This window comes from Mus caroli, unplaced genomic scaffold (genome assembly GCF_978045245.1).
Source record: "Mus caroli unplaced genomic scaffold, Mus_caroli_1 scaffold_19, whole genome shotgun sequence".
NCBI classification, from domain to species: domain Eukaryota; kingdom Metazoa; phylum Chordata; class Mammalia; order Rodentia; family Muridae; genus Mus; species Mus caroli.
Window position 1 is genome coordinate 53,390,436 of NW_028227274.1, and position 72,089 is coordinate 53,462,524.

At 40.9% G+C, this 72,089-nt stretch overlaps 1 long non-coding RNA gene across 1 annotated transcript; it reads right to left on the reverse strand.

Moving 5' to 3' along the window:
* Positions 1-24,446: 24,446 nt before the first annotated feature.
* LOC110285010 (uncharacterized) lies at positions 24,447-53,069 on the reverse strand. Its single transcript, XR_002377014.1, has 3 exons — positions 53,028-53,069; positions 34,672-34,923; positions 24,447-24,539 (listed from the first exon to the last, which is right to left on the reverse strand). It is a non-coding gene; the product is annotated as an uncharacterized LOC110285010 (long non-coding RNA).
* Between the last annotated feature and the right edge of the window lie 19,020 nt (positions 53,070-72,089).

Consider the following 72,089-nt stretch of genomic DNA (forward strand, 5'->3'; position numbering starts at 1 on the left):
CTGGAACCAAGACAAGGCAGAAAGAACAAACCCCCGCAGAGACAGCCATTTTTCCTCAGGTCAGAACTACCTGTAACCTGGCATGGTGCCTGACTGCCTGACTTGAATCTCCGATTAGAGGGGCTGGCTGGTGGGGAAAGTTGAGGGGATCGATTTTTAATTTATAAAAATGGCCTCGTGAGGTAATTTTGTAAACAAAAGCCAATTACAGTGGACAATGCCACCCCCCCCCCATCACCTACAATGCAAATCTCAGAAAGAAGGTGTCTACGGATAGACTCCTAGGAGCTGTGTGTAACAATGTTTAGTCTTCCCTTTTCCTGTGGTGATTGTCTGCTGCCTGCCGTGGTCCTCGTGAGACCCTGATGTGGCAGAGTTGATCAGAGCAGTACTGTTCCTGCCTTCAGCACTGCCACATCACCACAAATTTTCATTTGAAACTTTGATAAAGCCAGAGACCCTTGTTAACTAGTACTGTCTGGCAACATGTGTATTATACTCTAAGGCTCTAAGGGTTTTAACAGCTTAAACCTTTTCATTTTGCAGTCAAGATGCAAAGATGAGAGTAGTAGATTGTTAATTCTATGAAGGGGGAACCATTGGCAACAGAGAATGGGAAGAGTGTGTGAATAAATATGATCTCTGTAGAATGCTTGGGCTGTTTGCTGTCATGTTGCATGCATGGATTCTATAGTGAAAACAGCAGAGAGAAAAGAAGCTTGCAGGAGATTCCATTCAAATTCCATTCAGCAGAAAGAACAAGGATTAGAAGCATCAGTGCAGACAGGAACCCAGCATAGCTGTCTTCTGAGATGCTCAACCAGCACTTGATTGAGACAGATACTGAGGCTGGGGACCCCTGTGGAAGAATTAGGGGAAAGACTGAAAGAACTGAAGGGGATGGCAACCTGATAGGAAGAACAACAGTGTCATCTACCCTGGACTCCTCAGAGCTCTTAGAGACTAAGTCACCAACCAAAGAGCTGGTCCATGACCCTTGGCACGTATGCAGACGACTGCCTTGTCTGCCCTCAGTGGGAGAGGATGTACCTTATCCTGTGGAGACTTGATGCCCTGGGGAAAGGCGGGTGCTGAGGTAAAGTGGGGTAGGTGGGTGCATGAGGGGGGTGGTTGGGTGGGGGAGCACCCTCTCAGAGGCAAAGAGGAGGGGGGATGGGGTGAAGAACTCTAGGAGGGGGGACCAGGAAGGGGGCAACATTTGGAATGTAAATAAATAAAATAATCCAGTAATTAATAATTAATAATAATAATAATTAGAAGCATCAGTCCCCACCCCACTACCAGTAATGTTTTCACTAACTTCAAAAGAAGTAAACAATCAATAAGCAGCAAGCCCTCTGGTACAGGCCTGGCTAATTTACCCTTGCTTTGCCCATGGGTGGGCTTCACCAGAAAAGTGCATATCTCTGCTCTTTGCTGGCTCTGGATACAACTGAACTATGAGATTGCTAAATCTCATGACTTTTAAAATTGTTTTATGGCTTCTTGTAGTGATGCAGGTATATGGTAAGGACTCCTGCACCAATCTCCTGATCCTTATCAGGCATACATTGTACAGCTTTAGACAAGATACTTAGTCTTATCTGAGCCTTCATTTTTCATAGAAAATTTAGATAATAATGATCATGGTAGATAATACCTAAATCAATAGATTGATAAGACTCAAAATAACCAGTGTGATACCTCTTAGCCTAGTAAGTGCTATCAATATTAGTAAAAAAAAAATAGTTAGACATTTTTACTATTGTCATCATTTTAGTTCCCTCCAGTCCTTTTTACCAAGTCAACAGCAAATCCCTATAAGTCCCATGCTACCTCAGATCTATTAACTGTACGAAGGAAGTCACTTAACAGGAGGAAGACAGGGAAAGAAGGATATTTTAAAAGTAAACCTGAAATTTAAATAAGCTGACCATGTACCAATTTCTACAAAGAACCAAAGGCTTTTTGTCTCTCTCATTTGTGACCAGGCTGTTCTCAACCATGGGAAATCCAATGCACCCATCAAGAGCATACTCACTATGACCACCACCACCCTGTAGGGCAGGGAGAGGGCCTCTTCATGTTGAACAATGCCTTGGGGAACTGAGAGAGGCTCCAGGAGAAAAGGCAGAGGACCTTTTACCCCAGGTGCACTTTGTTCCCTGGACGGTTCTTGGTCATGATTTTCATGTCTCCCGTGACAAACATTTGTATTCAATTTACAAGACAGGTTTATTCTCACTGGATGTCAGATCATTGTATAGAACTCAATCTGGTCAGTATACCCTGAGTATATGGCCTTCTGCCTCGCTTTCATGCTTTCCTAGATATAATCTCTAATATGGGCCAGACAGTTGTGTTTACATTGGTCTCTCCTGAAAGGGCTCCTCTGTTAAGATTTATATGGGCTTACTGACAGTGTTTATTTACATATTTTTCAAATTGTGTTTTTCTGAACTCAAACAGCGTTCCTTCGACCACTGATTTCTTCGTTACGTGACTGTGTAAATGTTCACTGAAACTGAAGTAAACTTTCCAGCATTAGACTGTGTCCAGTCCCATTCTGTCAGGCCCTCGGATCCCAGGTCTCCCTGTATAAGTCGTCTGAAAAGTCATCGTTAGCTTTGCTCTTAGGATTCAGCTCTTTGGGAGACTTTCCCTTCTCTCTTAAAATGTCTTCATAGTCACCTGTCTCTTGTCCCTTTCAAGCTACAAGGAAGGGATCTGGATGGCTGCATGGTTTGGGAGGAGCTTAGTGCCATGGGAGGGATGGGGCTAACACAAACAAGACCCACCAGGGAGGAACCAGGGTCTTCTACTCTGGGAAGGGGTCCTTTTCTCTGTATTGGATGTCTCTGCTCTTGTGATTTAAGAACCAATCCCAAGGACAAGAGACAGGTGGAATCTACCTTTCTTTGAAGAGACAAGAAAGGATCTGGCTTCCTGAAATTGAGAGTTCAGTCACTGAGAGGTAGCAAGTACCCTTCAGACTTGTCTAAGTTCCGTGGAATGCAGTCTTCCAGAATTCCCCATCCTTTCTGACCCTCGGAGTCCTGGGAAACGCTGATGCTTCTCACTGTTTGATGTACTAGATGCCATTTAATTAACATTCTGGAAAATCACATTTGACTGGTATCTTGCTCATTTAATTTTAATATTTCTACTGAATTGACAACACAATGTCATTAATAATGCCTGTCATGTAAGGCCTGCAATCAGCAAATAGCTCAGAAGGGTGGAATAAAATATGCACCATTGTTGCTTTGTTTGCACCATATAGTTGATCTCAATTTCATGTTCAATTACAATTTTTTTAAAAAAGTATATTTAAAACAAAGAATGTCGTGTAAAATAGATTTATGAACTGATACACTGCCCTATATTTATATAAAGAATTTCAAAGAGGATTTTTAGGTATTGTTTAATACAGTAAAATGTTTATGATTATCTCAACAGGACAGATCAATATGCTTCAAGAAGTTACATTTTGTTAATAGTAGAGGATTCCCTTCACCACACTGCAGGTGGCTTTTTACTGCAGTATCAAGGTGCTGAAGAACTTTGTATTCTAGGGACTTTCAACATTTTAGCATTTGGTGATAAGAAGTGGGCGGCAGAGCTTCTACTTAATTCCCCTGTTTTCATCTTGCAGGACCTTGAAGGAACTTCTGCTGGATCTGATAGGCTTTTCTCAGTAGATTTTAAAGTCACTTTGAATGCAGATTTATCTCACCATCTATGGATAGGACCATGTGGCCGAGACAGGATACAGTAGTTTGTGGAGCCCAGTGCAAAATTAAATGTGGAGTCCTATATTTAGAATTACTATAGACTTGAAGATGGAGCAGGCAGAGCCAAGTACAGGGCCCGTCTGAGGACATGGCTCTATGTCATTGCACAGGTCACATGCTATTCAAGCCTTCCCTGTATCAATATGTAGACCATAATTAACTTCAAAAACCCTCAGTGGTGTTCCTAGGGTATTCACCTTTCCACAATGACAATACATTCTTACTCATTTTCAAAATTATAATTGTGTTGGGTAAAGGTTTCTAAAGTTGTTCACATTACATTGCAAATTAGGCAATAGTTTTAACTTTTTAGTGTGTGTATGTTATATCATGCATACTATCTCTGTCTCCTCTATCTGTATGTATGTATGTATGTATGCATGTATGTATGTGTATATATATATATATATATATATATATGTGTGTGTATGTATATGATATGTGTGTGTGTGTGTGTATCTTAGTTATGGGGGTAGTTGTACATGTGTATAGAGGCCAGAGGTCAATGTTAGGTGTCTTCCTAGGTCATTTTGTATCTTATTTATTTATTTATTTATTTATCAGAGATAGGACCTTTCCCTGAACCTGGAACTCAACGATTGGCTAGACTGATTGGCCATCAGGCCTCCAGGGATTCCCTTCTGCTTACTTCATTAAGATCCTGGTATTTATTGCATCTGTCCCGGGGATCTGAACTGACATACTCATCCATGAGCAGGAAGTACTCTGCCAATAGAGCTATCTCTCTAGCCCCCAATTTTTAATTATCTTAAAGCCCCCCCCCAATTTCAACCTGGAATTCTCCTCCATATTATGAACTTTGCAGGTAAATGGATATAACTAGAAAAGATCCTATTGAGTAAGGGGACCCAGACTCAGAAAAACAAACACCACATGTACCTTCTCATTGGAGGTTCCTAGCTCCAGATCATAAGATGTGTACACATATCCTAGAGTATCTGAAAATACCTGGAAAGAAAAAGGGACCATTTCTGGGGTAAAGGGGTGGAAGGTACATGTGACCTGATCAGGAAAATGTGACAAAGAGGGAGGGTACTACTTAGGGTTGGGGAAGGAGATAAATACAGAAGAAGGGAAGAGGGAGATAAAATAACAGTACAGGTATTTAAAAATCATGCTATTAGCTATTAATGTAAAAAATACCTATAATATGTATAAACATATATAGATTGATATAGATATATAGATAGATACTAGCATATATTGATATATAGTTTATATAAACTTTTCATAAAACTTTTCTCATCTGGACAGACAATGCTTCTTCCAAGAACCAAAGACCACCTAACAAAAATCCCAACATCAGGAACAAGAAGTCCTCTTTTTAGTTGTTTATCATGGATTCCCAAGAGACCCCTGTCTTAGTCAGGGTTTCTATTCCTGCACAAACATCATAACAAAGAAGCAAGTTGGGAAGGAAAGAGTTTATTCGGCTTACACTTCCAAACTGCTGTTCATCACCAAAGGAAGTCAGGACCAGAACTCAAGCAAAGCAAGAAGTAGGAGCTGATGCAGAGGCAATGGAGGAATGTTCCTTACTGGCTTGCTTCCCCTGGCTTGCTCAGCCTGCTCTCTTATAGAACCGAGACTACCAGCCCAGAGATGGTCCCACCCACAAGGGGCCTTTCCTCCTTGATCACTAATTGAGAAAATGCCTTACAGTTGGATCTCATGGAAGCATTTCCTCAACTGAAGCTCCTTTCTCTGTGATAACTCCAGCTGTGTAAGTTGACACAAAACTAGCCAGTACAACCCCCAAAACATACAGGTTATTGCTATTGTCGTGTCTTCTGAATTTTTTCCCGAGCCTTAGGTGCAGGAGTAGTTCCGTAGCCAGAGTAGCAGGTAGCTTGCTGTGAGAATGTCCTGTGATGTCAGAAGAAGAGGCCTATATGAACATGAGCTGAACAAAGACAATAATGATAGGCGTGCAAAGGTGGGCAGGGAAAGCCAACAAGGCTTCAACCCTACTCAAAACACTCTAGGCAACTGAAGAATGCTTAGAGTGAGAGAACTAGTCCTCGCCATGGAAAAGCATGCTGATTGGCTATATAATACCAAATGGTCAGCCCTTAAAACATAATACAAATAACATAATACAGATTTAGCAGGTTATAATTAGGAGTATATATATGCAGATATGTACAATCATGTAACAATAATAAAAGGAGTCCATGAATTTGAAAGAGAGAAAGGGAAAGAATTTGAAAGAATTTGAAAGGAGGAAAAGGAAGAGAGAAACAGTTTATAGTAATTATAGTCTCAAAATATGTTTCCCCCTGACTTTAATCTAGGACCTTTTCTGCTGTCCCCTCTCTTTCTTTTTTGGTAGGGGTTTCTGATGCTGTCCAGTCTAATTTTAAACTCATGGTTGTCCAGTACCAGCCTCCTGAGTGTTGGGATTACAGGCATACAGTATAGTTTCCTATCTGTGCATTGCTTTATACCATAGCGGACACTCATATTCCTGGGAAGTGATCAGTATTTTAAATACACTTGAGCTTGGGGTGGGGCTCAATTGTAGAAGTACTTGTTTGGGTTTGTTATGCTCTGGGTTGGATCTCTTGTACCACAAAAGTAAAAATACCAAGAGTAAAAGAGAGCAGCATAAAATGGAAGATGTTTAGCTTCTGAAATGGAAGCTCATTGCCTGATGGTGGATGTTGAGAACTCCCACTATTATAGTGCCAGCTGCCAATTATGGCAATCTCAATTCATAGACTGTGACAGGATTGTGGCAGAGGCAAAGTCTTAAATTCTTAGGGCTGATTGCTATTTCATTCTACTTTTAGACATTTGGGAATGCGGCATCTTCATACTTTCTGGCAATTAGGAGGTTAATGGGACAATGTCTCAGCAAAGCATATACAAAAAAAGCATAAACAAAAATTGATACAAACCTCTAGTTGGTGGGACTGTACTGTACTTGGGATACTAAGTTATCCCAACTGCAGAATCTGTTTGGAAAAGTCTGGAACGAGCTGTGCAAGAATGAGCAACTGAGAGATTAGGAGATAGTGCCCCTAACCCTTCCAACTTCCTAAAAAAAATTAATAAAAAATAAATTACACACACATTTTAACCAGTGTTGTGCAATGACTTCAGCAGGAAAGGCAGCAGTGAATAGAGTCAACCTTAAAGAAAAGACATCCTAGAAACACTTTCCTTGGAATGTGTAGCTCAAGTGATGGGGTGGATTGCATTTAAGAAAGGATTGGACCCTTCTATATTTGTTCCTGTTGAATGCTCGGTAAGATGAGATAAAATATATTGAAATATTAAATCATTTTGGGTAAAATGAGACACATGTGTTTTCCTCACAGATCTGAGTATTATTGAGTCAAGTTTGACAAGTCCAGGGCATATTATTGGGAGAAAAATAGGTGGAAAAAAAACATCTTGTAAAATTCCACCCAGTTTTAGACAGTTCCTCATTGGATAGTTTGGCAGCAATGGAGCTGTGCAGATCGATATGACAACTGATTTTTCTTTAGAAGAACGATGTTCTCTTCCTAGATTAATTAATTAATTTGGCTTCTTGACACAGGGTCTCCTGTGGACCAGGCTGGCCTGGTTTTCACTGAGTAGCTGAGGCTGGCTTAGAACTCCTACTCTCCCAGCTCCATCTTCCAGGAGCTTAGAGGGTTATAGCTATGAACACCACATTCAACCCAGTCCATTTTTTAATTTTTTGACTAAGCATAACTTTCCTTTCTGTACTATTTTGAAATATAACACACAGGCTAGAAAAGTATGTGAAACAGTGTCAGGCTTTTCATGATTTCTCCCCCAAGCAGTGTCTCAGAGAACCAAGCCTGCCAAGAACAATGTCAGAAACATCACTTGGCTGTAGTGATAACAGCATACCCAGAAGGCACTTGGTCTGACAATAGCGGTGCCAAAAAAGAAATTGCATTGCCTGTGGAGACTTTGAGTAGTTCACAAAGGTGGTCCATAACCAACAATAATGGCAGCACTGAGCAGAGCAACTAGAACTTTTAACACTGTGGGAGCTTCCAGAGGCTTCTGAGCCATTTGGGCCTGGCTGGGTCACTCCAGGAAGGATACAAGTCTCACAAGGAGAACAATGGGATTTCAACTGCGCCAGCACCAACAGCAATGTGGCACTTCCCTGTTTATGTCAATCTTTGAATTTCATTTTGATTAATCATTGGAACTGATTTCATCAGAATGAATCTGTGTGGAAAATGGGAAAAGATAAGTAGCTGGGAGAAAGAGCAGCAGGCCCTCACTTTGTACAATTCTTGCCTTTGTTCTAATTCTTTAGCTAATTTGTATGAGCATTGTGTGAGTGGACAAGAGTGGCCAAGTGCATATTTAGGCTGCACGAAGATAGCCTAACCATGAATACCTCAGACCTGAGCTAGAGAATGAGGACAGAATGTTCCCAAGGACCAGAGCATGTCAGGTCATATCCAATGGCATCTGTGTCCTGGGTACTTGCTTCTTCGTGGACTCATTCTTGTCAGCTGGCAGGGAGAAGTGTCATCAGGCAACGCTGAGCACAGGTGTGTTTGTGTGTGTGTTTGTGTATATGTGTGTGTGTGTGTGTGTTTCTCAGGGTGTTTTATTTTCCTTTATCTTTGAAATCTCCCAGAGAGGAAGTAACGAGGCTCAGAGTAGACTTCACAACCCCATCTCTCCAGAAGTATGAAAAACTTCATGAGTTATATTTGCCTCCACATGGAAAGAATCCACCTCAAAGACATCTGTATTTTTGACTGTGTTCTGAGGGATTATCCCGAGCTTTTGTCCCCGCCTGCAAGAACACACTCAGGACAACCGGAATCTTCTGTGGCAAAGCTTTATTGCTTACTTCTCAGGAAGATCCCGACCCCAGAAAATGGAGTCCCTTATATAGTGCTCAGCCATGACGTTTCAGCACCTGATGTGGCATGACAGCTCTTGATTCGTTGCTCGCCCATCACACCACTATTACACCCCGAGAATGGGCAGTGACTAGGAGTGAGTTCACTCTCGCACTTGCGCACAAGGCTTGTTAACTAGTTTGTCACAGCGGAGGCCAGCGCCATCTTATAATGGTGATTGCTCGCGGCATGCGCACAGCTCTCCACAGTGATTGCTCGCTGCACGGCTTTCCACATCTCCCCCTTTTTATTTTATTAAATTGAGGCTGGACTAGGTCTGTGTAATTATGCCCATCCGCTGTGGCTCCTGTCTTAGGTCATTCCTCCAATGTCACAGCCTTTCCTGTCATAGGGTAACCCTATCGCCACTGGGCCCCGTGTCTTAGGATGATCTGTGCATGAGGAAAGTTGCCTGTCCCTGGATACCGCAGTGCTATGTGACAGTAACTACTAAATGACCTATGACGAACTCTACAAAAGAGGCCAGCCACCAATGTCAACTAATTTTTGAGCATAGATAGCCAGATTTCGGGGGAGGCGCCTTGCTCAATGGCAGCAAGTGCTTGAGCTATCACAACCTTGTCACGTGTTTGTTGGGTTCTGAGCTTGCAAACCAACCAGAGCATGAACACAAGTCCACAGCAGGTGGCAACACCAAATAAACCCACCCCCACCCATTCCTTAAAATAAGAAAATGCAGATGAAATCCAGGAGGAGAGGCCCTCTGTCAATGACAGGTCCACTTGCGTTGAGTTGATCTTTAAAACTGCCACCCTCAGGGCCTCAAGAGTCTCATCGAATCCCTCAGACCAATTTCCTGCAAGATACAAGGAAAGCTGTCTAGACAGATTAGCTGCATAAGTAAAATTTTCATATTGGACACTGGTAATACACAGAGCTTCCAGTTTTCTTTCACAACCCAACTGGGCCATCTGGTATAGAACTCCTATCTGTTCTTCTGCCAGGTCAAGGCGCTGATTCAATATCATCAGCCCTCCCTTTAACTTGCTACTAGCAGAAGTTTGGACAGTGATGGCATCAGCCAGATCTGCTGAAAGCTGATTTAATTTTGTGCCTGATTGAACCGTACTAGCCATAGCATACCCTGCAGCTGTAGCAGCAGCTGCACTGGCTGAAATTGCTATGATCACGGCAGCAGTAATTCCAAAATCTCTTTTTTGTCGAAACAGGGATAAGGTGGAGGGTGTTTCCACCGGAACAGGGATCCAACGTGGGATCCGTGCTACCATGGCATCGGTGTTCTTTGTTATGTCCCAACATTGAGAAATCCCACAAGAATCATTGGAACAGACTTCAAATGAATCATTTGAAAGAATAAACAAGAAAGGGAGAAAGGGGGGTAAACACAGACTGGGGTAGATGGATAATTAATCTGGTTTACCAAAGTTTTATTGAACCCAGTGATATCTACACTGGTATTAGTATATCCATAAGAGTCCTGGGAGGCAGCATGTATTCCCCAATACTGAGCAAATCTTGAGATGCCAGCAAAAGAAGCCTTTCCAACTGCTCCTCCCTGGATAAAGATCAAAGGATTGAGTTCTGTACAACTGCCATTGACTCCACAAAGCACCCACTTGTGAAAGGGATGCATTCTAAAGTCCTGTATGAAAAGTCCCTCTTTCATAACAAATTCCTTCTCTGGATCATCTATCATGTTGGGAGAAAAGGAAAAGGTTTTACTCTGATCTGCCCAACGAGTGATGGAGGATTGACAATCAGACCAAGGCAGTATCAGTCCTTCATCTTCCAAGCTACAATGAGGGGCTATTTTTGGTTGGTGGGGACGTTCTTTGTCTGAAAAGTTAGGTGGTAGAAATGTACCATTAACCCAAATTGCCTCCTGCCAAAAGGTCCGATTTGTAAAAGTTATATCTGCGTTGGAAGTATCTTGGGTTGTGCTTACCCAACCTCCTCGGTGCTCATTAAACTTCCCCAAAGCTCGAGCTGTGAGGTTGATACATTTTCCTGGTCCATTAATTTGAAAACATAAATAACCCTGTTCTAATAAAGAGCGATTTTCCCCTAATGGTGCTCGGGTGGGATCATAGGGTAGATATGGCAAATCTAATGTTTTATTAGTAGTAAAGAATTTTGGAAAAACTATAGCATTATGGCGAACTGGCATTGGTTTAGGGAAAGTCGAGAGAATGGCCCATCTCTGTTCGCCCCTCATACTAGGAACCTGAGACAAGTTCAGCATTGTCAGGATCAGGAGCAGTCCTCGGGAGGTCAGCATCTTCTGCACCATCCTTGATGAATATCTTGCGGGTGAGTCGTTCTGGCAGCCAAAATGGGTTGTCTTCACTCTGTGGAAAAACACAAACAGCTCCCCTGGATCTTATCAAAATAGGATCCGGGCCTTTCCACAGACCAGTTAAGACATCCTTCCATTTGACCATTTCTTTTGGTCTATCAGGGTCTGAGCTATGTCGATCAGCTGCAGAGCGACCTTGTTCGTCAAGATTCAAAAAATTAAGTGTAAAGAGTGCCATAGATACAGCTACTCTTGGCACTGAGGGCAGAGTCTCATTAACTCCCCCTTTTTGTTTTATAAGATAAGACTTAAGTGTACGGTGGGCACGTTCCACAATGCCTTGTCCTTGAGGATTATAAGGAAGGCCAGTCAAGTGAGTGACATCCATTTGATGACAAAATTGCTGAAATTTAGTAGAGTTATATGCTGGCCCATTATCAGTTTTAAGAATTGTGGGCTTGCCCCAAGCACTCCACGCTTCTAAACAGTGCTGTATAACATGAGAGGCTTTCTCACCTGTTAAAGGTGTAGCAAACATAACACCAGAGCAGGTGTCAATGGAAACATGTAAATATTGATTTCTTCCAAAGGAGGAAATATGAATGACATCCATTTGCCATACCTGTAATGGTCTGATGCCTCGGGGGTTTACCCCTACATGAGGAGTAGGCAGAAATTGACAACAGTTTTGACATTGGGTGACAATGTCACGAGCTTCTTTCCTAGTTAAAGTGAAACGGCGGCGTAATGTTTCAGCCGTCACGTGGAAGCATTTATGAAACTCCCTTGCAGCCTCTGCCTGCGAGGACAGAGCAGCAGCCACTATTCTAGTAGCTTTGTCTGCCAAGTCATTTCCATGAGACATGGGGCCAGGAAGGCCAGAATGAGCCCTAACATGAGTAATATACAGAAGATGTCTTCTATGTAACAAGGCTGACTGAATTTGCTGAAAAATGTGAGCAAGCTTGCTAGAGGGTCTAATTAAGCCAGCAACTTCAAGCATATTAACTGCATTGACCACATATGAGGAATCAGATACAATATTGAGCGGTCCCGGAAAAGTTTCAAGGACTTCTAGAACTACCAAACACTCTACAACCTGGGGTGATGTCTCATTATATTGTTTAGATGTTACTTGGCCATTTACTACATATGCACTTATGCCAGATTTGGATCCATCTGTATACACTACTACCCTATCCAGAAGTGGGTGTTTGGCTGTTATTACTGGAAACACTATGGCTTGGCTTAAGGCAAATTGTAAAATTGGATGTTTTGGATAATGATTATCAATTTGTCCTGAATAAGAGGCAACCAAGACGGCCCAATCGTTAGTTGTTGTTGCCAGGGTTTGAACTTGAGCAGAAGTATAAGGTACGATTAGCATATGAGGTTCTTTCCCAAAATAAGTAATAGCTGCTTTTATCCCCCTAAGTGCAAGTTGAGCAATTGCATTAGGATACCACTCAATAATTTTTGCAGGGGAAGCATTAGGATGGACCCACAATAAGGGTCCTTTTTGCCATAAGACTGCTGTTGGTAACTGTGCAGTTTTTAATATGCACAATTCAAATGACTTTGACTCCTCAATGCGTTGTAATTGAGCATCTTGTAAAGCCTTTTCTATCGTTTGTAAAGCTTGACATGCAGCTGGGGTAAGTGCTCTGTGGGAGGAGATTTGGGTATCTCCCTCTAATATGTCAAATAAGGGCTTTAATTCTGCTGATGGAATTTTCAAAAATGGTCTTAGCCAATTAATATCTCCTAGCAATTTTTGGAAATCATTCAAGGTATGTAGTTGATCTTTGCGAATCTCTAATTTTTGAGGAACAATTTTGTCAGGATAAATGAGTGACCCTAGGAAGGCTCCCATTTGAGCAACTTGCACCTTTTCAGTGGCCACCTGCAATCCCCATTGCCCTAACGTTTTTATTAATATAGGGTATGCATCTTGCAATAATTGTGAATTTTTATGACAAATCAGAATGTCATCCATATAAATTATAACCTGTAATGATGGAAAATGCTCTCTAACTGACTTAAGTGCCAATTGCACATACAGTTGGTGGGACTATTCGCCATCCCCTGAGGTAGGACCTTCCATTGGTATCTTTGATCCGGCTCTAAATGATTAATGGCTGGGATGGTAAATGCAAATCTTTGCCTATCTTGAGGGCATAAAGGTATAGAGAAAAAGCAATCTTTAATATCTATAATTATAATTTCCCAATTTTTGGGTAAGGCAGAAAGCAATGGTAGCCCTCGCTGAACTGGTCCAAATAGACGCATTTGTGCATTAATAGCTCTAAGATCATGTAATAAGCGCCATTTGCCAGATTTTTTCTTAATTACGAAAATAGGTGTATTCCAGGGTGAGGTAGAGGGCTCTAAATGACCCAAGCGTAGCTGTTCAGAAATTAGTTTTGTAGCTGCTTCTAACTTTTCAGAGGAGAGAGGCCATTGAGGAATCCATACAACTTCCTCTGTAAGCCATGGTATGGGCATGGAGCCCTCAACGGCCCCTAGAAAAAACCCAAACCTTGTCTCCCATTATTACCTTTTTGAGGGATAGGTTCAAGTTTACCCTGCTCTCCTTTCCCTAATCCCCTTCCTTCTTTATAGCCCATTTTCTTCATTATTTGAACAGCTTGTGGCGAGTATTCATTAGTCAAGGTCAGTCCTAGTGCCTGTAAGATGTCTCTCCGCCAGAGATTTACTGGGAGTGGTAAAACATAGGGAGTGAATCGTCCTGTTTGACCTTCAGGAGCTGTCCAGCTCAAAGAACGGGAACTAATAGTGGGACAGGACTGATAACCTAAACCTTGCAAAGAATGTGATGACTGAGTAACGGGCCAAGTTTTTAGCCACCATTGGGAAAAAAGGATACTTTTATCTGCTCCTGTGTCTAAAATCCCTTTAAATTGTTTTCCTTCTATAACTAATTCTAAGAATGGCCTGGAGTCAAGAGGCATCACTAAGTAAGCAGAATCATTTCCAGTAGAACCAATCCCTCTGATAGCTCGAGGAACACCAGAGGAAGGAAAACAGCCATGTAGGCTTGGCAAAATTATTAACTGAGCTATTCTATCCCCTTGTGAAATAGAAAAGACACCCTGAGGACAGGAACAGAGAACTTGAAGTTCCCCTTCATAGGCTTGATCTACGACTCCAGGGTGAACAATAAGACCTTGTAAGGTAAGGGAGGCCCGGCCCAATATTAGGCCAACACTCCCGGATGGCAGAGGTCCTTTATAGTCAGTAGGAATAGGATGTACCCCCATTTGGGGCATTAGCATGAATCGGGTGGTGGTATGGAGGTCCAACCCAGCTGATCCTTCTGTTGCCCTGCGGAGTGTGGGGTCCACCTTTTGCCTGTCGAGGTCCCGTATGTTTTCGGGCCCTGAGACCTGAGGGCCCTGTACTGGTTTTTTGGAATGGTCTCATTATCTACTGCTTGAGGGAATCCTGGCTGCAGGGGCCTGCCTCGAATATCCCTGACTGAACGACAATCTCTAGCCCAATGATATCCTTTTCCACACTTAGTACATAGTCCTGGTGCTCTCCTTTTGACAAGGGCTCTGTGGTCCTTTTTTAAGTGTCCCGGTTTGCCACAATTATAGCAGAGTTTGAACTCAGCCATGTCAGGGCGTTTTTGCCCTTGTAGAATGGCAGCTGCTAAACCTGCATTAGTGAGTGGCCCTCCAAGCTCACGGCAAACCTTCAACCAATCCTGCAGTCCCTTGCTCTTTCTAGGTGTAATAGCCGCCCTGCATTCCTGGGTAGCCTGTTCATAGATCAACTGTTCAATTAAAGGCATAGCTGTCTCTGGGTCCCCAAAAATTCTCCCTGCCGCTTCTGTCATTCTAGCCACAAAATCTGAGAATGACTCCTGTGCGCCCTGGGTGATCTTGGTCAAATGCCCACTTGCCTCTCCCTTCTTAGAGAGTGCCTTCCATGCCATAACTGCAGCAGCTGAGATCTGAGCATAAGCTCCCCAATGGTAATTTGTCTGGTTATTAGTGTGTTGTCCCTGACCTGTAAGCAACTCAAAAGTCCATGTTCCTTGGTCCCCTTCAACATTGGCATTGGCCCTTGCCTGTGCTTGGCAGGAGTCTTGCCACAAAGCTTTCCATTCTAAATACATTCCCATGTTAGGAGATGCGGCTTTTACTATGGTCATCCAATCGCTGGGGGTCATTGCCAGAGTCGCAAGCCTTTCGACTTGGGCTACAGTAAAGTTGGCATTGACTCCATAGTTACGAACTGACTCTGCTAGTTCTTTAATCTGTATATACTCCACTGGGGCATGAACCCATCCGCCCTCTGCGCCTTCGAAGACTGGGAACGCTTGCTGCACTTTTCTCTGTTCCTCTTTTGAAATGAATGAGTCTGATTAATACCTCTGCACGTAGGGCGGAGGTGTACTAGGACCCAGAGGTTGCGGATCTGAAGATCGCATAGTGATTTGACATTTGTCTCTAGCTACTTTTGTTTTCTTTATGTTATTCTGTGACTGATTAGCTCGTCTTTCATCTGGCTGGTATCTTTCTTCCTCTAAGTCTGTTTCCTCAGAGGAGCTAAGTTCCTTATCCAATTCTGAGCTACTGACAGCTAGTGCCTTAAACTCATCTAATGGCGGGTAGAGGCTCCTTTCCTTATGTGCCTCTCCAGTTCTTTCTCTCTTCTTCTCTCCCTTTCCATCCCTTTTTCTAATCTCTCCCAAGGCATTCTTTCCTTTATATCTCTTTTCCTCGGGCTCAAGGCCCGTGGAAAGGCCTAAATTCTTCGGTGCACCTTGTTTCGTCCCAACTTTCAATCTCTCTCCCCACTCTGCCTCTGATAGACTGTCTTGAATTTCGTCCAAAATCTTCTGCCCTGCTTCTACCATTTGCTGACAATCCTCATCTGTTAAGCACGATCTCACCAATTTCCATAACGGCATGATCCCTGCTTTAAGTTTTCCGTTCTGCTGTTCCCTAACTAGATCTCCTTTCAGTTTGTCCCAAGAAGTGACAGTTAATGAACCTGAGCAAGCATACCATGGTGCCACACGGTCTACCTCCCTGACAAATGCCTCTATACTCTTAGTGGCGATTTTTAGGCCACACTGCTTCAGGACCGACCTTAACACCACTACTACAGAGTGAGAAATTCCCATACTGCCGCTATCCAGTCCTGACCGTGACTGAAACTAGTCGCTGTCCAGGCACTGTCCAGGTGCTGTCCGAGCCTGACTGTGACTGGGAACCAGTCAGCAGTTCCAGTGGTGGAAGCAAAACTAAACCGAAAGGGAAAGTGCAATCGCTGTGCAAACAATCAAAAGGGCATCTAACTCTGGAGAAATTTCAAGACTATACTTACCTTGCAGAGCTGTAGTGTCCCGCAGTTCTGGTCCCCCCCCCCCTCCCGAGAACGAGGGATCTTCCTTGCTCTGGTGTGATGGTATAAAGTCCCCGGGTCTTCGGCGCCATGTATCCAGAGCTTTTGTCCCCGCCGGCAAGAACACACTCAGGACAACCGGAATCTTCTGCGGCAAAGCTTTATTGCTTACTTCCCAGGAAGATCCCGACCCCAGAAAATGGAGTCCCTTATATAGTGCTCAGCCATGACGTTTCAGCTCCTGATGTGGCATGACAGCTCTTGATTCGTTGCTCGCCCATCACACCACTATTACACCCCGAGAATGGGCAGTGACTAGGAGTGAGTTCACTCTCGCACTTGCGCACAAGGCTTGTTTACTAGTTTGTCACAGCGGAGGCCAGCGCCATCTTATAATGGTGATTGCTCGCGGCACGCACAAGGCTCTCCACAGTGATTGCTCGCTGCACGGCTTTCCACAAGGGATGTGGGTAAGGACTTTCTGGTCTTACGCTGTTGAAGTAAATAATTAAGTAGAGCACCACAGTTTAAGCAAGGAAAGTAATTCATGCACTTAAAGAGGGATCAGAATAGACTGCCATTAAGAGAGAATCGCCCCCCCCCCCGTGGGTTCTGCATTATGGATTTTAAGGGAAATTCTGAGTATTAATAAGTTGAATAGCATATTGATGAAGCAGGGTGTTCCTTTTTCCCATCTCAAATCATACATAGTTGACTGAAGAAGGTGACCATTAATACACATGAGAGGACATCCCCTGGTGTCTTAGCTTCTGCTATATTGAGAGTGATCTAATTGCAGCTTTGAGGATGTTTAACGGAAAAGGGTATTTCTGAGTGGCAGGAGACAGCTCCCAAGGACTAGCTGCATCTTTCCTTGGTCACTGCATATACAATCCCTTGCCAGCCTCGTATCGATTGTGCAACGTTAATTTATCTGCCCAAAAGGTTGGAAGCTCATTTGGGTCAGGGAGACTTTGTCAATCAGGATCCTTATAGGCATCACACATTAACTAGGAGGGTTCAAGAATGTTTTGATAGAGGATGTTTAGAAGGGTGTGGACAGAAGGCTGTGAAGGCAAAGGGGACATATGCTGCTGCCGAATATGAACAGAGGGTTGTTACTAACGGGATCCAGAGAAAGCGAGAGAAAGAGAAGCCTGAACAAACTAGTGGCCTTTCACAGGATAAATGCTGGACGGGCTGCTGCGAGAGAAGTTCTGGAACTTTCTTCTTCTTCTTTTTCTTTGTCCTCCTTGCTGCCTTATCAAATGATTTGATGGATCTGTCCAGCGGACTGAGGATCCTGGAAAACTTCATGGGCTGAGGACAGAGCTTAGAAGGTCTGAGGTTAGGTCTGGGAGATGTGCCCTTAAGATCTCCAGCACAAACACAGCGCCTTCTCTTAGATCCATAACACCTGGCTGTCTGAGTAAGTAGCTCTGTGATGAAGAATGTCCTCTAACATCTCCATAGCTTTTTCTTCCCAGCGTAGTAACGGTAACGGTACCACTACCTGTCCTCTGAGAAGAACAGTTTATATTGACTTGAGGCCAACCCCCCCCCCCCAAAAAAAAACTGACTGCAGGAATGATTTTAAAGCATAATTTAACCCAGAGAAATAACAAAACTCTAAAGAACTCAAAAGGCCTCCATAAATCCACCTGTATAATTGCTAGTACATGGTCAGGTCTTCAATTTTATGAGCCAACTCCAGCACCCCAGAGTTTACATCCTTCCTTCATCCATCTTCAGGATAGAATTTACTTCGCTAATAACATGCTTCTCGACACCAGGCCGGTCCCCGGATGACCATCCAACAGAGGCAATACAAACAGCTGGGAGTATCTGATGGTAGTGAACACAGAGGTGTCTGGCATGGTAAGCGCATAGCAGGTTGATTTACCTAATTTGCCTGAGTTCAGTGAGGCTCTGTGCTCTCTGAGTTGTGACTGCCTGGGAGCTCCCCATCCACTCGATGGTGCAGGTGTTTCTGCACCAAAACATACAGCACTTTGCTGGGTGTTAATCATGGCATCAACTCGAGGCCTGTGATTTATAGGCCAGGCTCAGATCCGTTGAGATGATTCAGTTCCCGTAAGTCTGTGTGGTTAGCCCCTGAATGCACTTGGTTAAGCTAACTACAAAAATAAGCCAAAGGAATTCATTTCTGACACAAAATGAGATCTGATGTCCACACTGAGCTGTGTACCTTCCCATGATCCCATTTTGTTCGTCATGGCTCACATGACAGCTTGAGAAGTCTCACTTAAAGCAAATGCTTAGGTTTCTTGAGAGACCAGAAGGGTTGGATACTCCTCCAACCCCCCAACTTCCTTACTTTCTGGGTATACAACAACAGTGACAAAGTATTAAAGAGAGAAGTATTTTCCTGTTTTTTTGGCTACATCATCCACCAATGTTCTAAGGGGTGTGACTAAAGAGTCTTACAGTGACATGGGCAGCATCCTTCACGGACCCGAATCCACACCCGGTATAAGGAATTGGCACTGCCGTCTCCCAAGCACGGCAGGTGAGCATGGCTAACTTCTGGTTATGGAATCTGCATTCTTCCTTCCCAGTCTTGTAATGCTCATGTTCTGCGTATGTATATATGCCGTAGGCTGATAAAACACAAACGTCAGGCTTCGTAAGAAGAAGAGAAGTGCTGGCCTTATGACAAAAGTAGACAGACAACTCTATTAAACAGACAAGGAAGCCACCTAGTTGTGGATCAGCGGGCCCCATACCTGTTGACATCTAGGCTTCCAAAGTTTAGGGTGTGGTCACTTCCTACCACCTGGAACTCATGTCAACTGCTTTGCAGACAAGTTCTTCAGACACAGGACAAAGGGATCAGTGAAAGTGATCACTTCTCCAACTTTTTCAGAATAATATTGACTGATATTTGATGGGGGAATGAATGTAGCTGTTCTGCCATAGTAGTCAACAAAACCCTTGAGAAACCTAATTACTGTTGGGATTAGAAACCTTCTAGGAGTCTTATACCCCAAGATTCCTAGGAATGAAGGATACAGAGCCATCTCCTGTAACCAGGCAAGACTTTCAGTAGAGGGATTTGGACACAAATCCAGTCACAGAACCTTTGAAATAAAATTTGTCCTACAAAATGTGGCCTACAAGATATGCAGGGTAAAGATAGAACAGAAATTGTAGAAGTGGCCAACCAATGACTGTTCCAGCTTGAGAGCCATGTCACAAAAGGGAGCCCACTCCTCACACTACCTGGAAAGGCCAAGGCCCAGAAGCTGGGTAGCCCAGAGACCTAGGGTAGAAAATGATTCTTAATGATATTCTGCTGTATTCATAGATTGGTGCCTAGCCCAGAAAAGCTTCAACCAGCAATTGATGGAAACAGATACAAAGACCTAGAGCCAACATTAGGTAGAGCTTGGAGAACCTGGGAGAAAGGATTATTGGAGCCTGAGCGGTCATGGACACCATAAGAAAATCTACAGAATTAATCAACTAACCTGGGCTCATAGGAGCGCACAAAGACTACACCACCAACCTGGGAGCCTGCATCAGACTGACCTAGGTCCTTTGCATGCATGTTATGATTTTGTAACTTGGTCTTCTTGTAGGGCTCCTAACAGGGGGAGCAGGGCTTGTCTATGACTCTTTTGCCTCGTTTTGGGACCCTTTCCTCCTACTGAGTTGCCTCATCCTGCTTCAATATGAGGGGAAGTACCTAGTCTTAATTCAACTTGATATGCCATGGTTGGTTGATATCCATGGGAAACCAGCCCTTTTCTGGATAGAAACAGAGGAGTAGTGGAGGGGAAGGGGGCAGAGGGGAGGTGGGAGGAGGGACTGGGAGGAGAAGAGGGAAGGGAAACTACAGTTGGGATGTGAAAGGAAGAAAGGAAGAAAGAAAGAAAGAAAGAAAGAAAGAAAGAAAGAAAGAAAGAAAGAAAGAAAGAAAGAAAGAAAGAAAGAAAGGAAATGCATATGTTTGTGCTCTCTCTCTCTCTCTCTCACACACACACACATACACACACACACACACACATATATATATATACACACACACATATATATATACACACATATATATATATATATATATATATATATATATATATCCCTAAAGCCATCCCTTAGTCTTGGACATTTGATTTGCTTTTTGTTCCTCCTTAGATAATACACATTAGAGATCCAGAAAATTTTCATTCTTATCTTTCTATGAAACTGCTGATGAATTGCTGATGATGCTTGCCTCGCTCCCAAGACCTCTTCAACAAGTTCTCTGGCTGCTTGCTCCTCCTTTGGCTGGCTGAATTGTTTTTCTGCGCTAAAGGATCACTTGTTAAATGGAACCCGCTTTCTGCATGCATCAGGATCTTCCTGATTTTAGCTGCACTGCTACCTGGCTTGAATTCACTAAACATCTGACTTGTGGTAGACTTCCTGTTTCTGGGTTTTGTCTGAGTTAATTACTTGGCTCCTGCCACTCTAATTCCTCTTCTGAAAGGTTAGCTTCTGCAAAGGCTGCTAACCTGCTCTCAACAAGCTCCAGGAGTCATCGTGCCAGGCAATCCAGCCTTAGTCCTGACTATGACTCTCTCAAAACTGTATGAGACCTTCCTGCTGCCTTAACTTGTACTTGGTTTGGACTGGTCTTTGTTCTTGGAACTCTCGGAGGAATAGAAGCCAGTTTTGCTAGCTTAGGTCAGTAATCCTTGTACCCAGGAGCCTGAGGCAGGAGTTTTCCATGAGTTTGAAAGCCATGGACTACATAGAGAGCACCAGAACACCCTGGCTACAGTGTGACCCCTTTTCTCGAAAACCGAACAAATAAAATATGCCAACATCAGGAAACAAACAATTAAAATACAATGCAGACCACTGTTGATCAAATAAGTTGTATTTCTTTCTGGTTGCAACCAAAACTTAGAAAATAATAGCATATTACACAGGATGTGTGTAAGTAATGGTCATGAACGGAAGGCCTTCAGTCTTTCCCTGGCCCCTTTTGGTACTTTATCTAGAATTCTTGACATTCCTGGCTATCTGCTGGTGGCACAGTGGATTTTTTTTTTCCCCATTGCTGCCCATTGCTAAAGGGATGTATGGAAGTGCTGGTGTCATTATGAACACAAAAAGGGCCTGTGAATGTCAGGCAACCTGAGTTTACATCACAGCTGTCTTTGGGAATCATCTGGGAGGGCTTGCTTCCTGACCTAGGAATTGGTGATGTGAATGGGAAGAGGAACAGCCTGAGATTTATAGAGGTTGAGCTGTGAGCCTTGCTCAAAACAAAACAAACGAACCTGAGGCAAAGAGCCATAGACAGTGTTGCTTAAATTCCCTTCTATCACACTGTATAGCAAAATCAGTCAGCATGACTATAAGTCATCAGCTTCAAATCAAAACACAACTAAACCTAGATGATTTCCATCCAAAAAGCACATCTAGGAGACAGGCCTTCCTATTGTTTTATCAAAGGGAAACGTCATTGCTTTCTTGATTCCCTTTTAACGGAGGCAGTGATAAAAAAGAAAACAGAAATGAAAGGTGATAAATGGCCTGTAGGTACCATATTCAATGATAAAAACAAGACATAAAGAGAAATATTAATCAATGCTCTGAGCTGGGTTCAGGCACTAAACTGAGGAATGTAATACATCCTGCAGCTTAATTATTATTTTTATGGACATAGTGGCCCAATGTACCCCAGGCAATTGCATCCATAAAGTCTCTTGCCAGAGTAGGCTCTGCACAGGCCTGTGCGACACTTTTTTTTTTTTTTTTGGCCAGACGAACAGCTTTGTGTTTATGTTAGATAAAGCTAATATTTTGAGCTGTGTGTTTCAGATCGTCTCTGTTTTTAATGCACAGTTGAAGACACCTGCATTCAGTTCCAACTTGGACCTTAGTTTCTATTCTGGAGACAGGCCTGCTCATACCCAAACAGAACTCAGTGGGACATAGCCACATGATGCTGCATACAGTCAAACTGGCAATGAGATGAACCTGACTGCAGCAAATGCTCTTACCAGAAATGCCACAACTGAACAAAAATTGAAAAAAAAAATACCCTGGCTAAGAGATGTGGATTATAAAGACTTTTCAAAAATCTTGGCATTAAGTTTTTAAAGGTAATCTTTCTACAGAAAATTAGCATCTGATAAAGGTACAGAAAATGTAGATAAGCCTTTTCTCTTCTAGGGGCTGGAGAGGTGACTCAGCAGGTCAAGAGCTTGCTGTACAAGCTTGATAATCTGAGCTGGGATCCCCAGCATCCATGTGAAAACGTGGATGTGGTGGTCTGTCTGTTAGTACAGTGTCGTATGTACAACACACAGGTGTCTGGGGTCTCCCTGGTCAGTTTAGCTGAAGCAACCAGCAAGTCCCTGATTCAGTAGGAGATCATCTCTCAAAATACAATTCACAGAGGGACAGAGCAGTGGTTCTCCACCTTCCTAGTGCTGTGACCCTTTAATTCGGTTCCTCAAGTTGTGTTGACTCCCCCCCAAACCATAAAATCATTTCATTGCCACTTTATAACTATAAATTTGCTGCTGTTATATCTGGTATAACCAAAAAAGTCGAGACCCCCAGAGGATGACACTGGGTGTGGACCTCTGCCCCTCCCTCACATTCCTCATGTACTTTTATCCTCTACCAATTCTTCCTTAGAAAACTAACAAGCAGCCATAGCTTGTATTTGACAGGAATCACAGCAAGCTGAGCACCCCTAATGTGAACTGTTGTCAGTAATTCCATTACATTCTTCTATTCCTCGGGGTCAGCTCTTTTAGCTCAGTTTTCAAGGACTCTAAAGTAAGGCAACGTTCAAGGTCATTGCTGAACTTGAGGAGAATTGAGAAAGACTCCAGGAACTCTGACGTAAGCCTTCTCTAAGACAATCTTTCCACACATACCCAGGAGACATACAAAACATTGTTTCCCTGAAACAGATTTCTGCTGTCATGGTCAGGTTCAAAATGCTGACTCAGCCTGGGAAGCAAGGTTGAAACAAAATGCTCTCTCTCTATTCCGCTCCGCTCCACTGTTTCTGTCTTGATGGGTAGCCGCATACATTCTGCCAGGCAGATGATTGGGATCGTCATCCCTCCGGCTTTCCCCTCATCTGTTTCTTCACACTGTGTAGTTTCAGAGAATAGTTTTTAAGCACTAATATAAAGAGAACTACACATGACAGAGTAAAAGGAAAGTGAAGGTAATCTTGTATGTCAGAGCCATATCTGTGCAGTTTGCAGAGATACAGATGTGAAGGGGAAAAGTTCAGCAGCCTAGATGCTAGCAATGATGGACTGCTAAATGTCAGATGCTGTATCTATCCCATGCCAACCAGCCCAGAGATTCTGAAAGTGTGGTAGTGCATACTGCGTAGACAAAACAGATGGATAATTTGACAATATCACTCATTTCTTTTTATCCAGATGTTCTACCATCCTGTTGACAAACCTTTAACAGTTGACACTTGATACTAACATCAAATCTAGTTAAGTTTGGTGTTTTGGGTTTTTTTTTTCCCCTAAAAATCCTGAATTGGGAATTAGAGGGTTATGGTTCAGTCAGTACTACTATTTGTTATGCAAAGCACAATGGTGTGATTTGATTTGCCTGGGAGTGGTAGCTTGTAATCCCAATGCTGAAGGGGTTGATAAAGAAGATGGTCAGGCATCCTATCCTACTTGGTGAATTCCAGGACACAGTGAAAGACTGTCTCAAAACAAAAACAACAAACAACCAAACAAAAAGCCAAACCCACAAACAAACAAAGAAAACAGACCAAAAAAGCCAAAAACAAAACAAAAACAAAAACAACAAACCCCCAGAATTTAATCTCCTTGAGTATTTCCTGCTGTAATTCTGGATAGATAACTACTTGATAGTGTTCACCAGCTTATTATTCACTATTGGCATTTAGTGGAGGAGGAGATAAAATATGCACACATACATACCCACATATTATTAAACACTGTAGATTCTAAGATGCAGATATGGATTTTATCTTGTTCATGATTTATATATTAATATTTGGAGATGTCACTCTGACAAATAAACAGGTACGTAAAGACATTCGTACCTAATCTGAAATTCCTCGCTGACACAACTTGATTTCAAGTATTCTTTTCGGAGGTATGCAAAAGAATGCCATACTTCAGACCTATTTGACATGTGTTATTTCTGTGGAGACAAGATCGTCACATAATTTTAAAATTCTGCAGATTTACAGCTTTAGAAGATCCCCCTCTTTGTCGACAGAAACGATGCAAGTTGCTTACAGTTGGACTGTTAAACTGATTGTATTTCTTTGCATTTCTTCAGGGGCTCCAACTTGAAATGTTATTGTAGCAATAAATATTCCTGCTTCCAGAATCATGTACAAACCATAAGAGATTTTTAACATGAAATAAATAAACGCATTGTTCTCTGAGATTAGGTCAGTGTCTTTGAGATATACTGTTAGAATGTTAATTGAGTTTGACATAAGCATGCATCATGCCACTCAATGTGCCAGCAGTGAAACTGATTTCCAATTCTAATCATCATCTGTGTGCTGACAGCACACTGAGATGGAAATGTTGAATATTTTAGTCTGTGATATTATCCTGGTTGTTTAAAGTACTGACTACGTGTTTTGAAACCAATAGACGTAATTGGTATGCATGTTGGAATTAGGCTGAGCACATCATTTATTTATAGAGTCTTTTGATGTAACTCTGTAGGGGGAAAGTTAATAAAACATGGTTCAAAGATACATTTCTACTCACCACTATATTATGACAGAAAGTACAAATTATTGTTCTGAAAACATGGATTTCTGAGGAAATGTGGTTTTTATTCCTTCTGAAGCTATTTCACTAATGCAAGAAGAAAAAGAACCTGGGGGTGGGAGGGGAAGGCAAGAGGTGCACAGGTGTTGCTAAGGCCTGTAAACTTTTCTGCTGCAACTTGAGGGGACTAAAATCCCCTCATAGCTAGAACTGGCTCTGGGTGAGCATTTTTACAACTCCCTAGTGAGTTTGAGTTTAGCCTGAAATGCATGAGACTGTCATATCAAAGATAAATAAATATCTATGAGTCAACAATGAGTGATCGAGGGTTGTGGCTGCACTTAACCCTTCCTGTCTCTTCCTGTAAAGTAGGTCACTGTGTCACAGAACTGGCTTTATCTAAACTGAGGTCTAGAGAATTTTGGAAACACCATGCAACTCCTCTGAGAGGTCAGGTGGGGAGGGAAGAGGGTTTGTATACACTCTGCCCCATTGTGAGGACACTGGCCCCCCGTCAGTCTCTCCAAAGAGGGAAAGGGTATTTTCTAACATTAGCTAAGCATCTAATTGTGCTCAGTGAACTACTGACTTCAAACGTGATATTTCTCGAATGAACTCAGTATTTATATGGTGAGAATAAACAATAAACCATGGATCAAAAGAAAGAAAAGAAATAGAAGTGATGATGTGGGCAGGCATGGCAAAAGAAATGAAGATGCTCTCATTCAGTTGTCTGTGGTTTGGACTGGCCTGACTCACACGTGTGCTCACAAAACGTAGTGGCTAGGACTGGCCTGAAACTCAATATCTGGGTTTGGACTTTTGATTTTTTTCACTGGCATTCGTGTGATGTTTCCTTGGGATTTTAATTGGTTTTGTCTTAGGTGTTTGGCTCCTCCCTGTCTGTATCCTTATGATGTCTCCTCTCAGTTTCATGAAAGAAAGAAACTATAGTCTTATCATTTAGACAAAGTTCATAAGAAAATTTTATCAAGAAGCTAGTTTTGCACAAAGTACAGTTTCTCAATCAAATTTGTCATTAAGTATTTTTGTTAATAGTACGACTAGTATAGGGGCTGGGAAGATGGCTTATTTAGTAGTGTGCTTGCCATGCAAAGATGGGAACCCTAGTTGGAATTCCTAGTGCCTACATTCAAAACTGGGCATGATGGGTGCAAATCTGTATTCCTGGTCTTGAGGAGATAGAGATAGAAAGGAGGAGAAAGAGCTTGATGACCCACAAGCCTGGTTAAATCAGTGAACATTGGGAGAAAGAGAGAGAGAGAGAGAGAGAGAGAGAGAGAGAGAGAGAGAGAGAGAGAGAGAGAGAGAGAGAGAAAGAGAAAGAGAAAGAGAAAGAGAAAGAGAAAGAGAAAGAGAGAGACCCATAGAAGAAGACACTAGACGTTAACGTTTGACCTATACAGACACGTGCCCATAAGCATGCATGACTTCTATTTATAGCTGTTCAAATTCTTTATTCCTTTTCATGTTTTCCACCATTACCAAAATAAGACTTGTATATATTTTGAGTATATCAGAATTTTGAAAACAACTGAATTAGCATTTGTAGGCTCTAGGGTAAATACAAATACACAACTCTGTAAGTTCAGCCTATGTGGCCTGCTATGGAAAACATCAGAAATTTAAAGCACTGGATAATTCTAAACCAGTTTGCTAGCTTTTTAAAAATAAAGAGTCTTTGGAATAAAAGTATGTTTTACAAAAATATAAAATAAAATTTGACTGTAAAGCCATGCATGGTGGCTTATGCCTTTAATCCTGGTTCTCAGGTACTGTGGCACAAGGATTGACAAAGTTCAAGGCCATCCTGAGCTTATATTGGGTAGAGTGAGAGCCTCTCTCAAAGGATAAATAATAAATTGACAAATGCAGGCTATCCTCTGCAAGTCACAGCATACCGAGCTGATAGTTCATGACTCACATGTTCCCATTATTATCACCACTTACTCTGACATGTGAACATTCATTTTGCGCACTGAGCTCAAATACACTTTGCGAAAAGTCTCTAGAAATGGGCGTTTTTTATCACACATAATATAACGTAAGGAAATATAAGATTTGTTTTATAGTTTATAAATGCTACAAGATATTATTTTAAAAATTAATAAACAATGCAAAAATCCCCACGTTAAAGTACATTTAATGAATAATTCTAACTAGCAGACACTGTTGATTTCTTTAAAATATGTAATAAATATACATACTTAGTTTAAGCCTAGATATTTCCTGCTTAAAGAGACTATAATTCCAGCTTGAAGTTGGCAGTTCTTTTCTGAAAATGATCAGGTGGTAATTATGTGAGGCTTTGCCACTTACTGTCTAGGTCACAACCACTCAGCTCTATAATTGTACAGTGAAAAGTGCCACAGTCAGTCTGGGCACAAATGAGTACATGCTCCATTAAAAAAATACTTACAAAGCAGGCATTTTCCCCGTGAGGCATAGTTTGCCAATGCTGGCCAATGTGGCATAGAGTTGATGATGAGAACAGAGATAGGAACAGATCAGCTAGAGTCGGGACACCATGGCTTAAGTCCTGAGAATAGCTTTGTTGAAGGCCAAGACAATCTTGGACTTTGCTATTTCTTCATCTCTTCTGAGCCCCCTTTCCTGGAAGTCATCTATGAGGACAATACTGACTTTGAAAGGAGACACCTAGACACTTCAAAGTTCTGCCACCCACACTGAGGACAGCCTCATTCCTCACTTCCAGCAGCAGCCCCTAAAATATTCCCCAGACCTCAGAGTACCCCATTTCCTAGAACCCACATCCTGCTATACAGGAGTTCTGCCTTCTCTTTTTTTCCTCTTAAGATTTTACCTATGAATAATAAAAAATAAAATTTCTGTATAAACCTCACCACTTGGTCCATGGATTTCATTCTTCATGAGACAAGAACCCAGGAACCACTGGCTCGGGGTGGCTTTGATGATGGCTGAATTTTCTAAGAAAACTCTGTCATTCTCAAGGACACCCCACTGCTTCTGAATCAATGTCTTGAGACGAATGAAAAGTTTACCTAATGCCTAGTCTTCTCTGTGAATTCTCCCACTTATCTGTATATAATATCATTTATCAAGGAAAAGACTCTCTTTGAATCTGACCTTAAAACACACGTTTGGTTGGGTTGTGGTGGTGCATGCCTTTGATACGAGCACTTAGGAGATGGAGGCAAGTGGATATCCATGAGTTTGAGGCTAGCCTGAGCTACAAAGCAAGTTCCAGGAGATCTAAGGCTATAACACAGAGAAACCCTGTCTCAAAACAAACACCCAGGATTTTGACCAAGAGCATGGGTACTTCAGAACAAGACAATGTTCTGAGGCTTCTAAGTCCTTCTTAGAGCTTCTTCTCTGTACCCTCCGAGACCCTGCGTTTTGCTGTTAGAAGCCCATACCATAGTGAGGATGCCACCTACAGGACAGCAGTGATGCACCAGGCCGAACTCTCAGTGAAGCTCCGAGCTGGTGGATTTTCAGCATGGTGGATGTCCACCTTGAACTCTTGGATGAAAGAGGTCTGAGACTGTACACCATACAGAGCAGACCTGAGTCACTGAGCCTGGGCACTTGGCCTTGACAAGTCATCATGGAGGGATGATGTAGCTTTTAAGCTACGGACGAGAGGAAGCATCATAATCACTTTAAAATGTAAAACACTATACCAAGGGAAAGAAGGTGGAAACAGCAGGTGTTGTTGAGTCCCAATAAAGAAAATCTGTTTCTTCTGGTAAACCCTGGCTGACTTACATCTCCAGTTTTAGTTTACCTTTATCGCCTATAGTCTATTCTTTGCCATAAGTTTTGGTTAAAAGAATGGAATATGTGTTGAACCTCTAAGTCATGACTCTGACTTGGGTGAAGGCATGACATCTGGAACTGCCCAAAGGATTGTAAAGGTTACAAAGACATTATCTCCCTTAAGGGGTAATTCAAATGGATTGTTCAATCACCAGGGCAGGAAAAGTCCCTGCAAAAGCTCCACCTTCAAGAAGCATGGTACACCTAAAGACATGTTGAGAACAGTAGAGGAATAACTCTCCCCCTAAAGGAACATGTAGAGCCCAGAAATCTATTCCTCAATGCAATTTCTCACACACCCTCTCTGTTATTCCTGCCTGCTTTCACATAGAAAGCATAACATTGTCTGTCTATTTATTTCCACATTATTCTTTCAGATACCAGCTAAACCCTAAGCTAGCTAGCCCATATGATACTCCATTCTGGCTGGTCTCTCCCTTCCCCTCTGCCTCTCTCTCTCTCTCTCTCTCTCTCTCTCTCTCTCTCTCTCTCTCTCTCTCTCTCTCTCTCTCAAACACACACACACACACACACACACACACACACACACACACACACACACCAACACCAATACCAAGCTGAGAAAGCATAGTGTTCTATCTCCCTCTTTCCAACAGCTACTGGAATTTTCTATCCATGCCATCCTTGTTCTGTTTTTCCTTCTCAAATGCCAATAAAATTGTCTCTGACTTTCCCATTGTGTCATTCTTAATTCTATAAGATTAATAACCCAAAAAGGGACCCAGAGTCTTCCCTGTGGTGGTGATAATGGGCCCCCCTCTGATGGGTCTCTCTCCTCACATTTCTTAGCCTGAGCATTATTGTCCCGATCTTCATTCAGAGCAGGCACAATATTTTCTGAGGGGTGTTCTATAGATTATGTAACTGAAGCATTTGCCTAAGAAGCAAAGATTATACAATTTTAAAGACAAAAAGGTTAAAAGACTTGGAGTCTATCTGAAGAAGATGTAGAAGGCGATTAAACAATCTGCAAGCATTCTCTCCTTTTGATGAAGAAGCAGACACATTGGTATGATTTTAAAAAGCATGAAATAGCTACCTCTCAGGTATGTCCTTGTAGTATTTTAATTCTACTATCTTATTTGATCTCATTCAGACTTTGAAAAATACAACATTTCTACTTTTTACAGTAAAAACCAAGCCTCGAGCATCATATACAACCATAAGCAATAAGTACCAAGACTCAAACTCAATGAGTTTGATTTTAACAACCAGTGCCTAATGTCAGCTCTTACCTCAAAGATGGCCCAAGCTTAATTCAAACTTTTCTGCTGCATTTGAGTTCTGCCTTTCGTTACCAAGTGACCAGACAGAGCAGGTGGCTGTCACAGCCAAGGGCTCTCTTTCATTCCTATACTGCTTAAAACTCAGTGTCCTTGTCAACAGGGGAATCACTTGGTAAAATCCTATCTTGAGCCAGATAGATAAGGAAGGGCTAGGGGATTTTTCAAGATGGCTCCTCTACTGAGCCTTCACTTAGCAATGGTAGCCCTACCTCATACACTGAACCTGTGTGAGGACTTAAAATTGTGATCGTGAGTTGCACACAAAGCCATGTATGATCCTACATGCTGATGAACAAAATTCAGGGGCAGGAGTTGGGGGTACAAGATTACTGAAACTTGCTGGCCAGTCAACTACCCTAGCCAGAAAACAAACCAAAAAAACCTAGCAAACCACAGCTTCTTGAGAGACCCTGTCTCAAGAGAATAAGGCAGTGAGGGACACAAGAGAATACCTGTGTTTCACATGTACACAGGTATATGTATATAAATGCACTAAATGAACAAATGAATCAACTCCACAAAAACCTAAATTTAACCACTCTCACAGTGAGCATCAGTAACTCTGATTTATGCTAAAATTCCTATTAGGGCGATTTTCTTCAGTGGTGACTTAGGGCTTCAGTGTGGCCACTTGTGGCAGCAATGGGATTCCAGCATGAAGGCAGACGTGGCTTTATTTGTTCCAGCTTGTGCCGCTTTGCCATGTAATGAGCACGCACACACCTCCATCCCTGTTGCATGCTTTTGCCAGGCTCTGTCATTGTTTCAGGTCGATTCATAATTTTTATCATTACTCTCTTGTCATTAGAAAGGTTAGTGTAAAATAAACATCACATGGGGCCGTAGCCATGGCAATGATAAACAAGCATTGATTAAATCCTGGCTGTAGCTGGGTGCAGTAATCGCTTCTCATCTTTTTATTCTCTGCCAAGACACCAGTGTGCGTACAGAGAAAAGCCATCTCCTCTTGCCTTTTGAGGATTATTTTCTCTCACATTCTTGATGTTTGGCTATTGATCTCCCTAGTGTGTCACTTTGCATGGGTCTCAGGCTGATGCACAGTTTCCTGTGCCGACCCATGTTCAAATTGCTTGTTTGTATGGTTTTCAGGTTTTTGCCTTCTGTAAAAAAGGCAAGTAAAGGCAAAGTTTATTCAAAGAAGACAACTTTAGTAGAGTTGTTTGTTTGTTTGTTTGCTTGCTTGCTTGCTTGTTTTGCTGCTTTTTATTTCTGGAGTGGGATGGCCCCTCAGACTCCCACTTACAAGAAGTTGCTTGGGAAATGTCAGAAGCAGTACTGTGATGATCTCGGCTTTGTGGTTTGCTTATGAAAAGGGAGACATACAGTCTGATATCTTACAGAAGGGGTGAGTCTACTTAATTAAAATAAATCAAGCATCCATGAAACTTACAATCTCATGGTAGACACTCCCCTCTCTAACCTCCCTCCTTCCCCACTTAAACAAAGTAAAGATGCAGACCTTCTGTTACACCAAGATTTCCCAATACCCTCTTGCAACTTGAGCAAAGGAGATGAATGGCAAGGGCCTATTGCCCATCAAGGGTTAGGAGAGACCTGATGCTGTTCTGTAAGCCTTGATCCTTCCCATTCTCCAGTTAAATATACATGACATCATACAGAGTTTACACATCTACTCCTCTGCCTACAGTGTTTGAAATGGACAAGGATTGGCTCATAAGGGATTGGGAAGCTAAGGATGGCAGGAAGAGCTCCGATTTTCTTGTTGTGTCTGTGTCCTTCCTCTGTCCAGCAACAGTGTCCTCCCCTTAAAAGCATTAATAACCCCAAGATTCGGTATCAGGCAATTCTATCGGAAGCTAGAATAATAGATATAGGGAAAAAACAGAGATGTCTTTTTTTCTAAAGGCAAACCATTTCCTGATTTTTTAAAAAAACTAATAAGTTGCAAATAATCTATTTAAGACATTTCTCATAGTAACTGCTATAAATATCAAATGTTTACCCAGTGGCAGATGCTACGCTAAGTACACACACACTTATTTCATTTAAAACACAGAAGAGCCTCCTGAACTTGTTCTTCAAACTGAAGGTTCAGACCTATTTATTAAAACAGTGGAGTGGATTCCAACTGGCATCTGAAAACAGAGATGAGACTGGAAAATAGCAGCATACACTCAGCCATGACAAAGACTGTTTCCGAAGATGCTTACTGTCTACGTTGTATGTCCCATGCAGCTGTGTTTATGATGTGTGTGTGTGTGTGTGTTCTTGGGTGTACAAACCAAGTCAATGTGAAATATATTTTTAAAAATAGACACAGTTAAAAACACCCAAAACCTTTCCATAGACGATATTACTATATTAATTTTTAGAAAAAAAACCCCAGTTTTATAATTCAAGGCATTGAAAAATTGAATTTCCCGATGCACCGATTTTCATAGACTTTTTCCTGCTGACTAGGATACCATTTTTTACTGGCCCTTGCTTCCCGTTCCCCCATGGCTTACATTCATGCAGCTTCAAAGCTGCCTAACACAGGGTAATTAAGTCTCCTGGATTAGGCCATCTGTGCCATTGAGTAAGTGAGATGCATCAAATAAGTGAATGATGAATTCTGTTCCAGACTGTCCCATAAAATTATAATAATAATAATAATGAAGTGCTCCATAATAAAAAGAAAGTCGTTACAAATACCGTGCTATTGATTTCAAAGGGCAGTCATTTCGAAGGAGCTTTCATCTGTGTTATAAATCTTGGCAACCAGCGGAGAAAATGTCAGGATTTTAAAAGCAAACAAATAGGAAAAAAAATCCCACCGTTCATCTTTCATGCTGTTTTGAGTAAAAAACTAAGGTAGCACAAATATTTAAACAGATGGTTCAATGATATGCTTTTTTTCTTTACTAATCATAGTTATTAAAGCCCTCCCTTTAGTTTTATTGTGTTTTAAACGGGCAGAGAGAATCTGAGGCTGATAATGACCTTTGTACATCATGCTGCAAATTGATTTTGATGACCTTCCACCCTCTCATAATTAGGCTGGCTCGGTGTGCATTCATCTCTTCCTCTTGGCTGACAAAGTGCGAGGTGCAGCTTTCCCTCCGCTGCCCCTCGGAACCCTGTGTGCCTCCCCTCCTCTAGCTTTGGCTCCCGGTTGCTGGATCCAGCTCCCACCTTTTCTCTGAAAGCCACAGACTCTTGACTACAGAATGAATAGACCTATTTAGAGGCTGACACAAAAAAATAATAATAAAGAATAGTTATTTTACTGATGTTTTGAATGTTCAAATATCCAAATTGTCGAGTAATTATGACCATTACAATGATGTCATTGCCACAGTCATTTGGCGATTGTGTACATTGTGTTGTAGACTTATTACTGCATTGAATTATAATGTGGCAATTTAATGGATTTTATAAGGGTGTTTCTTTGTGGCTAATGTGAACAGATGGTGGAAGTGGAAAAGAAATAAACTCTGCCTCGTTTTCTTTTACATTTTCTTTGTTATGCTCAGAAATTAAGAATGTCAGACCAACATGCATTTGTATGCCCATGTTTTTAAATTATAATCTTTAAAGAGACATTTTTACCAGATATCTCCACGCACGGCTTTTGCTTTCTGTACTCTCTCTTCAACCTTTTTACTGAGGTGAAACAGAAAGCATATCACTTACCATTTTCCCCATTTTTTAAAAGGTTCCATTTGGAAGCGTTAAGCATATGCACAGCGTTGGAAGGCTCTCATTACCAACCTTCTCCATATTGGTTTCACCATCCAGGTCTTTAGACATACTTTTAAACAGTCCCATTTTTCAGGCCATTGGGGAAACTTTTTCCCCCCCAGGTGAGGCTGACAGGGTTATGCTCTTAAACCGGTTGCACGGACCTTCCCAACTAAGTCAACATTTCAGCAGACCGCTTATTGAGGGATTGAAGAAACCTCCCAAATGGTCAGAGTAAGGAACATGTATGAAGTGCTGATGCTCAGAAAGGCACGGAAGCTAATACTACATTTGTGAAGGGGAAATCAGATAACAGGTGGCTGCTTAAACCACTCCTTAATTCTTAGCTCCTCTCAAAATATACCTTAAGGCAGAGTTGATGTTGTGATGAGGACAATGTTGGCCTTTTCTACAAGTATATAGCGATTTGGTTCCTTTATAGGGTTAACAGTTCTCTTCCTCTTCTTATACACTTACTAAGTCCATCCTCAAGCCCCATCTTATTGGGAACTATGGCCTCAGTGTATGTTTAGGGATGACCTAAACATACAGGAGTAGTGTTCTTTTTAACAAAAATACAAAACCAGAATAAACATACAAAAAAAAAATCAAAAGTAAATAAATCAAAGAAGGCAGTAGCAATGACAAACATTTGGCTTAAAAACCACTTTATGTATTTTTATGTAAAGACATTTCTTTCCTTACCTTTTTCTTTTGGGTCTCACATAGTTCAGGTTAGTTTCAATGTTTCTGTGTAGCTGATGATGAGGTTGAGTCTTTATTCTCTTGCCTCTACCTCCAGAGCCCTGGGATTACAGGCATACGTTTACTTAAATTTATATCTGGAATTTACCATGTCTGGTTTCTGCAGTGCTAGGGGTGGAATCTAGCATCTTCTGTATGCCAGGCAAGTACTCTTCCAGCTCAGCCCTCTCTCCAGTTCCTAAACACACATTTCTTAAAAGACAAGATAGAAATAGCTAGTGGGTAATAAAAAAAAAAAATCACCTGTGAAATGCAATTAAAATCTTGATAAGACATAACCACATACCTTTCAAAATAGCTTTTAGAAAAAAAATATAAATGTTGCCAAATGACTTACGAAAAAGGGAACTTTTGTATATTTAGGTAGTAATGCGAATTGGAATCACTGTTCTGAGGAACACTGTGGAGGTACATCAGAATATCCCGAGCGGGTAGCAGACGGATCAAACAGTATGCCTTTTGTGTCTTTCTCTAAAATGAACATTTCCAAAGCCTTAATCTTGGATGTGCCATCTCTTTGAGTGAAACACAACCCCATTTCCTCCTCTGATCACAGTGTTTAGAAAAACCAAAAATAAATAAATGAATAAATAAATAAAAATATCCCTATTCCTGAAGGCTCAGGTTTTATGAATGTTTGTGTAAGAAACCATCTCACCTATTACAGTCATCTTTCACTGTGGTCCATGCTCTGTGTCACTCTCTGTAATTATTTATATTAAAATATTATTCACATTTATTAATTATTATATTAATTAATTATACAATAATTTTCACATATCTGACTAAGTGATAAGATTTTCATAATATTTGTATCTAGCCCAATATTTTCTTTCTGAGACCAGGACTTACTGAATGGCCGAGGGTATCTTCTTCCTGTAGCTTCCCAAGTGTTAAGAAGTCAGGCACGTTCTACCTTACCTGGATCAACTCTGATTCTTTACTCGGTTAGCTAAACATTACTTCACTATTTATATGTACTATAATTTACTTAACAAATCTTTCACCAGCAGGTATTTAAATGGTTGCCTTTAAATTATATTTTTATATCATTACATTTTATCACATTTCCAAATTTTCATTTCAACTATTACAATTATTATGGGGTCTTACATACACATTATCTTTTCTTTGTTTTGATTTTAATTTGTTTCTAGATTAGGAAAGTTGAAGCTTTTTCATATGATAACCAGGAATGTTTTTTTTTTTTTTTTTTTTTTTTTTTATGAAATGCCCTTTGGTTCCTTATCATTATTATTGAGGCAGAGTCAGTCTTGCTACATATCTAAGGCTGACGTTGAACTCTTAATCCTCCTTGCTGAGTCTCTCCAACCCTTAGATTACAGGTATGTGTCATATCATGTCTGGATTACTATGTGTGCGTGCCTATTTTTATTAGAAATTTTGCTATCAAAAATCTATTTGTAAGGCTGTTTCTAAAGTAAGAAATTAGGAAGGAGTGGTCACTTTTTCTGTGTTCTCGCAGGTCTTTCTGTTCATAAGGTCTTCAGCTGTGCTGACATTTTTTTTTTCACAGTAGAGTAAACAGTTGAAGCTGTGGCTTTCCAATATTGTATCTGCGTGGAAAGACCAACTCCATCTCCAGGTTATAAATAAATTCGAGCACATTCTCACTGAATACTTTTATGGCTTCATTGTTTACTTTCAATCTTTGATCCATCTGGAGTTTATTTTTATCTGAGTAGTGTTTGGAGCTGTGGTATTACTTCTTTTTTCCAAAGGATTGCATAGTTATCACAGATTTATTGAAAACTTTGTCTTTATCCCCACTGGCTTGAAGTACTCTCTTTATGGTAATGGCCATATGTATCTAAATCCGTTTCTGAATTGTCCTCCCGGTGATATTTTCCATGCATTTCTAGACCAGGTGAGATTCATGCCTGTGCCAGCATGCTTTAATACCTCCCAGAACTGATCAGTCTTCTACCTTTCTGGCTAGTTTTTATTTTTCCAGGCTAATGTAGTAATATGCTTTTGTTTTGGAGACTTCGAAGAGTTTTGTTTTATTTTTATAGGAAACGCAGACAGCATCAAGCCTGTGTTTGTAAGAATAGGCTTTTACAATTCATTGACGTCTTTTATTACTAGTGTTCCTTCTAAAGCGTGTTACTGCAGATTTTCTGTTTAGAACCACTGGTATCTACCTCTCCATACTTATGAGAATGTGTATACGTTTGATGTGATTTGTATGTAGTATACATATCATGGTATAGTAAACATGAACTCTAAATTGGACAGGGCTACAATATTTTTCAGTTTCATTATTTTAAGTAAGGCAATAAATTATTGATTATTTCAGTGGCACTTAAGTGTATGTATTAAAATATCTTAGTGGTTTTATAAATTAGAAAAAGAACTTTGATTTACATTTGATCCTCACTTGTGATAGAAATATTTATCCTATCTTTATGTCATAAGTATTTCGTTACACATTTACCTGCCTTCTCTTTTCTTTTCGAAAAGATTGCTTGATGGTCTCATTTGTATTATCAAGTTTTCAAACTGATGGAACTTTCTATCATGCATAGCCCATGATGGGCTTTGGCAACTATTCTTTGAATAGAGACACAAAGAACTAATCAAGTTCTGAAGACATAATGAACAATGATAAGCAACCTCTGAGGAAGTTCACCAAATTCAATAAACTTTAGTAACTCGGAGAGCACATGAATGGACAGTGCATGTCATTCCACCCTCACAAGATAAGAGACATCGCCCCACAGGAGCAGGTTACTGTATACATGACATCTTTTAACTGGAGAAAGGTTTTCAATAAGGAGTCGCAACTCCCACAGAGCTGAGTGGACATTGACCGTTAAATGGACTGGCATCAAGGAAGGCTCTTTGGCCTTGTTTGCACATGCACACACATGTTAAATCTTCTCAGAACAGCTAGGTTTTGTTTTTCCTCTTTCATTCACAGTGGAATTGTACATATCTTGTTTTTCCTATATAAGCCAATTTATTTTCATCAGCTAAATGCAGGTATTTCACTTATGGATACTAGCCTGTGGTTTATTTCATTTTTGCCTTATCAGTCAACTCATAGAGAATTTTTTTTCAAAGAAGGTGATGCTGGCCTTTAGTGTCTGCAGTGCCAACTTGCAGCAATAAGCAGTCAGACTCACTGTATCTGTTGCTTTATTGCATTTGCTAAGCAGACAAATGCTTAGCCAGAGAGTAAAGCACTAACATGACCAATTTAGAGATTAACCCTTTGATAGTCACCTGCAGCAGGTTTTGCAGCCTCTGTAATATTTCAAAGAATTGGCCCTCTTCCAGTTGTTGGAGTTCCTGGAATTTGAGTTAATTGTGATGCATCTCAAGTACACAGAGCGGGAGTGGGGTGGGGTGGGGTGGGAGGTGGGGCTAGTGGAGGAAACAGCGCCTGTATTTCCTTTGTTATTTATAGCCAGCATTCTTCCACACTAAACCCTTGAGCTGGCTTTTTAGAGCCCACTGTATAACAAATTCATTCACTTTCACGTCAACAAGCTCTGGCTTGATAAATTAAAACAGAAAAGTGCTGGCTAAAGCACCATAGCCCTACATGATTCATTTGGCTGCAAGCTCCTGGCAGCTATCCAAGAATGACCTGCTGTCTTCCCAGGGTCCTTATCATTTTCCCATCTGGAAAGGGCCGAACCTTACTGTACACTGGGGAGTTAAAGGCCTACACAGGCGGCATTCAAAGGCCATTAACAAGCATAACTCTAAAAATCATCACTCTCTTCCAGGCAAGGTTAACAGTAGTCTGTGGTTAGGATAGCTATCTTTTACTTTATTTAAATAAATATGAAGCAAACTGCATAGGACTTCCTGCTTCCTTGAAAGGGCTGTTTTTAGGCCTTTTCATCTTCTTGAGATTAACTAGAGGTCCTTTGGAGGGGCCTGTTAGAGTTTGAAGAACTTCACGCATTGGTTGTCTATTTACTTTAATTAAAAAAGGACTCATTTATTACACTTCTTCTATACAGCTGGATTTCTTTGAAGAGGTCATAGGTAGAATGATTATTGTTTTAGCAAGGAACTATGATAAAGCCAAAGTCACTAAGAAAAGAAAAAACAAAAAACAAAAAAAAAACCTATGGTTTTGGAAAAGGTAGCTAAAATCTGCATACATGATTTCATAAACTTTTAAAGTTTCTGTCAATTTTCTTAATTAAAACTGCGTGTAAATCAGTTGTAGAATAAGTTTGGAACCTTTCTAACTGAGCACTTATTACGCAAGAAATTATTATGATAGTGATCTTTTTTTCTGAGTCTCTTATAATATAGGTTAGCTTCAAATTCCTGTGTAACTGAGGCTGGCCTTGAATTCCTGTATAACTAAGGCTGGCCTTGGACTCCTGATCCCTTTGTGGAAAAGAATATTTCTGATGTTGCACAAAGACATGTGTAAGCAAAGCAAAAGTAACTCTCTCTATAAGGTAAATGTTTAATTTGTTAAAGGGTACTCACAACCCAAACTGGATGTGCAAGCACACTGGCCAGGAAATTCCCCGAGCTTCTATGCTATTTCAGGGAGTTGACCTTGCCTTAGCACACTGGTGGTAGCTTGATCGCACAATCTGAAATGGTTGGCAAGGAGGAAGGGGTGTGTGGAGTCAATCAGGAATGCCTGGCATCCAGAACTTGAGCAAACAGGCCAGGATTTCATCAGCTGGAGGAGCTTTAGCTACAGTAAATAGTGCTGGCTGCTTAGTTATCTTCCATAAGAAAAAATGTTTCTCACAAGTCCTCCTCTTTCTTAAGGTTCACCACCCTTACCCCCTTCAAATTCAGCCAGTATGCACTGACTTTCTGAAGTGTGGACTAAGAGTTAATTATTGTCATGATAAGTGATGGTGACTGTTTGGTAAGAGAGGTCTCCAGAGCCTCTGGACAAGGGTCCCCTACACCCCAACACAAGTAATAAACCATCTCACCTATCTCTAGAGTGACCTCAGGTAAATCTGCATTCCTAGGGATTGTTCCTTTGTAGAGTAATTGACCCATTCCAACCGGAATGCTAGCTAGCTCTCTACCCAGGCCAGAGACTCTTTTCCCTTGAGCTAGAGTTTTCTCTTAATGGGCCTTTACTGCAATGTTAATGTACCCTCTGCCACAAAGTATAGGCATTACAGGCTTGCAGGACCATGCTCTGCTCAGCAAGTTCATTTTAAAGCACTATAGTGTTTAGAAAGTGAAAGCCATCTTACCACTAGGTATCTAAGCAAACAATTTAGGGCTTTTAACGTTGAGAATGAACATGGCGCCATTTCCTCTTTGGGCTCTGTTCTTGATGTTAGTTCTTGAGACTGAAAATAGCCAAGAGACAAAGAAGAGGCAAAGCCAGGATGAGACAGAAGAATGAATGGGAGGAGGAGGAGGAGGAGGAAGAAGAGTTCTTTTTAGGACATATGTTAAACCGAGTGGACTAGAGCTGCCTACGGCAGCAAGGTAGGCTGTGTGAAGCGGTAAACAATAGTGAAGATTCTGGCTTTAAAATGCTTGTCGGTATGATGTAGACGCATTCAGATCCAACCCATAATTGCCATGAAGGGAACTAAGCACAATTTTGGCAAAGAATTTGGATGAGAGACAACTATGAAAATGGTTTCACTGGAGAAGTTTTCGAAATTACAGCAACCATATTCGTGCAGTTTATTTTATATTCCAAGGCTTTTTACATATACTACATTTAAGTTTTACCTATAACTTTTAGAGGTCAGTATTATTTCCTTGTCCCCTGTCTCAGGTGAGGAATTTAATCACACGCCTACACTCACCCAACCAATGATAGCTGAGGAAACCCAGCAGGCTGGCTGCACAGTACCTAGACCAGTTCATTGCCGAAGTACACCCAAGTTCATCTCTTTGTTTTGACTGTAGATTTATTTACATTATAAAATAAGGTAGAAAACATACTCCTTAACGTTTGCTAGCCCCCCTCCCTTATGTGAAACCATGAAGTCTCTACCCTGCATTCATCCTTACTGCCCACAACTCCATCTCTTGCAGACTCTCTTAAGCCAGGAGGCCGAGACACTCTTTGAGGACATACAGGGCAAGAATGGGTTAAGTCCTGGATGTGAAAAGTGATGCAGTCTCTCCTACATTGGCAGAAACTCTGGTTCACTGTGGAGGTATTAAATTAACTGAGATATTAGCCACTTCCTCATTAGCCTCTTCCTCATCATAAATTTTAAAAAAGAGATAAGCTATTATTCTGGGCTGGGAAAGCCTATAAGACAATACTGAAGGACAGAGAAACTCAATATCTGATTGGTCAAGTTCCTGTTAGGTTTGGTACTTTCCTCTTTCCTCTAGCACACCAAGAGAAAGACAACAAAACCAAGTGTCTTAGAGTAACTATTTATTGGGCAACACCATTGGCCAGTTCCTCTACATGGAATTCACAGGTGTATTGCTCTATGACCTATGACACTGCTAGCCATCTTCTGATGAGGAAGATGTCACTCAACTCCAATGGCTGTGTGTAAGGCCACATAGCAGAGAACATCATCAGAATTCCCAAGACCTTGTGGTAACACCTATCGTCCTATTTTCCCTCCATTTTCAAAATGTATCTTTGTTATGACAGCCCAGATATGAGCTGAACAAGGATGACATCAATGAACATTGCAAAGTGGACAAGGCAAAAGTATGAGGTCCAATCCTACACACAAAAGCACTATAGGCAATGGAGTAAATCTGTGATGTAGAAAGGCGGCCTTCCCAGGGAAGTGCACACTGATCATCTAATGCCAAACCGTCAGGTCTGAAAACATGCATACAAATAACATTATAGGAACCCAACAGGTATATATCGGGAATATATATGCAAATGCAAATCCATATATGTTTGCAATAATAACTAATGAGAAAGCAGGCCATGACTTTGAAGGGAAGCAGGGGGGAGTTTATGAGAGGGTTTGGAGTGATGAAAGGGAAAGGAGAAATGTAATTAAATTACTCTCTCCGAAAAATCACAACGAAACAAAATGTTTGTTGTTGTTTTGACAGAGAATCAGAACCACAATCACACAAGAGGCTGCGCTTTCTTTTTAAGAGGGTTTAAAGGCGTCTTTGCAGTGGGAACTGAGAGCAGAGGAAACCCAGACGATCTTGCTGTGCTGATTTCTCCTGAGTCTGTAGAGAATGCCAATGAGCCACTGTTCAGACACAGATTTACAGGTTCTGCCTTTATCCAATGTTAGCCCTACTCAGAGTGCACAGTAGTCTTTTTTTAAGGATGACAGAATGCATGTTGTAGAAGTACACACAGCAAAGGTCACCCCCCCCCCAATAAACCACTTGCTGAATTAAATTTTTTTTTTGGTAGTGTACTGGAGTTTATTAAACATAAATGATCTTTACCCTTTGCTTGTAAGATGGCATTTTTGACATCTTACAATCTTATAAGATTCTTCCAAGCAAATCAGTCCACCTACTTGATGGGCCAAAAGCTTGCAGGTAGGGCTTTCTGCAAAGAATCAGTCCAGCCCCCTAGAGAAAAATCCCCTGACTGCACACAGTTGCAAACCTCTTAGGGCTACTCTACAGCCAAACATTGGAGGTGGCGATTGATCAGTGCTGGGAATTCGGGAGAGGGCCAAGTACAGGGGAAGGTTGAAGCTCCTCCCACGGCCATGTACAGGGATTTTTAAAACAGGAAACCACTGAGGTTCACCTTGAAAATACAATATTCTTTCCTCAGAGCTCTTCCCTCATCAATCAGCATCGAGTTGAACATCAGAAGCAGCTGACCTATGTGAATAGACTCATAAGGCAAGGAGCAGGCTCATCAGACCCATGCCATGTCTTAACTAGGAAAGTAGTGAATGTGCCCTGCCATTACTGTGATTTCGTTAGGAAGGGACGTTCATTACACCACTTCCCTGAGGCTCTTGGAGAACTGGAGGGGGGAGGGGTTCAGTCATAAGAAACTTTGGTAGAAAGCAGAGAAGCATGCGAGTTTACTGCCTTTAAGCATAACAGAGACATCAGTGTTGATTATGTGCTGGCCAGTGAGATTTACAATTCCTAAAATATTTAGTCATCGCTTTCAAGAAGCCAAGCATGTCAGAGGCTTCCCGTGTTATAGCAACCAGGATCCTAGGGAAAACAGCGACAACACAACCGAAACAGATGGCAGACTGAAAATGGGTAACTGAGGGGAATTTAATAAAGATCCTACTCACAAAGGTGTGTGTGCAAGGTTGTTTTAGTTAAAGAAGCCATGGGAAGGACAGGCTGGGGGTGGGGGGTGGGGCATGTAGGAATGATCCTAGGCCAAGTGGGACTTTTACAAGAGCATATAGGGGATAAGTACTTATGTGCTTTCCCCGCTCTATAAATCCATTTTACGAAGTTTTTATGGGAGAGTGAGAAGGACCACGAATGTTAAGCAAGAGAAAAGGAATGCATATTAGGATGTGTAGTGAGGTCGGGCTGAGCCTCCAGCACTCCCTAAAGCTCGTGCTCAAATTCTTCTTATCGACTGTGAGTTGCACAATCTCATCGTTATCTCTCAGAGTTCGAAGGATGGCCTAAAAAGATCAAGGGGTCACCAGGACTACTCAGGTAGCAGCAGCAGCAGCAGCAGCAGCAGCAACACCAGCAGCAACCTCAGGTTGAACTTAAGTAGATGCTTCAGCTCATAGTCCTAACAATTAAATTATAGAGATTATGAAGGCAGGACGAAAAGGCAAAGGCAAGAAGTCTGGGTGACCTCTACAACTGTGCCACATACCCAGGGAAGTATCCCGAATACAGCCAAGTCACATTTCCCCTCTCTTTTAGTTTTGTTGTTGTTTTTTGTTTGTTCATTTCTCTTTGTTTTGCTATGATGTATTAGAATGTCATCTGTGATGGTGATGGTGGAAGAAAAAGAGAAACAAACTCAATTCACGCTGTGGTTTTTTGTTTGTTTGTTTGTTTGTTTGTTTTTAGGATGATCCATGCTTATCTAAGAGGATACCTGTCTAAACACAATCCTCATAGATCCCTTTAAAGTAATGCCACAGTCTGAATTTTTACCACCACCAAAACCATAGGTGGCTACCTCCATGATTATATTCTGGTTGTTATTTACTAGAGTCTTTTAGTGATTAAAAAGAGCATCACTAATTGACATCCTAAAGCAACATCACCCATCTTAGGATACATATTGCAGTCCTTTGAAATCACTGTGGTACTCATATAGACCAAGGGCATTGTGTCTTCTGCTGTGGTACCCAGGATGGTGCACAGTACATAATGACACCTCAGTAAATGATGTTTGAATGACCAGGCCAGGCTGAGGGTTTCTGTAAGTTCTCTATGTAATAGGAAGCATTGGACTGGCTTTGAGCTCACTGGGTGACAGATGCCTCTGATTTCCCATCATTTCTTCGGCTACAAAGGCCAGGTGAAGCTGTGATCATCCGACTTCCTTTGATATCTTACTGGATCTAAGTCCCACCGTTCTTCAAACTTCATGCTGACTTTGAGTTAGGGTTTTCATTTGCCATTTCACAGGATTCACTGATACTGAGTTAGACACCTTTAGAGTCTGTTTCTGTTTTCATGAACCTTTCTAGATATGGGTCAGAAATACCTCCAGGATAGCTGACACCTAACTGGCATTTTTCAATCAACTAAACTATATTTTTAAACTCTCAAATGCTTTGGTCAGCTGGTCAAAATGTTTTAGTAGTTATCCCTGTCATTAGTAATGATGTGAAAACCACAGGGGTTGGCAAAGACTTCTTGAATCAAAGGCACCCAAGCAGAGGTCGTTGAAGGCCATCTAACATGAAGCCAGCTCCTTTAGCTTCCAAAGGTGACAAACATAGCTTGCTTGGAGAAAGGAGCTTGTGGGCTCCATTTTCCTAGGCATGGCGGTTGCTGTGATGTCTCTGGACTTGACGCAGAAGTGTTCCACATCTCGAACTTTCTCTCTTACAGCAGTGTTTGTTTGGCACTAAGCTTTTTCTTCTGCCAGCCTTCTAGCTGAGAAGCCTCAGCCCCCTTCTCACCGTCTGAGCACCTCAGGTTTTCATCTTGAGTAGATTGTTTTCTCTCTCAGCCACCTCTCATCTTGAACTGACATTCCCCTCTGCTCCTTGCTCCCTGTGTCATCCATTATGCCAGCATCTGTAACAGCTGTGGCTTTCACTGACTGAGAAAGCTTAGTGTTTGCCTTTAAAATGTCATTCCTTCACCCCTCTCAACAGTCAGACTCCCCTCAGTTTCTTCCTGGCTCCCCTCACATGCAGAGAGAACAAACTGACACCAAGGACTGTCTAAACATGGCAAAGCAGCTGGAGGCGGGGCGAATTCAGTTTCCCGTCCTCTGGGCTGATCTTCTCTAACAAGTGTTGCCTTGTCATTTAGACACATTTCTGGCCCAGACAAGCCTGTAAAGAGGTTGCAGGCAAAGCAGGGTGGGGCCTGGGTGATGGGGGTATGGAGTGACCGATGCACATTGTCTTTGCTCGAATTTACATTGTCAGATTGAGCTTCATCAAGGTCAAAAGCAAGCTATTTGTCCTGGCCCAAGGTGCGTCCCCAACCCCTGCCTTCCATTATCTTGCACCTTTACCACACTAAGTTTTGCTTAAGTTTTTCAAGGTCTATCTTGTATCACATTGGGAATTATATAATTAGGCCAACTGAAGGAATTTTGGGAGCCATTATATATGTTACCATACAAATATGAGGTTCTGTCAGGCAAGAAACATGCCACAATCCTACCTAGGTAACATTTAAAATTTAAATTCAGAACGGAGTAAACTGTTACAATGGCTAAAGTTGTCTGTGGCCAACCTGAGCTCAATTTCAGAGATCCAAATGGATCCATATGGTGCAAAGAGAGAAGCAACTTCTATAGTTGTTTTCTGATTTCTACATATACACTACAATATTCGGGCACACACGTGTGCGAGTGCACACACACAAATGTGTACACACACACACACACACACACGTGTACACAGCCACACCCACACCTTCATCCACAAAATATAATGAATTTTTTTTTTAATTCAAGCTCAGTCTTCTACTACAGACATAAGAATATGAACCTTGGTCAATTTACAATCACTATTGCAGTGGCGTTTAGGATCTGCCCTTGAGTTATCCTTCTATGGTTAACTGATGTGTGATAGACAAAGTTCAGCTGTGTGGTTTGTTGTTCTCATGATCCCTTTGCCTCACGCTTAGCCAGGGCTGAGCGGTTCATCTGTGGCTAAGAGCAGCAGGGTGAAAGTTATGTGACCCATGCCTTCATTAAGCCTGTCACTTCAACCCCATCAGAAATAACTAGGCTTCAAGTATAATCTTTACAAAGTAAAGTACCCATCCTGGGAAACTTAAGCTTTATTCTGCATATCAAGAGAGGCAACCAGTCTTTAAAAGTGCAAATTCTCCAAGAAAAGTCAGCCCGATGGATGTCTTCATCAACAAGAAAATAGTAATCGTTTTAATGTGAGAGAAACACAGCATGCCACACACTACAGCTTCTTACAAGAAGGCACTGAGATTAAACTAGTTATCTTTATAAATACCCCTGAGTTAATAAAGCATCGCAAGTGGGTAAACAGAAGGTTCCCTGGTTTGCTTTGGATAGCTCATCCAGTGACATACAGTACGTGGTTGAGTAAGGGTTCAAGATGAGGTTTCGGGGCAAGAGATGGCACTCATTGGTAGAGCGCTTGAGTGGGCCACCCTAGGTTAAACCCCCAGCACCCCCCAAAAAAGTAAGATGGACCTACAGCGGCAGTGATCATGTTGACTACTGGGCTACACTTCCCCCTTTCCACACTGACCTTGAACTCTACTCCCACTGGCAGCAAGCAACCAGATCAACAGGACTGGCTTCCTCATTCCCTTTGTTTTCAAAATTCTGATCCCTCATCTTCAGTCACTTTTACTTCCACCCTCAACCAAAGGGTAATTGTAGTTGCTGTCTCAGTAGTCCATACCAGCCTTCTCACTCTTTTATGTTGATGCTTTGTTTTAAACTAGATTTTTGTTGGTTTCTCCTTCTTTATTCTTAGGCTGTGGCCATAAAAGCTGCATGTGTAATTCCAGGATCTGCAATGGGTTCTGGTATAAACAAAGAGTTCAATACTGACTGATTTTTGACCCTCAATAAAATAGTTGCTAGTAGGACTTTTACTTGAATCTGATTATGAAAACATTTAAAGGAATTTGTGTAGATGTGTAGTTTTTAGTTACAATCCATAAAAATTCACTGGGCTCATTTAATAATGAGATTAAACTCCTTCAAAATCACTAGCAAAGCCATTTAAAATATGACCCTGGCTGTCCCCTCAAGCTGTTACCACACCATCTCTTGATCACACCACTGGAGACACTCTGGTTTCTCTGACTTTTCTTGAATGTGTCAAACACAATTGTATGCCAGTGGTTTGATACTTGCCCTCAAAGTCTTCCTGGAACTCTTTTCCCACCCTGCACAATCTGTCACACATGTCCGAAGCCTTACCTTGTATAACAATGCACCTCCCTGCCACACTCCCTTCCCTTCCCTACCATATCTGCATGCCTACTCCTTTATCACAGGTTTTTAATTTATTAGTTTATTGTCTGTGTTATACTAGAGTGTTAACTTTCTGAAGTCAAGGACTCTTTTGTTCATCATTTTATCCATAGCAGATAAATATGGCATCAAGTAGGTAATTAATACATGCTTGTTGAGTGAATAAGATTCAATTTACTTATAGATCCCTGGTATAAGTTCTAAAACATATCATGACCCTTCTTGGTCCTGTGAGTCCTGAGGCCTCACCTTCAGAAAGCATTGCCTTTGGTGGGAATTTTCAGGGATATTCATTTCCTTACTCTTTAAGAATGGGACTGTACAGAAGTAGATTAACTGCAGGTACACGGCAATTCTGAGAGAGTGATTGAGGAAGACAGAGACTATGAGATAGGGCCCTTGGTTGTGTTCATCAATTAATAATATGAATACTGCACTTATCTTCATTTCAAGATTCAACAAAATCCTGTTACCATGACTTGAATGAATGCAAGAATTCCATCTATATGTCTCTTTATGCCTTATATGAAAGCCTAGAGATTTGAGGCAGTATAACCAATGAGGCACTCTTACGAAGCTTGCTAATCTGTAATCATTCAGAAAAATAATGTTTCCTGACCCTAGGCACCAGGGCTAGGGTTGATATTAGTGGTTAACTTGATTGGATTTGGAATTAACCTAGAAACAAACCTCTGGGCATCTCTGTGAATTTCTAGCGTAGGTTAACTGAGGTGAGAGGAGCCTCTATGGATGTAGACAGCACCATTCCATTAGCTGGGGTCCTGGACCTAATATGATTCATCACTCTGCTTCCTGACTACGGATGCAGCGTGCCTGGCCATTCCCTGCTCTAGTTGCTATACCACTCACGCTGTGATGGACAGCATCCTATGGAAATGTAAGCCAAAACCATCCTCCCTTCTAGTTCCCTTTGTCAGGATTGATTTACTTTACAGATCCTGCAAGACTTACGCAAGAAGTTGAATAACGCAGAAGGAATTCATGACTGTTGTTGTTTTGTTTTGTTTGGGCCCTGCACTTAAGTCATGCTGGAAGCTAAGACCTCAATGGTTTTCATTCTGGATACTTGGATACATTTAAACTCCACATGTAACCAGTTTTATAAAAGGAGCATTAGTTGATTGTAGGCTTAGATTTTTCAAAACTACTTTGTTTAAGGTTCTTCAAGGCTTCAACCTCCCTTCTAGTCCACCAACCAAACGTAGGGAAGAAAGGTTAATATGAAAGGGCAGTTGTGAACCTGTTTAGTAGTATTTTTGGGGGGCAGGGCTCTGGCCAAACTTTGAGTCACCAGAGTCAGCCAGAATCAGCTGGAATACCACGTTCTTTGGTGTGTTTCTCTCTACAGAATGAAGACCAGAGAAGACCAGCAAAGATCAGCAAAGACCAACAAAGACCAGTGAAGAAGCAAAGCATTGCATGCTATAGCAATGCAAGAGCATCTTTGCACTGGTTGTGGCATTCTGTTTATATTCTCTCTAACCATCATGCATCCTCAAGTGTGTTTTTGGCAAAACATCACATGCCCTCTTATAAAACAGCTTCCAGAAAAACATCACGTGACACAACTGAGTTGTTAAGAAACCAGAAATTCAAAAGGGACCTATCATGACTGCTCTCTGAAAGACCCAGCAAGCAGCTGAAAGAGTCAAATGCAGATGTTTGCACCCAACCAATGGACAGAAAGAGCTGACCCCTGTTGTTGAATTAGGGAAGGTTGAAAGAAGCTATGAAGGGTGATCCTATAGGAGGACCAGAAGTCTCAATTAATCTGGACCCCTGAGATCTCTCAAACACTGGACCACCAAACAGACAGCATACACCAGCTGATATGAGGCCCCCAACACACATACAGTAGAGGACTTCCAGGTCTGTGTTCATTCAGAGATGATGCACCTAACCCTCAAGAGGCTGGGGCCCCCAAGGAGTTTAGAGGTCAGGTGGGGTGGGGGTGGGGGTGGGGGTGGGGACATCCACAGTGGGGTGAGGTGGAGGTATAGGATATGGAGCAGTCGGAGAGTGGGTTGGGGGGGATAAAATATGGAGTGCAAAAAATAAATTAATTTTAAAAAACAAGTGGAAAATATATTGTTATGAAAAATATTTCTGAAAATAAAAAAGCAATAAAGTTAAAACATTGTCAACAAAAGAAAAGAAAAGAAACCAGAAATTCCTACTTCATATGCCCCTTTCTGTTTTTTTTAAGACTTTATTTCTAACATTAACAATCTATACATAATTGAAATAATTATGAGAACCATAAAACTAGAACTTTACATCTTATTTTAAATAAGGTGCTGGTATAAACTATACCAAAGAATAGTGGGGGAAAGCCCATAAAACTTAGATTCATACAGCTTGATCCATTACAAACTCGTTTAGTGATTTCCTAAAGGAAACTAGTTGGTATGCTTATCATACCATATACTCACAATGTCATCTGTTTTGAAAACACAGCTCAAATGTAAGCTGACAGCATCCCACGGCTCTGACCCCAGTAATGGTGCTGGAAATAGCTGGCAATTCACAGAAATCCCACAAGATAATATTTTACACTGTGGATTTGATAACAGGTTGTAGCCTTTTTGTAGCCAGAGAAGCAGAGTTACATAGTTTTAAAGTGAGGAGAGAGTTTGCATAGCATCTACTTAGACTCCTACTATCTACTCACTAGAAGCTGAGTCCCAATCTGAGTCATGGTCACTTGTGATCATCAGTAAAAGAACTGTCAGGAGACATGAGACTAGAATCTGAGACTAGAATCTGGTCTTCTGCTTTGTACCCAGAAGGGTCAAAGGGACTTCCAAGATATAGTCAAGATATAGTCAAGTCACAGTTTTCTTGTATGGCCTACTTGTGCCCAGTTTAGTCCCATTAAAAGAAGAAGAGGAATCTGATAGAAGCAGAAGGATGAATGACTGACAAAGGCCTAGAGATTCAGCGAAACTGAGGCAGGGTCATGGGAAGCTACCAGATACTCAATCCAATAGCCAACCAGAAATCAGAGACCTGTTCTGCTAACATTAGATGAGCCTGGAGGAAGATTTTCCCAACATTATCATGAAAACAGACAAACAACCCTCTGCTCGACTTTTAGCATTTTAATTTCGAATTTCAACTGAGATGTGGAATTTGACCTAGCAAAGTTGGTATTGTTTTATGTCCTTAAGTTTCTGATGATATTTTACATTAGCAATAGAAAACTAATATATGCAGATTCTCAAAATGCTTCTTTCATCCTTTCTCAGTTTTTTGACCAATAATATTTACTTGCTTAAATAAATAAATGTTTATGCACATATTAATCCCCGGCAGACTTCTGTGGGATTCTTCAGTATATAATCTTATACTCGTTACCAGGGTTTCTTTGATTTTGCCCCACCTTTCTTTTTCTGCTGATTTGCTGATGTTTCCAAACATCATGAGATAGTTTGTAGCCAAGGTAAGGAGATTCTTTGGGTTTCTGCCAAAGCTTTGACTTTCAGGGAAGGGGTAATGGGTGGCAGTAGCATAGAGACAGGAGATGCTGTCTCTGCTCCACTCATGGTCGCTGGGTTCCACAGTTTTATGAGGTCCTTTTCTCTTTCTGTGTGGACTCAAGAACACTCCTTGTAGTCTTTCATTGAACGCTACTATCATCTTCCTGGAGAAACAGTGAAAGCCAGTGCATGGGCCACAGAAGAGCACATTGCAGTGCCCTTCATCATATTCTTATCGTGGCTTGTTACTCCAAACAAACAGTATTTTATTACAAAGCAAGCAAGCAAACAAACAAACAAAGGTGTGTGTGTATTGTCCGTATGTGTGTGTGTACACATGCATGTGTGTATGATCATAAATGGGGATCAGCACAAATACTCCTTATAAATCTGTGAATACCAATCACTTACTTGTATTTGGTTACAGCAAATCAGATAACCTTTACAAACTCTTCTATCGTGTTCCTCGTGATAGAAAAGATGGAAGGAGTCTTATTGAACCAGTGAATACTATTCTATCGGCATGAGAAGTACTAAGGATGGATGAAGGAAAGAACTTGTATTGGATCATCCAAGGGAACACTGGATTCAGGAATGGATGCGTGTAAGACTGAAAATCTTCACAGGTAACACAGAAGACTCAGACTGAGGAGGAGGCAGGGGAAGGAGAAAGAGTGATAAGATGCACCAAAAGCCAGAGAATGCTTCCAGCTAGCATGAGCCAGAAGAGACAAAGTACAGACTCTCCCCCAAGCCTCTGCGGAGGGAGTGGCCTTGGTTTCACATATCTAATGGCTAGCACTGTGAGGAAATAATTTTGATTATTAAAGCCAAGAGAGTGGTAGTTTTTATGGCAGCTACCAAAAACTAACAGGGACATGTCCTTAGGATTGAAAATCTTGCAAAAGACAAAACTTCATCTATTTCAGATGTTTGTAAATAGAGATGTTCTTCTGCAAGCAAGTTAGTGCTCCCATCAGCAGAAACCAAGCCTAGAATGTCTGGTCTAAGTATTTATCAGTGAGCTAGCTCTTTTGCAGTGTTGTAATGTCATACTGTACATTGTCAATAGGTTTGTATTATTGAAAGCTTACTCTGAGTAAATCAAATCAATACATCAGAAGCTATGAAGAAGAGAGCAGAAAATAACATTAAGTAGGCATAATAACGCATAACACACATGGTTACTGTGTGCTCTGTATTTTAAGTGTTTGATAAATAAAATGCATCACCTTTCCAGCAGCCCCACGAGGCTGGATCTTCATAACCCCAGGGTCCAGAGAACATGGGCCTTTGAAATATTGGATGACTTGCTCCAGAAATGGGAAAGGGGCTTTGAGAATTTGAAAGTGAAATGCCCTTTATAAGGCATTTTGTCTGAACACTTGGTCCTCAGTTGGAGACACTGTTCAAGAAGGCTGGGGAAACTTTAGAGAAGCAGGGCATGCTGTAGGGGTGGGTCTTGAGCTTGAAGAGTCCAGCCTTCTTTCTGTCACATCACTGCCTCCTGACTACAGATGCTGTTGTCATCATAAAAAAAAAGAGCTATAAGAATATGTTCTAGTGGGGTGTAGGGGAAGGGGGTGCCTCAGCGGGCTCAGACCAAGGCATCCCTTCCCACTGAGAGACCAGACATACACAGGTTTAGTATAGAATAGAGTTCATTTAGAGCTTATGGGAAGGGGAGTTAAGAGAGTAGTAGAGGCAGAGAAAGAAAGAGAGAAGAAAGTAGAGAGGTAGAGGCCAGCCATGACCATGTGGAGAAAGCAGGGGAAGGGAATGGGGAGTAAGGGGGCAAGAGGCAAGAGAGAGTCAAGAGCATAAGAGAGGAGAAGGAGAGAGAGGGAGAGAGAGAGGGGAGAGAGAGAGAGAGAGAGAGAGAGAGAGAGAGAGAGAGAGAGAGAGAGAGAGAGAGAGAGAGAGAGAGGCCAAGCAGTCCCTTTTATACTAGGCCAAGCCTACCTGGCTGTTGCCAGGTAACTGTGGGGCGGAGCATACCAGGCTGCTGCCAGCAACGGTGGGGGTGGAGTTTAGACAGAATAAAAACAGATGCAATGTGATCAGCTGCTTCCCAGTTGATGGCTCCATGCTTCCTTCCCATGGTGTGATGAACTAACTGTACCACTTCTCAAACCATGAGCCCAAATAAACCCTTTCGTCTAAGTTACACATCGTATTTGTTCACTGTAATGAGAAAAGTAACTAGTTTAGTGGCAGAGGTAGGGTTTAAAGCCTGTACTCACTTGGCTGTCATTGACCTCCCCTTAGGACAGTGGCCGTCACCCTTCCTATTGCTTCTACTCTTTACTGCAGGTTCTCGTGCTATGGTGATCCCGCCCACCCCCCCAACCGTAAAATTATTTTTGTTGCTACTTCATAACTGTCATTTTGCTACTGTTATGAACCGTAATGTAAATTTCTGAGTTTTCTCGATGGTCTTTGGTGACCCCTGTGAAAGGGTCCTTTGACCCCCAAAGGGGTCGTGACCCATAGGTTGAGAACTGCCTTAGCATATCTTACTAAACTACCCTTCAAGATGGAAGGTTTTAAATTCAGAGGAAACCCACAGGACACTCTCTTCAAAGCATCTCTCTTCCAGATGGCTATGCTTGAAAATGTTGAATAGCTGCCCTCTATACCACCGCTGGGCATGGATACCAGAAGATATTTATTCTTCCTGGGCAGAATCTGAGGCTTAACTAGGAAGCTGCCCTGATACAGTTAACAGGAATCCTGAAAAAAAATGCGATTAATGCTGCCGCAAATAAAGAAGAGGGAACAGAGGAAATGGAATTTCCAGAGAAGTCTGATAATTAAACTCAAGAGCCCTGACAGAGTAGCTGAACACAACAGATAAATAACTACTTTCCGGTAATTATAAGGGAGGATGGTAACAGATGAGACAGGCTGGGTTCACTTGGTATTTTCAAGGCTGACATTTCGATTCTAGGGAGTACTTGGATCTGTGCTAGCAGACTCCTTTTTTTGTGTGTGATCACTTTGTCCCGGTTCCTGCCCTTCCATGTTGCACGGATTGTCGGTGCACACTTTGCACACTGCACCACAAAATTCAACCCACTGTCACTGGAGACACCTGCTGTGAGGGGGCTATCTGTGTCTCTAAACAATGCAAGTGCTCTTAAAAAGATTTTTGTCAGCCTTTCCCAGCAGGGAAACAGGGCAGAAATGGCATAAGCTATTTCCGGTCCTTCCTTGATCGTGGATGTCTAAGCTTTCCCAGTTCATGATGCAATCATTCTGTGCCACAAAGGGGAAACGGAGGCAGGAAGCACTATTCTAAGAAAGGCAACACTGGACTGCAGAGAAGAAACCCATTCTCTTCTATGAATTGAGGTCACACGGAGATACCCGGATATTGTTCCTGTCTTTGAGAACAATGGGAGAATATTTCTAAAAGCTGAATTTGCATAATAGAATAAAAACTCTGCCCTTTTTGTTCTGTGGGGAGACTGGACGGGTGCCATGATCCTTAGGCAGGAATGAAAATGATGCTCTTTGTGTGGTTGTCCCGCCAAGAATGAAGAGTACCCCTGCGGGTCACCAGCTTGAATGGTCTGTAATATTCCGCCCCAAACTCCAGATGGCTTAGATTTCACTTTGTTGACCCGAATCCTGTGTTTTCTTTCTTCCTTCCTTTTTCTCTTTAATTAAAAAAAAAAAGCAGTATCATAATTTATTAATTGGTGTAGGGAATGAACTCCCAATGGCGGCCCTGTGGTCTGGCAGTGGAAAATTTCCCAGCTCTGCCAGATAAGGCTGTCCAGCCAGCTTGGCACTTGAATGGACTGAAATGAAATGTCTTTTGTTGTAAACACCTAATTTGTTCATTTTGAACTGTCTGAGTAACTAGATCAAAGACGAATGTCAAATGCCCAAAGCAGTGTTTGTCAGCACTGCACTTTTGATTCTTCTTGTTGTAAAAGCAACTGAAAAGGGGGAAAGCCTCAGACTGGATTTTCACAAAAGCACAGGGAAGCTGGGGTTGGCAGCCTCTTGCTGCAGAATGAATGCACACTACAGAGTATAGACCATTTGTCTCCTGATTACAACAGACCCCAGGGGAACTGGTGTTGGCTTTGAATTCCACCTCTTTTTCTCTGAGAGCCTTCTAGTGACAGCTCCTCCCCCAGTCCTCACAGCACAGAGCCCTAGGGACTGCAGATCTCCTCCCTGTGTGGGTTTTAGTGTGTGTATTCAATTCAAACAGGGCAAGGGCAGGGATTGGTCCTGAACAATGATATATATTTTTAAGATGTTCTTGTTTGGAACTCAGTGGAGGCCGTAATGAATGCAATTAGTGCCTATGTGGGCTTCACGCGTACAATAACAAGGACTGCCATGTAGGGGAACCAACCGGAGAAAGGCCTGACAAGTATTCTATCCCAGAATTGCCCAGAAATGGTAACAGATCCATTTGCTTGCAGCATGTGAGCCTGCTGGCTTGGTGTTTTATATGTTAATTTTTAAGGACTCACATACATAGTTTTCTCTCCACAGGAGGATTGATTTATAATGAGGAAGAACACGCCTTTTATCCTAAAAGTGGACTATCTTTCAAAGATATCCTTCTCACTTCCATATTTTGCTGACAACCCCTTAGGAACTGCTCAGAATATGCGGGGAGGGAAAATTTAAGCTGCAAGGTTCCTTTCACACTTAGCAGCATTGGCACCCATGACCTTAATTTAGTTGTTGTTTTAATTTAGTTTTGTTCTACTGTCCATTTCCTTTGAAGGGAAGAAACCCACACGATATGGGTGAGTTCTTCGCCCAGTTCCGATGATGATCTCATTTTGAATTTGCCACATCTCAGCCTTCCCCTAAATGCTTGCTCAATTTCTTCTCCCCCTTAGTTATTTTTCTTCTGTTAAAAAAGCAGCAGAGGCACCAGTGAGCTGTCAACTGTCAGCTTCTTTTCCATTATGTTTTTACTGCTGGGAGATGTTGGAACAAAGGCATCCCAAGTGTTACTGAATGTGGGCCAGCAATCTGCCCTGCTGGAGAGGCTGCAATCATCCTGTATGGATAGGAATGTGTGCTTCTCCACACTGCTTGGGGACTCTTGATTTCTCTTTGGGAATGCTTCATCAGTACAACTCTGTAAGTGTCACTGCCCTGGCCTTCTGTGGCTACCACTTTCTGTGACAGAATGGAAGAAATAAAATGTGACCTGTCAACCTTCAGTTGGTATGAAATAGCCCAACAGATGCTTTTAAAACACAGAGTCCCAGATCATGTCAATGTCAATTCCTAAAGCAGATTTGTATCAAAGATTTAGCTCCTGCCTCTGTGCTGGCCAGATATGCATGCAGAAAGCCTATACATCATTTTGATTAACTTGTTACTGGGAGAGAATTCTGAGGGCAAGGGGGCTGTAGTGAAAAGGAAATGAACCAAAAAGGAACTGGGCATCTTTAGGAGGAGAGAGAGTAGTCGTGCTGGGGTAGTTACAGTCGTTATGTGGGTCACACTCACTCTGTCACCAAGGTAGCAATCATTAGGCAGCGTGAGGCCTTTACCCAGGATGCTTCTCCTGTGTCCATTTCCAGTCAATCTTTGCCCCATGGCACTGTTAACTACATTTTTTTTTGGTATTTCTATGCCTACAGATTACATTTGCTTTCAAATTGCCCAGCAATATAATATAATTCAGCCCTTGAGAAAAACAGAGTCTTGCTTTCCTCTAAGCTTTAGTTAGAGACAATTGGATGGGTCTGGCACTGTGAAACGTACCCTGTGTATAGGAAAGGTTGGCTGAGCATACTCTGATTTTTTTTTCCCCTAAAACAATTTGATACCAATGGTGTCTCCTGAAAGACAAAGGTAACTAGAGGATAAGAATATGGTTTATAAATTATTAAATCCTACACGTTAAAGTTTGAAATGGCAGAAAAGTTCCAATTGTATTCAGGAAAGCAGTCTCCTGCCATATGTGACTTTTGGCCCATATCCTTACAGAACACAGGGCTGGGTGGATGGACAGCTCCTTGCAGGTGCTGGCAGGAGAGCCACTTCCAAGGGACTGGACTCACATTACCCAGCATTTCTTCTGTGTATTATCTTTCTTTCTATTTGCTTCCTTGATCCTTTTGGATACATGAGCAAATTTTACTTCCTGTTTTTATTATTTTATTTAATAAATATTACCCCAAGGGACTCAATTTGAACATCAGGAAATGATATTATTTCTCTGGAAAGAAATGGAGTGGGGAGGAAAGATTTAATAATGTTAATTTGTTACAAAACAAAGCCAAATACATGCTGTCAAATTAGGTGGACCAAACATTGATACAAATGGAAAGGAACACTGCTTAAATCCTTAATTTTCTAAAGAAATGAAGCCAAGAACGAAGGCTGGTTTACTATGGGAGTTTTTACTTCTTTAAGAAACTAAGGAAATAACACAGCATCAAAAAATGCTAACCTTCCTTAGCCCATAGTTCAAGTCTTGATTTGCATATGACTGTGGAAAGGAAAGGAGGTTGTCTTAGCTGCTGTTCTATTTCTATGAAGAAACACCATGACAAGGTGACTTTTATAAAGAAAACATTTAATTGGGGCTTGCGTACAGTTTTAGAGAGTTAGCCCATTATCACAGCAAGAAGCATGGAGGCAGCATGCAGGCAGGCATGGGGCTGAGAGCTTATATTTTGATCTTCAGGCAGTAAGCAGACAGAAGTACACTGGGCCTTGTTTGAGCTTTGAAAACCTCAAAGCCTACTCCCAGTGACATACCTCCTCCAACAAGGCCACATCTCTTAATCCTTCCCAAACAGTTCAATACCCTGGTGACTAAGCATTCAAATATGTGAGCCCCATTCTTGTTCAAACCACCGCAGAGAGTAAAGGGAGCCCAGGATCCAGCACTTTCAACGGACCCAATGCTATTCCAAAGGTTTTAGAATATTATCCCATTTCATCATCATAATTTTCTGGGGAAGAGGTAAGATTTCATCAGACAACTAAAGAAAGAGAGGCACAGAGGAGCTCTGCAATTGGCCCAAAGATAGCACACAGATGAGATTCAGTAGAGAGTTTCTTCTCTCTCCATGGTGTTGTCATGTCTCTCTTTAGCTACAATATCCTGTTCAAATCTCCAATTATCACATCTACTCTTTGGAGGAGAATAATAGGCTTTGGTTGCTGAAGAGAGAGAGAGAGAGAGAGAGAGAGAGAGAGAGAGAGTTGGGGGGGAGGGAGGGAGGGAGGGAGGAAGGAAAGGAAGGAAGGAACGAAGGAAGGAAGGAAGGAAGGAAGGAAGGAAGGAAGGAAGGAAGGAAGGAAGGAAATACCCTAAAGAATGACTGAGTCAGAATTATGTTTCAGTCCAACTAAAGTGCTTGTTACCTGTGTTGCTTGCTTACTGTTTGAACACCAGATTTATCCAGCCCTTTTTATGTACCCTCTTGATTCTATTGGCTAAATGAGATTCTAACTCTGTAAACAAAGATCCACCATGTTCACTTACCAGCAGGATTGTTTTAGATTTGTTATCAAGGCCAAGGTTATCTATAAACTAAAGAAAGTTAGAGGGGATGATTTATCTCATCCTTTTTAACACTAATGTTCTGTGGTCATATATGTCCAGCCGCTGAGTGGCTGCTACTGCTATTTTATTTTCTAGCCTCATATGAATACCCTTGACCTTCCTCACCCGTTCAACAATGGAAAACAGAGAAGCTGGGTGACGCAAGCCATCTTCCACTGACAAAACAATTGCTGCCAAGTCATCTCCTCATTTGGGAGAACAAAGTCTCCTTTACAGTTACTGTTACTTTTTGCATCCATGTATGCTGTATATGAATACGTATGGATCTGTGGGCAGACATGTTTGGATGTCTTTCTTGATTGTTCTCTATCATCTATATTGAGCAAGAGGGAGTCTCACACTGAACCTGGAACTTATCATTTCACCTAGTTGGCTAGCCTGCTTGGTCAAGGACTTCCCTGTCCTTGCCTCTCTGGAAGAAGGCTACCACACCCATTCAGCTTTTATGTAGGTTTGGGGATCTGAGGTCCAGGTCTCATGCTTTCACAGCAAGTGTTTACAATGAAAACAATTCTGCAGTGCAATTGTTATTAGTATATTTTAGAAAAACAAAACAGTAATTTATGTGCAGAAAAGCTGCTCAAATCTTGAACAGAGTTCTGAGTTTCATTAAATACATAAACACATCTAATTCTTGCTTAAGTCACAGCACACTCTTTCCAATTGATCCAAAAAAAAAAAAAAAAGTCTTTCACACTGCTTTCAGGTCCTTCCCCTTGTCACTCTGGAGTCTACCATTTCTATGGATTAGCTTTCCTAAGAACACATCTGCTTTTATATTTCCAAGTAATATAGTATAATATAGCACATCACAAAAATAAATACTACTGCCTTGGCAATTGTAATCTTTGGTCTAATTTCCCTAATTCTTGGGTTAATCTGACTATATAAAATACAATCAAAAATTCAGCTGATACAATGGCAATTTCTTCATCTTCTACAATATTGATTTTTTTAAAATGTCCTCTGAGAAACTCAACACTAATCCAGATACCAGGAAGTTTCAGGTTTTGATACAGACTTTGCATGGTTTTCTATAAATCATGGGCTCTCTTTGTGCCCTTCAGCTTTTATTCACAGAAATGGAGAGTTGGACTATGGCCTCTAACACAGATAACCACTTTCTCTATTGTTTTCTCAGAACACTATAATTCAAAAATAAATGTCATCCCTTCTGGAAAAACAAAACAAAAACAACTCATGTACTCCTTTGGATTACATGGAAATTTATGTGATTATTACATAATAAGATACTTAGAAAAGAAAAAAATATTTTAACTATTCTCTCAGCATCAGTATGTTATCTAATGTCTTTTAAAAAGTCAACACACACACACAAACAACTAAACAAACAGTAAAACCCAACCAACCAAAACCCCAGCAAACAACACCCCTCCCCCAAGAAATTTGAGGTCACAGTTGCTGTTTAAGAAATACCACTAAGATCTCCCATGCTCATGGATTGGCAGGATTAATATAGTAAAAAATGGCCATCTTGCCGAAAGCCATCTACAGATTCAATACAATCCCTATCAAAATTCCAACTCAATTCTTCACAGAGTTGGAAAGAGCAATTTGCAAACATCTGGAATAACAAAAACCTAGGATAGCAAAAAAATATTCTCAACAATAAAAGAACTTCTGGTAGACTCACATCCCTGATCTTAAACTGTACTACAGAGCAACTGTGATAAAAAAAAAAAAAAAAAAAAAAAAAAAAACTGCATGGTACTGGTACATTGACAGGCAGGTAGATCAATAGAATACAATCCAAGACTCAGAAATGACCCACACACCTATGGTCACTTGATCTTTGACAAAGGAGCTAAAACCATCCAGTGGAAAAAAAGACAGCATTTTCAACAAATGGTGCTTGCTTAACTGGAGTTGGGCATATAAAAGAATGCAAATTGATCCATTCTTACCTCCTGTACAAAGCTCAAGTCCAAGTGGTACAAGAACTTCCACATAAAAGCAGATACACTGAAACTAATAGAGCAGAAAGTGGGGAAGAGACTTGAGCACATGGGCATAGGGGAAATTTTCCTTAACAGAACACTAATAGCTTTTGCTCTAAGATCAAGAATTGACAAATGGGACCTCATAAAATTTCAAAGCTTCTGTAAGGCAAAGGACACTGTTAATGGAACAAAACAGCAACCAACAGATCCAGAAAAGACCTTTACCAATCCTACATTCTATAGAGGACTAATATCCAATATATACAAAGAACTCAAAAACTTAGACTCCAAAGAACCAATTAACCTTATTTTTAAAAAAGTGGGGAACAGAGCTAAACAAAGAAATCTCAACTAAGGAATACCAAATGTCTGAGAAGCACCTAAAGAAATGTTCAACATCCTTAGTCATCAGGGAAATGCAAATCAAAATAACCCTGAGATTCCACCTCACACCATTCAGAATGGCTAAGATTAAAAACTCAGGTGACAGCAGATGCTGACAAGGTTGTGGAGAAAGAGCAACACTCCTCCATTGCTGGTGGGATTGCAAGCTGGTACAACCACTCTGGAAATCAGTCTGGTGGTTCCTCAGAAAATTGAACATAATACTCCCTGAGGACCTACTAATACCACTCCTGGGCATATACCCAGAAGATGCTCCAACATGTAATAAGGACATATGCTCCACTATGTTCATAGCAGCCTTATTTATAATAGCCAGGAGCTGGAAAGAACCTAGATGTTTCTCAACAGAGGAATGGATACAGAAAATGTGGTACATTTACATATTGGAGTACTACTCAGCTATTAAAAACAATGAATTTATGAAATTCTTAGGCAAATGGATGGAACTAGAAAATATCATCCTGAGTGAGGTAACCCAATCACAAAAGAACACACATGGTATGCACTCACTGATAAGTGGATATTAGCCCAGAATCTCAGTATATCCAAGATACAATTCACAAACCACATGAAACTCAAGAAGAAGGAAGACTAAAGGGTAAATACTTCAATCCTTGTTAGAAGGGGGAACAAAATACCCATGGAAGGAGTGACAGAGACAAAGTGTGGAGCAGAGACTAAAGGGATGACCATCCAGAGACTGTACCACCATGGGATCCACCCCATATACAATCATCAAACCCAGACACTTTTGTGGATGCCAACAAGTGCTTACTAAAAGAAACCTGTTATAGATGTCTCCAGAGAGGCTCCACCAGTGCCTGACAAATACAGAAGTGGATCCTCACAGCCTACCATTGGACTGAGCACAGGATCTCCAATGAAGGAGCTAGAGAAAGGACTCAAGGAGTTAAAGGGGTTTGCAGCCCCATAGGAGAAATAAGAATATGAATTAACCAGTATCACCCAGAGCTCCCAGGGACTAAATCACCAACCAAAGAGTACAAATGGTGACACTCATGGCTCCAGCTACATATGTAGCAGAAGATGGCCTAGTCGGTCATCAGTGGGAGGAGAGGCTCTTGGTCTTATGAATGCTCTATGTTCCACTGTAGGTGAATGCCAGGGCCAGGAAGTGGATGTGGGTGGGTTGATGAGTGAGGGGGGAAGAAGGGAGAGGGGGTTTTCCGAAGGGAAACCAGGAAAGGGGATAAATAAAGTAAATATCTAATAAAAAAGAAAAAGAAAAAAGAAACATCACTAACACTCATTCATTCAAAACAATTATTTATTAATCTCTCAAGCAGTTCTCGACTTGGTTAGGCAATCTCCACACAGAAGTTTTTAACTAGATATAATCAAATAACTGTTGCTTTCCTATGAGTAAATCTGATTGTACTACATGCTGTGTAATGTGAGGTAACACGGTACATTGGAAAGAACAAATAGTACTGCTTATGGTGTTGAAATCTTGGGTCTGACTTCTCTAATGCTTGGACTAATCTGGCAGTATAAAATGTAATGCAGTAGTCAAATGATAGTATAGTAATATCATCACAGGCTGGTACACTAATGGAAACCAGAGTGTGGGGAGCCATTTGAAGGCCTCCTCATTCATGTGTCTTGTGTAAGCTCTTGGCAAGTATAGAGCAGCTGAGAAATGCTTGGATATGTCTTTCCATGCAGTTCTCAACATGTCTTGGTGTTGGGCTTACTCACAATATGGTGGTTGCGATGGTCCAATGTTGTACCTACTGTCTGGCTAGCCCCTAGACAAAGCAATACAAACAGAAAATCCCGACACTGTAGGGTCCAATAAGCCTCAATCACAAGAGTTATGAAGTATTGTTTATCACAATCTCCAGAAGTTTTTGGTCATTTAGTCATGATACTAACCTAGATCCAAGGGTGATTGGCAATGAACTTGCAACCATCTTTGCCCAACCCACTGAAGTTTATGTTTTGAGAGCTGTGTGAAGTTGTCATATTTATGGGCATATCAATTTTTGATTAAAACATATGTAATAGTTAAGCCAACAATCAATGATTTGTAACATCAGGAATCTACCGTTTGTGGATTTGAAATGTACACCTATGAAAAGTTGATTTTTTTTTTAATCTGTAAACTCTGTTCCACCCCTTCTAGAAAAATTATATGGAAGAAATGTTTGAATTTGTGAAAAATGCAAAACCATGAAAAACAATCACATATTTGTAAGATATTATCAAGAGCACTCATTTTCTTCTGAGAAACAGCAAAAGAAACAATAAAGCAAAATACAAGTATTCTTAAAATTAGTAAAATTCTTCCAGTTGTTTCCCAACGTATTACATTTTCCCACTGTCTTGAAGACCTTCATAGTTTTCTTTCCTCATAAAAATACGACTTGACTTGCCGCTGAACCCGTGATAGCTGTCCTTATAACAGTAGCACTGGGCGGTATTATGTATTCCTCGATTAACATTTTGTCTTCTGCTTCTTGTAAAACAGAAGACCCTTAGAAACTCCACATTTCCTTAATTCTCATAAGGCTATCAGATATTTAACAACCAACCATCAGAATAAAAGAATGACTAACCTAGTAAGTTATGGTGTTGAAATGACAGCTGGGTCACTTGGTGTCCCCATTTTGACATATATTTCCCTTTATAGCTCTAACAGCCTTTTACGCATGGGAAGCTTGTGGAATAGAACTTGTGTTGTAACTCAATACCTTCTGAAACACTAACTGTGCCCAGTCTCCATCCTCTATCATGACCTATTCCAGCTGTTACAAAGCCCTAGCAAGCATTTGGAAGTCATATCATTGAGACACATTTCATTTTGGCAATTCCTATTGCCATTCTTTCAGATCAGAGAGTTATCACAACTTCTTGCCTGCTACAAGAGTATTCTATGGTAGAATGGGTGGCACCCACATGCCTATGGTAGGAATGGCAGACTCCTAAATACTGCATTCTTATATACCTTTTTGGATACTTAGTTGATTTTATATATTTTTCTGCCTAAGTTGTATGCATTTTTAAGGGTCTAACTTTTTCACTGCAGTTTAGTTGGAAATAAAAACTCATGCTCAAAATAACTAATAAGTATGATGTATAAAGATAGATTATATATTAAATAATATATAAGGCAAAAATTTCTATAAAATCCTCTGGGAATACAGAAGAATGAGATTTCCTCTATGTCATGTATGTGCTATTTTTAGGGGCCTGTAGAGAATGGTGGACAATAAATATCTGGTAAGAAAATTTTGAAGAATTATCTTAGGTACAAGAAATTATTATGATTAAAATTGGTCTGATTGTCATCATTTTTAGTCCCTGTTGGAAAATTTGCTAGGCCATAAATTATCTTCCTTGAAGGAAGTGTAATATTTACTATCTTATTTAATGATCCAAAAATCTGTACTGAATAAGAAGTAGAAATGTTAAAGTAATTACATTTGGAAGTCAATTTAATGAATGTCCAATATGTGAAAGCATTATTTCTGTAATCTTTTTTATTGCCCAATTTATCATCTTTATTGTTAATTTACTTATGCTATATAGTTCTAGGATGAATTATAATCTCTGGCCCCCACCCCCAGTTTTTCCAAGAATAAAGCACAGAAAGCTATTGTTAGAATGAATTCTTGTACTTGCTACTGTGAAACTGTTTGTTACCTATGGGCTTTGGATAATTTCCTAGTCTTGCCTTAACTGTGTCATGCATGTATATAAACACACATTTCCTTTCTTGCCAGTCTAAATTTCTTATCGACAGTAGCCACAAGACTGGTACTGTGCTGTTTACAGTCACTTACTGACTATGGTCTTTTAGTTTCAGAATCTTGAGTTAGAAAGACAAATCTTTGCAGAGTTTGTTTGTATTTCACAAACAGCAGGAGGAATATACATGACTGATACAGGTCAGCACATGACTTCAGCCACCGCCTCCCTCTCTGAGATGCAAAACAGGAAGTAACAGATGCCATTTGTTAACATTAAAGGGAAGAAGGCGTTTCCTGTTAGAATATGTGGAGACAATTTGTAGGAAGACCCAAACAACTGACTAAGATGCCAAAAAAAAAGGTCTGATCAGACTTCAGTTCTTACTAAGAATTTCTTAAATGATACTTTTGCCTAAATCATAGCGTATACTGTTACAAAAAGCTTCAAAGTAAGAACATAAATAAAATGACCCTTCAAGAGTAAGTTGAAAGCCTGCTTCCAGTGATTTGCCAAAACATGCGTGCTACCCGAAGGCTGGAACAGTCTACTTCCAAATTTACTGAGTTATAGAGGTTCATAATTTGGGTGGATGTAGATTATATATCTCTTTTTGAATCTGAAGTGACTAGCTGGAGAGAAATGATCCTGACATGTCAAACACCACCTGGTGTGCTTAGCCCTACTACACAGAGGGAAATCAAGACTGGGTGATGGTGCCGAAGAACAGACAGCTTTTGAAGTAACTTGCGGAAGAGAAAAACATAAAAAATACAAATCAATCCTATGGATGACTTGGGATTGTTTCCCTGATTGGCTTATAATGAAGTAAATTTTATTTATCCAGCCCATTAGTGATTATGAGAAGTTATTACAAAACATATTATAGGGCATGTATTTATTGTAAATCTGGGGTCACTGGGGAAGAGAGTAACGTTAAGTATCCTCTTTTTTGGTGTGGGAAGAAATAGATCCAATAGGTCCTGGAGATCCTAGTTCCCAAGTTCATATTTCTTGGAGGGAAATTTCACATGGTAGACATCAAACACAGGACTTTATACATGTTAAGCAAATGTTCTCCAGTATGGACTTACATCCCCAGCTCTTTAAATTGATTGTTATTGGAAAAAATAGGTAGCCATGTCTTGGCAGATAACTGCCTTACCAATACAAACTGCTAGTGTAGTGATTGGGTTAGAACTGATCTGGAACTCACAGGGAGACTCTACTTGGCAAGCCAAATAGCTACATTTGTTCATGATCATAACTGAACATATACATTAGATAGGTTTGTGTTTCTGGAGGCAAAAGGAAAGTTTTCGTTTGTGAATGTGGACAAGGTGGACCAGGGGAGGCTTGGTTTGTTGAAGTATGATTAGGCTCTTCATAAAGTTATGGGATCAGCTGTGACTACACAACCAGACGAAAGCTGTCCAGTTGCTGATTGCAAGTATCTAGAAGAGACTTCTGATTTAAGAACATAATATGCACAGGTTCTTTTGTTTGTAAATTTTATTAATTTTTATTGTGGATATATGCACATGATATATGTGTCTGGGTGGGCATATGGAGGTTAAAAGGCAGTGTTGGAGTCCAGGGATAGAACTCTGGGGTTGCCAGTCTTGCAAGGCTGCTCAACTTCACATGCAGGTTTTGTGGAGAATAAAAGCATGCACCCCAGTGAAAGTACGTTGAAGTTTTCTCTTTGCATCTAAAAGACAGGGGTGGTGAAAATTCTTAACGTTGCGTGAAACATTTGAACTTGCTACTCACGTTTAGATTTTTAATTAAAAAAAATAGTTGACATAAAGAACCCTAAAGCAAAGAAGAATATGAATGACTTCTTTCTCTACCTACTGTCTTTTCAGACTATAAGGTAATAACAGGAAGGCATTTCTTAAAGCTATTTTCAAAAAAAAAAAAAAACACCTGAAAAACAAGAACAAGAACAAAAGCAAAGCAGCAAATACACCCCTGCCATATCAGAATTTAGAAGTAGGACTGTTCTTTGTCAGCCAAGCAGGTATCCGGGTCAGTGTGTCCACTTCAAACCATGTAAGCTCTTAGACTTAATGTTATTTTATTTATTTTATCAGTCTCATCTAAAAAGGAAAACAAAAACAAAAACAAAACTACATTAATCTGGTTTTGATTTTGCTACAGACTTAAAGCCACCGCCCACCGCCTTTGACAAGACCCCTACTTTTGGCTGGGAACAAAACAAAACAAAACAAGGGCTCATCAGGAACTGCTTTGCAGCCCTGATAGACTCTAAGGAACTCCTGAGTCCACAAATTCCATTGGGATGGAAACATACCCTCACCATATATGAGTTTTTTTTTTCCTATTCTTTCTGCAGTCTCATATACAAAAATTGTATAAAAAAAAAAAAAGAAAGGGTCAGGGTTCAGACATCCCTGTATTGTATCAAATTAGACTGGATTTAATGCCTGCCTGTGTGTCATGGGCTTAGATCCATTTGTACAAGGCTGTGGAGAGTGAGGCTGGTGGAGATGAATGACTGGCTTTCTCATTACTTCACGCCTCCACTGCTGTCCCTGCTCCTGTCCTTTGTATTATAATGGAGGACAGCTGTGGCAGTGAAGTGAATATTAACTAACCCCCGTGCCTCAGCAGATTGTGACTTTAATCCCTGCAAATACCACTAAAATCAAAATTTAATTACACTCAGAGTAGCTCTGTTAATGCCTGAAAAATATTTAACAATTAGTGGTTGGCTTAATTAAGCAAACTGCCTTTCACAAAGCAACCTGTAAAGTCCTCCCAAGTCCTTCCCCCACCCCCTCTTTTTTTTTTTTATACCATAGACTAATTAGTCTGATGTAAGCTCACAGCACTTCATTTACTGCTACTGAATCTGCTGCTTAGGTCCTGAGTTTAACAGCATGTAATAGAAAGGGAAGTTGTAAAAAAGGAAAGAAAAAAACAAAAACAAAAACAAACCAAACAGGTTTACAGTACACAGCTACTTAATAATAAAGAAAATCCTCTTAATAAGCCACTAATCATTGAAAGCTATTTCTTCATTCATATAGATATTTGACTAAACATATGAGAATGGTTGTATCTCACAGTTATTGTTTTATGAGATTTGGAAAGCAAAATAATAAATAACACAACCACTTTGATCAAAAGATCAAATCTATATAGACCAGACTAGAAAATCCTGTTTGTATTTTACAACTTGGGAATAGGGACAGTGCATACTGCTGCCCATGAAGGGAAGAAGCCAAGAAATAAAATGTAAATCAATGAGCACGCTGCTAAGATTTAAATCTGCCTTTCTGATTTACACATGTCATCACCTGACCTCTTTTGGTTATGGGTTCATTCACTGATACAAGCATCTAGCATTTCCTGGATGAGAGTGATGCAGACGACGTGTCACTCTATAGCTTTGTGTTAACAGCCACAGGTGTTGAAAGTGCCACAAGTGACATATGACCTTATCTTTTCATGTAGCTTCATTTCTAGTTGAACACTTAGACCAAGATCTTACCACGAAATATTCAGGAGAATAACTCATAGCAGTCTTTGGAAAGGTGCTCCCTCCTCAAAGAAAACTAAGAAAAGAATAGCCTCAAGCCTCAGAAAATTACAACAATAAACAGTACCCCAAGAATGAAAACAAATCCCAGAGCAGTCAGGTAGATTGCAAACTGTTAAGGCCAAGGTTGGGTTTTCCAGAACTTTCCTGAGATTCAGAAAGTGGCAGGGATTTCTAGAGCCATGTGAAGATCTCTGTCCAGTTCACGACCTTTACAGCACAGCCCTCCAGGGCGATACTCCAGAACTATTCCCTTTTATTTAACTCTGTACACAATTAGAGCGGGGTGCATTTGCTTTCCCAAACTGCTGAAAATCAGAAGCCAAAAAAAATATAGAGTCGGAGCATGGCTTCTAGAGGATGGTCAGACGGTAGGAATGAGGTGAACATATGATACAATTTAGAAGCTTCTAAGTAAAACTTAATCTGCAAGACAAGGTCTCTAGATGCCACTCAAACTCAGAGAACAAATGACCCTTTAAAAGAATCATGTGCTGGTGATGTGGCTCAGTGGCAAAGTACTTACCTAGAACAGGCAATTGATTCCCATACTGAAAAAAAATCTTAGCTTTACAGTTCAGATTTCTGCTAACTCTACTCATGCTATTTTATGCAGATGTGAATGAGTGTACATGAGAGAGACCCAGAGACAAAGAATGTCAAAAACTATTATACTAATAAGCTGGTGTGCCTTTTCTTTTAGGTTCTAAGCCTTCCATGAGTTCTCACTGATCACTTTAGTGGACGTGATAAGTTAATTTTTCAGTGTAGAAACTAATGCCCAGTCATACCATCCTTCTGGAATTTTTCACTGTTATAGAAATCTTCATTTCACATTGCTACTTAATTTGATAAATAGTCGATACTTAATTTGATACTTAAGAGCAGAGGTGAAGCAGGGCATTTTGGCACTTGTGTTTGATTCCAGTACTCCAGAGCAGAGGTAGGTGGATCTCTGTGAGTTCAAGCACACCCTGGTCTACACAGTGAGTTGCAGGCCAGCTAGGTCTACATAGGGAAAGGAAAACTTGGCTAAAATAAATAAATAGATAGATAGATAGATAGATAGATAGATAGATACTAAATAGAAGAGACAAAAACAAGGGTCTACGGGTATTTCTCTAAAAGGTTGTGCTAGGAGCACCCACATCAGACCCTGCCAACAATCTCCAACTCTGTACAATTCTGTGTATCTCCACTCAACGAGCAGACCACACCTCAGGTCTCACTGATTATGGAGATGAAAGTAAACATATAGGCTGTGATTGAGATATCTGTGTTCTCAAGAACTGGGCAGCACCTGGCACGTGTGTAAGCCATTCAGTGGAAGAAATGTAACTTTTTAATAGGAGAGGAAACAGGATATGACATTTCAAAAGTGATAGCCTTGAAAAATGTGTATTTACACAATGATACAAATTGGTGTAAAATCCTCTTCTGGGTTTCCCAGGACTAATTGTGCTTTAATGGAACACAAAACTTATGCTTCAAATTCTTTTGTCTATTAGTCACAAACACGTCTTAATTTCCTTTTGAATGCACGCTGCATAACTATTAACCAAATGTTCATTCACCACCAAATTCAGTTTCTTCACTGTGTTTTCTCATTCAAAAGCGCATAATGATTCTCCTTAACGATACAAAAGCCCTGCTTCTAATGGATGCTTAGACCTCATTTCCATTCTTGAAGAGCATTGCCGATTTTAGGTTTTCAGTTAAATGCAACATAATTTCAAATAGTATAATATGCTTAAGTGATCTTTCTGGGTTTTATCTCCTGTAAGAGAGCAGCAAGTGCCAAAAGCCAAACAAAAAATTACTAGCATCAATTCACCTCAGTTCAACTGCCAAAACGTGTGTGTGTATGTGTGTATGTGTGTGTGTGTGTGTGTGAGAGAGAGAGAGAGAGAGAGAGAGAGAGAGAGAGAGAGAGAGAGAGAGAGAATGAATGGAAGTCCTCTTCTATTTCAATGAAGAAAATTTGTGAGTAGAGTGCTCATTTTTGACAATGGAGATCATTTGTAAACAAGGAAGCCACCCTATGCTTGTTTTCAATTTGCACATGTCAGCTGTTCCATGAAATAGACACTGAGACTCACAATCTTGGCCAACAGTGTAAGCAGTGTCTCTGTAGGAAGGTACTGAGAATCTTACATGACTACCAATAGTACTCTTTTATTAGAAAGATTTACTTATTAGAGAGACGGCACACACAGTGTGCTGGTGCCATCAGTTCACAGAACATCCTCTTTCCCACAACCTGTGTTTCTCTCGCTGTCTCTGTCTCTCTCTGTCTCTGTCTCTCTTATTTAATCTGAACCCAGGGTTTCTACCCCATCTTGATCATTCAGTTCCCAGATAAAACACACACACACACACACACACACACACACACACACACACACACACAACTTTTATATTTACAATAATCCTTAACACAAGAGCTGGGCAGATATGTATCCTCTATGTTGTTAGAATCTACTTTCCTATCAATAAACTCAAATTATTACTCACTATGTTTTATTTGGGCTGCACTTAACTCCAGTTGGCCAAACCTCAGGGCCATGTCCTCCATTCTCCTTCTTCTGTCACTAGTCGTTCTTCTCTGACCCCCAGCCCAGGAATCCTAAACCCCACCTACGTCTCTTCTGCTCAACTATTGGATCTTGGCATTTTTATTTACCAATCAGAATAACTTGGGGGCAAGGTCACAGTGTCATCTGTTTCTACCTGCAGATTCTCCTGTCTCTGGGACAACCAGGTCTTGGGGTTCAGTATTAGCATTAGAATACAAGCAGTATCAGGCCAACCCACCTCTCTCTCTCTCTCTCTCTCTCTCTCTCTCTCTCTCTCTCTCTCTCTCTCTCTCTTCCCTCTCTCACACACAGCCATACAACACACATAAGCATATGCCATACACACATACACACACACACACACACACACACACACACACACACAGGTGTACACCTATGTATCCATCCCTTCTTAATCTTTCTACCACAAATACTCCAAGAAAGGAGATGACTATTCTTAACTAAGTTCATTACTTGTTGAGATTTCAATTATAAGATGACTTAAGTGTACTTTTTATAGTGATTCATTTCTTAGTTGATCATGGTACAGTAATGTGATCTTAGTGCCTGGAGCCTATAGTCAACAAATTCTCCAATGCTGACTTTAAAAGACTGGGTAGACTAATAACTTTGTACTTACACCAAGATTCCACCCACTTCCTACAGACAAACATCACCACTTAGAAGTAAGTCTCATTTTTTGCTCAGACATCCCTGTGGCTGGGATCACTGCAATGAACTAGTAGTTAATCACAACAAAGCCAGTGATGTTCATGCCCATTTAAGCTGTTTCTCTTTCCATCTATATCAGTTTTCTTGGCTATCAGAAATAAATGGTTATTCTTTTACCTCTTCCAAAGCTCTATGGTGTGTACATGATGGGAATACTCTTCTATCTATATATGATCATTACATTTATTAAAAATTAATCAGTATAAAAACTTCAATGAATACATCAACAAGTTTCACAAATGCCTAGAATATAGCTGATATTTTAAAAGTTATTTATAGATCTATTCCTCAAATATGTCTGGGGTTACTTTGAAGTAAATCCTACAGATTACATCATAGGAATGAGACAAAGGACTATCTATAGGCAGAAAAAAACCCCACCTTCTTTACACCAGACAGAAAAATATACTCAAGATATATCACAGGTCTAAACATAAGAGCAAGCCATAAAATCCTTAGAAGAGAAATTTCACAATCTAGGCTTGCATGGTCCTATGATAAAGATGAGCAACCAAAGAAAATGTGGGGAAAATGTGTGACTTCATCACAGTTGAAAGCTTTCGTTCTTTGAAGTATATGTTCAAGGCGTGCAGAGATAGGTGACAAAATGGGAAAAAAAGATTTTTAAACCATGTAATAGTTTATTATTCAGAATAATTCAATTCAACAAAGAGAAATATCCCAATTAAAACTGTGAAGAGGATTTGGGCTGACAATAATGATCAAAATAATAAGCTACTAGACCGCATAAAATTAAGACACCTTGATATTCACTAGGATGA